Source organism: Ricinus communis, chromosome 1, assembly GCF_019578655.1.
Source record: "Ricinus communis isolate WT05 ecotype wild-type chromosome 1, ASM1957865v1, whole genome shotgun sequence".
Lineage (NCBI taxonomy): Eukaryota > Viridiplantae > Streptophyta > Magnoliopsida > Malpighiales > Euphorbiaceae > Ricinus > Ricinus communis.
Window position 1 is genome coordinate 28,248,011 of NC_063256.1, and position 72,089 is coordinate 28,320,099.

Sequence of the window (72,089 nt, forward strand, 5' to 3'; positions counted from 1 at the left end):
TCATATTGACAAATATACCACTTTTTTGGGGTTGTTTTCTCATGTTGAAAGATATACCCCTCTTACGGGGTTGTTTGCTAATATTGACAAATATACCCCTCTTTCGGGGTTGTTTTCTCACATTGACAAATATACCACTGATTTAGGACTGTTTTCTCATGTTGAAACATATACCCCTCTTACGGGATTGTTTTCTCGTATTAAAAAATATAACCCTCTTACGTGGTTTTTTTATAATATTGACAAATATACCCCTCTTACGGGGTTGTTTTCTCATATTAACAAATAGACCACCTTTTTGGTGTTGTTTTGTTATGTTGAAAGATATACCGCTCTTACGGGGTTGTTTGCTAATATTGACAAATATACCCCTCTTTCGGGGTTGTTTTCTCACATTGACCAATATACCACTTTTTTGGGGTTGTTTTCTCATGTTGAAAGATATACTCCTCTTCTAGGGGTTGTTTTATAATATTCATATATATACCCCTCTTACGGGGTTGTTTTCTCATATTGACAAATATACCACTTTTTTGGGGTTGTTTTCTCATGTTGAAAGATATACCCCTCTTACGGGGTTATCTGCTAATATTGACAAATATACCCCTCTATCGGGGTTGTTTTCTCACATTGACATATATACTCCTGTTTTGGGGTTTTCTTCTCATGTTGAAAGATATAACCCTCTTACGCGGTTGTTTTCTAATATTGACCAATATACCCTTCTTACGGGGTTGTTTCCTCATATTGATAAATATACGAATTGTTTGGGGTTGTTTTCTCATTTTGAAAGATATACCCGTCTTACGGGGTTGTTTTCTAATATTGACAAATATACCCCTCTTACGGGGTTGTTTTCTCATATTGATAAATATGCCATTTTTTTTGGGTTGTTTTCTCATGTTGAAAGATATACTCATCTTCTAGGGGTTGTTTTCTAATATTTACATACATACCCCTCTTACGGGGTTGTTTTCTCATATTGACAAATATACTACTTTTTTGAGGTTGTTTTCTCATGTTGAAAGAAATACCCCTCTTACGGGGTTGTTTGCTAATATTTACAAATATACCCCTCTTTCGGGGTTGTTTCCTCACATTGACAAATATACCACTCTTTTGGGATTATTTTCTCATGTTGAAAGATATACCCCTTTTACGGGATTGTTTTCTCGTATTAAAAAATATAACCCTCTTACGTGGTTTTTTTCTAATATTGACAAATATACCCCTCTTACGGGGTTGTTTTCTCATATTAACAAATAGACCACCTTTTTGGTATTGTTTTCTTATGTTGATAGATATACCGCTCTAATGGGGTTGTTTGCTAATATTGACAAATATACCCCTCTTTCGGGGTTGTTTTCTCACATTGACAAATATACCACTTTTTTGGGGTTGTTTTCACATGTTGAAAGATATATTCCTTTTCTAGGGGTTGTTTTCTAATATTCACATATATACCCTTCTTACGGGGTTGTTTTCTCATATTGACAAATATATCACTCTTTTGGGGTTATTTTCTCATGTTGAAATATATACCCCTCTTACGGGGTTGTTTGCTAATATTGACAAATATACCCCTCTTTCGGGGTTGTTTTCTCACATTGACAAATATACCACTGATTTAGGACTGTTTTCTCATGTTGAAACATATACCCCTCTTACGGGATTGTTTTCTCGTATTAAAAAATATAACCCTCTTACGTGGTTTTTTTATAATATTGACAAATATACCCCTCTTGCGGGGTTGTTTTCTCATATTAACAAATAGACCACCTTTTTGGTGTTGTTTTGTTATGTTGAAAGATATACCGCTCTTACGGGGTTGTTTGCTAATATTGACAAATATACCCCTCTTTCGGGGTTGTTTTCTCACATTGACCAATATACCACTTTTTTGGGGTTGTTTTCTCATGTTGAAAGATATACTCCTCTTCTAGGGGTTGTTTTAAAATATTCATATATATACCCCTCTTACGGGGTTGTTTTCTCATATTGACAAATATACCACTTTTTTAGGGTTGTTTTCTCATGTTGAAAGATATACCCCTCTTACGGGGTTATCTGCTAATATTGACAAATATACCCCTCTATCGGGGTTGTTTTCTCACATTGACATATATACTCCTGTTTTGGGGTTTTCTTCTCATGTTGAAAGATATAACCCTCTTACGCGGTTGTTTTCTAATATTGACCAATATACCCTTCTTACGGGGTTGTTTCCTCATATTGATAAATATACGAATTGTTTGGGGTTGTTTTCTCATTTTGAAAGATATACCCCTCTTACGGGGTTGTTTTCTAATATTGACAAATATACCCCTCTTACGGGGTTGTTTTCTCATATTGATAAATATGCCATTTTTTTGGGGTTGTTTTCTCATGTTGAAAGATATACTCATCTTCTAGGGGTTGTTTTCTAATATTTACATATATACCCCTCTTACGGGGTTGTTTTCTCATATTGACAAATATACTACTTTTTTGAGGTTGTTTTCTCATGTTGAAAGAAATACCCCTCTTACGGGGTTGTTTGCTAATATTTACAAATATACCCCTCTTTCGGGGTTGTTTCCTCACATTGACAAATATACCACTCTTTTGGGATTATTTTCTCATGTTGAAAGATATACCCCTTTTACGGGATTGTTTTCTCGTATTAAAAAATATAACCCTCTTACGTGGTTTTTTTCTAATATTGACAAATATACCCCTCTTACGGGGTTGTTTTCTCATATTAACAAATAGACCACCTTTTTGGTATTGTTTTCTTATGTTGATAGATATACCGCTCTAATGGGGTTGTTTGCTAATATTGACAAATATACCCCTCTTTCGGGGTTGTTTTCTCACATTGACAAATATAACACTTTTTTGGGGTTGTTTTCTCATGTTTAAACTCTTCTAGGGGTTGTTTTCTAATATTCACATATATACCCCTCTTACGGTGTTGTTTTCTCATATTGACAAATATACCACTTTTTTGGGGTTGTTTTCTCATGTTGAAAGATATACCCCTCTTACGGGGTTGTTTGCTAATATTGACAAATATACCCCTCTTTCGGGGTTGTTTTCTCAGATTGACAAATATACCACTGATTTAGGATTGTTTTCTCATGTTGAAACATATAACCCTCTTACGGGATTGTTTTCTCGTATTAAAAAATATAACCCTCTTACGTGGTTTTTTTATAATATTGACAAATATACCCCTCTTACGGTGTTGTTTTCTCATATTAACAAATAGACCACCTTTTTGGTGTTGTTTTCTTATGTGGAAAGATATACCGCTCTTATGGGGTTGTTTGCTAATATTGACAAATATACCCCTCTTTCGGGGTTGTTTTCTCACATTGACAAATATACCACTTTTTTGGGGTTGTTTTCTCATGTTTAAACTCTTCTAGGGGTTGTTTTCTAATATTCACATATATACCCCTCTTACGGTGTTGTTTTCTCATATTGACAAATATACCACTTTTTTGGGGTTGTTTTCTCATGTTGAAAGATATACCCCTCTTACGGGGTTGTTTGCTAATATTGACAAATATACCCCTCTTTCGGGGTTATTTTCTCACATTGACAAATATATCACTGTTTTAGGATTGTTTTCTCATGTTGAAACATATACCCCTCTTACGGGATTGTTTTCTCGTATTAAAAAATATAACCCTCTTATGGGGTTGTTTTCTAATATTGACAAATATACCCCTCTTACAGGGTTGTTTTCTCATATTAACAAATAGACCACCTTTTTGGTGTTGTTTTCTTATGTTGAAAGATATACCCCTCTAACGGGGTTGTTTGCTAATATTGACAAATATACCCCTCTTTCGGGGTTGTTTTCTCACATTGACAAATATACCACTTTTTTGGGGTTGTTTTCACATGTTGAAAGATATATTCCTTTTCTAGGGGTTGTTTTCTAATATTCACATATATACCCTTCTTACGGGGTTGTTTTCTCATATTGACAAATATATCACTCTTTTGGGGTTATTTTCTCATGTTGAAATATATACCCCTCTTACGGGGTTGTTTGCTAATATTGACAAATATACCCCTCTTTCGGGGTTGTTTTCTCACATTGACAAATATACTCCTGTTATGGGGTTGTCTTCTCATGTTGAAAGATATAACCCTCTTATGGGGTTGTTTTCTAATATTGACAAATATACCCTTCTTACAAGGGTTGTTTCCTCATATTGATAAATATACGAATTGTTTGGGGTTGTTTTCTCATGTTGAACGATATACCCCTCTTATGGGGTTGTTCTCTAATATTGACAAATATACCCCTCTTACGGGGTTGTTTTCTCATATTAAAAAATATACCACTTTTTTGGGTTGTTTTCTCATGTTGAAATATATACCCCTGTTGCGGCGTTGTTTTCTCATGGTTAAAGATATACCCCTCTTACAGGGTTGTTTTCTAATATTAAACAGTATCCCACTTTTCTAGGTTTGGTTTCTCATGTTGAAAGATATAGCCCTCTTATGGGGTTGAATTTCTAATATTGACAAAAATATCTCTCTTACGGGGTTGTTTTCTCATATTAACAAATATACCTCTTTTTTGCGGTTGTTTTTTCATGTTGAAAGATATTCCCCTCTTACGGGGTTGTTTTCTAATATTGATAATATACCCCTCTTACGGGGTTGCATTCCCAAATTGACAAATACACCACTTTTTTGGGGTTGTTTTCTCATTTTTAAAAATATACCCCTCTTACGGGGTTGTGTTCTAATGTTGACAAATATACCTCTCTAACGGGGTTATTTTCTAATATTGAAAAATATAACCCTCTTACGTGGTTGTTTTCTAGTATTGACAAATATACCCCTCTTACGGGATTGTTTTCTAATATTGACAAATATACCCTCTTACTAGGTTGTTTTCTCATATTAATAAATATACCACTTTTTTGGGGTTGTTTTCTGATATTGAAAGATATACCCCTCTTACTAGGTTGTTTACTAATGTTGAAAGATGTACCCCTCATACGGGGTTATTTTCTAATATTGACAAATATACCACTTTTTTGAGTTTTCTCATGTTGAAAGATATACCCATCTCATGTGGTTGTCTTCTCAAATTGACAAATAGACCACTTTTTCGTGGTTGTTTTCTCATTTTGAAGGATATACCCCTCTTACAAGGTTGTTTTCTTATATTGGCAAATATACCCGTCCTACGGGGTAGTTTTCAGATATTGAAAAATATACCCTCTTACGGGGTTTATTTTTTCTCATATTGACAAATATACTCCTCTAACGGGGTTGTTTTCTCGTATTAAAAAATATACCACTTGTTTGGGGTTGTTTTCTCATGTTGACAGACATACCCCTCATACAGGGTTGTTCTCTAATATTGACAAATATACCCTCTTATGGGGTTGTTTTCACATTTTGACCAATATACCACTTTTTGGGGGTTGTTTTCTCATGTTGAAAGATATACTCCACTTATGGGGTTGTTTTCTGAAATTTGATATATATACCCCTTTAACGGGGTTGTTTTCTCATAATGACAATTATACCACTTTTTTGGGGTTGCTTTCTCATGTTGAACTCTTACGGGGTTATTTTCTAATATTGACAAATATACTCCTCTTGCGAGGTTGTTTTCTCATATTGACAAATATACCACTTTTTTGGGGTTGTTTTCTCATGTTGAAACATATAACACTCTTATGGGGTTGTTTTCTCAAATTGACATATATACCACTTTTTCGTGGTTGTTTTCTCATTTTGAAGGATATACCCCTCTTACGGTGTTTTCTAGTATAGACAAATATACCCCTCTTACGGTGTTGTTTTCTCATATTGACAAATATACCCCTTTTACGGGGTTGTTTTCTAATACTGACAAATATACACCTCTTACAGGGTTGTTTTCTAATATTCATAAATATACCACTTTTTTGGGGTTGTTTTCTCATTTGGAAAGATATACCCCTCTTATGGGGTTGTTTTGTAATATTAACAAATATATCCCTCTTACGGGATTGTTTTCTTATATTTTCAAATATACCATCTTACAGGGTTTTTTTTCTCATATTGACAAATATACCACTTTTTTGTGGTTGTTTTCTCATGTTGAAAGATATACCCCTCTTACGGGATTATTTTCTAATATTGACAAATATACCCCTCTTACGGGGTTATTTTCTCATATTGACAAATATACCACTTTTTGGTGTTATTTTCTCATGTTGAAAGATATATCCCTCTTACGGGGTTGTTTTCTAATATTGATAAATATACCCCTCTTACGGGGTTGTTTTCTCATATTGACAAATATACCACTTTTTGGGGTTGTTTTCTCATGTTGAAACAAATACCCCTCTTATGGGGTTGTTTTCTCAAATTGACAATTATACCAGTTGTTCGTGGTTGTTTTCTCATTTTGATGGATATACCCCTCTTACCGGGTTGTTTTCTAGTATTGACAAATATACCTCTCTTCCGAGGTTGTTTTCTCATATTGATATACCACTTTTCTAGGGATGTTTTTTCATGTCGAAAAATATACCCCTCTTATGGGGTTGTTTTCTTATATTGACAAATATACCACTTCTTTTGGGTTGTTTTCTCATGTTGAAAGATATACCCCTCTCACGTGGTTGTTTTCTAATATTGACAAATATACCCCTCTTACAGGATTGTTTTCTGATGTTGACAAATATACACCTCTCATGGGGTTGTTTTCTCATATTGACAAATACACCACTTTTTTGGGGTTGTTTTCTCATGTTGAAAGATATACCCCTCTTACGGGGTTGTTTTCTAATAGTGTCAAATATACGCTTCTTATGGGGTCATTTTCTCATATTAACAAACATACCACTTTTTTGGGGTTGTTTTCTCATGTTGAAAGATATTCCCCTCTTACGGGGGTGTTTTCTAATATTGACAAATATACCCCTCTTACGGGGTTGTTCTATAATTTTGACAAATATACCCTTTTTATGGGGTTATATTCTTGTATTAAAAAATATACCACCTTTTTTGGGTTTGTTTTCTCAAGTTGAATGATATACCCCGCTCACTGGGTTGTTTTCTCATATTGATAAATATACCCCTCTTACGGGGTTGTTTTCTCATATTGACAAACATACCACTTTTTTTTGGGTTGTTTTCTCATGTTAAAAGATATACCCTTCTTATGGGTTATTTTTTAATATTGACAAATATACCCCTTTTACGGGATTGTTTTCTCATATTGACAAATATACCACTTTTTTGAGGTTGTTTTATCATGTTGAAAGATATACCACTCTTACGGGTTTCTTTTCTAATATTGATAAATATACCACTTTTTTGGGGTTCTTTATCATGTTGAAAGATATACCTTTCTTACATGGTTGTTTTCTAATATTGACAAATATACCCCTCTCACGGGACTGTTTTCTAATGTTGACAAATATACCCCTCGTACGGGTAGTTTCCTCATATTAACAAATATACCACTTTTTTGGGGTTGTTTTCTCATGGTGAAAGATATACCCCTCTTACGGGGTTGTATTCTAATATTGACAAATATACCCTTCTTACGGGGTTGTTTTCTCATGTTGATAAATATACCACTTTTTTTAGGTTGTTTTCTCAGGCTGAAGGATATACCCCTCTTACGGGGTTGTTTTCTAATATTGATAAATGTACCCCTCTTACGGGGTTGTTTGCTCATATTGACAAATATTTCACTTTTTCGGGGTTGTTTTCTTATATTGAAAGATATACCCCTCTTACGAGGTTGTTTTCTAATATTCACAAATATACCCCTCTTTCGGGGTTATTTTCTCTTGTTGATTATCACTTTTTTGGGGTTGTTTTCTCATGTTAAAAGATATACCCCTCTTACTGGGATGTTTTCTGATATTAACAAATATACCACTCTTTCGGGGTTGTTTTCTCATATTCACAAATATACCACTTTTGGGGATTATTTTCTCATTATGAAAGATAGACCCCTCTAACTGGGTTGTTTTCTAATATTGACAAATATACCCCTCTTAAGGGGTTTGCTCATATTGACAAATATTCCACTTTTTTGGGGTTATTTTCTCATGTTGAAAGATATACCCCTCTTACGGGGTTGTGCTCTAATATTCAGAAATATACCCCTCTTTCGAGGTTGTTTTCTCTTGTTGAAAAATATACCATTTTTCTAGGGTTATTTTCTCATGTTGAAAGATATACCCCTATTACGGGGATGTTTTCTGATATTAACAAATATACCACTCTTGCAGGGTTATTTTCTCATATTCACAAATATACCACTTTTTTGGGGTTGTTTTCTCATTTTGAAAGATATACCCATTTTATGATGTTGTTTTCTAATATTGACAAATATATCCCTCTTACGAGATTATTTTCTGATGTTGAAAGATATACCCCTCTTACGGAGTTGTATTCTAATATTGACAAATATACCCCTCTTACTGGGATGTTTTCTCATCTTTACAAATATACCACTTTTTTGAGGTTGTATTCTCATGTTGAAAGATATACCCCTCTAACGGGGTTTTCTAATAGTGACAAATGTACCCCTCTTATGGGGTTGTTTCTCATATTCACAAATATAGCACTTTTTTGGGTTTGTTTTCTCATTTTGAAAGATATACCCCTCTTACGGGGTTCTTTTCTAATATTGACAAATATACCCCACTTACGGGGTTATTTTCTAATATTGACAAATATACCCCTCTTACGGGGTTATTTTCTCATATTGAGAATTATACCAATTTTTTGAAGTTATTTTCTCATGTTGAAAGTTATATCCCTCATACGGGGTTTTTTTCTAATAGTGACAAATATACCCCTCTTACGGGGTTTCTTTCTCATATTGACAAATATACGACTTTTTTGAGGTTGTTTTCTCATGCTGAATGACATATCCCTTTTACGGGGTTGTTTTCTAATACTGACAAATATACCCCTCTTACAGGGTTGTTTTCTCATATTCACAAATATACCACTTTTTTGGGGTTGTTTTCTCATTTTGAAAGATATACCCCTCTTACGGGGTTATTTTGTAATATTGACAAATATACCCCTCTTACGGGATTGTTTTCTTATATTTTCAAATATACCCTCTTACGGGGTTTTCTTTTTCTCATATTGACAAATATACCACTTTTTGGGGGTTGTTTTCTCATGTTAAAGATATACCCCTCTTACGGGATTGTTTTCTAATAATGACAAATATACCACTTTTTGAGGGTTGTTTTCTCATATTGATAAATATACCCCTCTTACGGTGTTGTTTTCTAATTTTGAAACATATACCCCACTTTCGGGGTTGTTTTCTAATGTTGTCAAATACACCCCTCTTATGGGGTTGTTCTCTTATATTGACAAATATACCCCTCTTACAGGGTTGTTTTCTTATGTTGATAAATATACCATTTTTTTGGGGTTATTTTTTCATGTTGAAAGATACACCTATCTTACGGGGTTGTTTTATAATATTGACAAATATGCCCCTCTTACGGGGTTATTGTCTAATATTGACAAATCAACCACTTTTTTGGGGTTGTTTTCTAATATTGACAAATATACCCCTCTTACGGGGTTGTTTTCTAATATTGATAAATATACCCCTCTTACAAGGTTGTTTTCTCATTTTGATAAATATACCCCTCTTACAAGGTTGTTTTCTCATATTGACAAATATACCACTTTTTTAGGGTTATTTTTTCATGTTGAAAGATATACCCCTCTTAAGGGGTTGTTTTCTAATACTGACAGATATACCCCTCTTACGGGATTGTTTTCACATATTGACAAATATACCAATTTTTTGGGGTTGTTTTCTCATATTGAAAGATATACCCCTCTTAAGGGGTTGTTTTCTAATACTGACAGATATACCCCTCTTACGGGATTGTTTTCACATATTGACAAATATACCAATTTTTTGGGGTTGTTTTCTCACGTTGAAAGATATACCCCCTCTTATGGGGTTGTTTCCTAATATTGACAAATCTATCCCTCTTACGGGGTTATTTTCTAATATTGATAAATATACCCCTCCTACGGGATTATTTTCTCATATTAACCAATGTACAACTTTTTTGGGGTCGTTTTCTCATGTTGAACGACATACCCTTCTTACGGGGTTGTTTTATAATACTGACAAATCTATCCCTCTCACGGGATTGTTTTCACATATTGATAAATATACCACTTTTTGGGGTTGTTTTCTCATGTTGAAAGATATACCCCCTCTTACAGGGTTGTTTCCTAATATTAACAAATCTATCCCTCTTACGGGGTTGTTTTCTAATATTGACAAATATACCCCTCTAACGGGGTTGTTTTCTAATATTGATTAATATACCCTCTTATAGGGTTGTTTTCTCATATTGACAAATATACCACTTTTTTGGGGTTGTTTCCTCATGTTCAAAGATATACCCCTCTTACGGGGTTGTTTTCTAATACTGACAAATATACCCCTCTTACGGGATTGTTTTCACATATTGACAAATGTACTACTTTTTTTGGTGTTGCTTTCTCATGTTGAAAGATATACCCCCTCTTACGGGTTGTTTCCTAATATTGACAAATCTATCCCTCTTACGGGGTTATTTTCTAGTATTAACACATATACTCCTCTTATGGGGTTATTTTCTCATATTGGCTATTGTACAACTTTTTTGGGGTCGTTTTCTTATGTTGAACGATATACCCTCTTACGGGGTTGTTTTGTAATACTGATAAATGTATCCCCCTCACGGGGTTGTTTTCTAATATTGACAAATATACCCCTCTTACGGGGTTGTTTTCTTAAATTGATAAATATACCACTTTTTTGGAGTTATTTTCTGATTTTGAAAGATATACCCCTCTTACGAGGGTGTTTTCTAATAATGAGAAATATGCCCCTCTTATGGGGTTGTTTTCTCATATTGACAAATATACCACTTTTTTGGGGTTGTTTGGAGGAGTGTTGACCATATCGAATTAGTGAAAATATAATATTGACAGAGGTAGGATATCATACATGCTATTTTTCTATTGTAGGTGGAGACATTCCCATAGGGTCGACCAACTGATTGCGTAGCATTGGGCGGCAGTGATGCCCTAGTGGCAGCGATTCGCTTAGAGAAGTGTTGATTTTGGTTTAGGCCCCTCACATTTGTATCTGGTACATGGGCAACCGGTTAAGGGATTGGAGGTTGGGCCCATCTGGTCAACTCGTTCCCTTACCACTGCCGTAAGGACTAACCCGAGTGAGAGGTGGAGCATGCTTCAACCTCTGCTCCTGCGCCTAAGCCACCCATGCCTCCTAAGATAATTGCTCTAGAGGGTGTGGTATTTAGAGAATTGCTACATCCAATATCAGCGGTTGTGATGATGCTGTCTGAGAGTGGCTATGTTTCTCGATACGCTCACCTCGACGAGTCTTTTGTATCAGAGTATCAGCTGCACGACACGACCCATTTGAGTCTTCCATCTTATGATTTTGTTTGTTTGTGGAAGTGCTATTTGTTCTTTTCATCCTCTTATTCACTTGTAGGCCCCTCAAGCTTCCATGGAATATACGAGCTGGGTCTACGAGGCATTGCGAGCCATGACCCTAGAGATTGCAAAGCATCACCGGGTAGCTTTTTGTTCTTGTTTATTTTATATATTGTATGTAAGTATGATATGTAATGACGCATGATTGTGTTGTGTGTGTTTAGTTGAGCAATCAGATGCGGTGCAATGGAATGCTTCGCAAGCTTCCTGGCATGAGCAGCAGACATAGTGGCAAGAGACTTAGGCTCAACAGAATTCCACTTATGCCGGCTTTGATGAGGAGCGCGCTGACTGGCTCAGAAAGGGCTGCTTTCAAGGAGGAGATCACTCGACTGGAGACCCAAGACTTTGATAAGACTCTTGACATTGCCGATTTACTAGGTGATGACCATGATGATGGCGAAGATGGCGAGGGCGCATCCTTATCCACATTTCATTCTTTTTTATTTTAGACTTTACGTATTGGTCCTGCATGACCTCTCCTTTTTTAGATTTTCTTGTCCTTGACCTTGTGTATATTGAATTTTGGATTTAGGCGTTATTTATTCACTTGATCTTTCCATTTTAAATGATGATAAGACATATGTGGTTTAAAAATGCATCTAAAAAATAAATCAAGTTAAACATAAATTGTTAAATGACATGGAAACTGGAAAATTGTTAGACACGTAAATTACACTCAAACACATTTCTTTTATATACAAGAGACTTAAATCCAATGTGCTAGCCCTTTTACTCCTTGACTAGGGCCTAAGCCCACGTGGGTAAAGCTTAACCCACATAGGCTTAGCTTAGCCCAAATGGCCTAAGGCTTAGTCCATATGGAGTAAGCTTAGCCCACGTGGGTCAAGGCCTTAAATTGGCATATAAAATGTCCAATTTTTTCCTTGTTGGCTCATTTTCACGTTTTACTAGATTTTTCAAAGAGAGGAAATCATGAGTGAAGCTTTATTGGCTACTTTTCAACCATTGTTGAAGGGTATCTCAAAAATTGTCTAGCTAACATTGGGACCCCCATTAGCCTGTCTCCAATTTATACTTGACGTAAGAGTGGACCCTGCTTTCATTCATACTGCTTTAAGTTTTTGGAATGCGAACATCCATGTGTTCCGCTTTTGCAGCTTGGAGGTTTGCCCCTATGGGAGGAATTTTCTACCATCTTAGACGCTCCATCATAGTCCACAAATGTAGTGATTTTTCCTTCTAATGATCCTTCGACGCCTCGAGAGGTTATGAGCTTTTTTTATCTCCTTATTCAGAGTTTGGTATCATACTGCAGAGGGTCCAGGCTTGACCTCCTTTCACTAATAAGGCTATTGGGATCGACTGATCCGACCACATGACTTGGTAGAGAATTTGACTTTTTTATGTGACGACATAATTTTTGCTAGTTCGAGAGGACGGTTCAGGCGACTTGAGGATCATGAGCTTACTTTCTTAACTAAATAATCCTACTACCCTTACCCCACTCATCCTGCAGAGGCTTTAATAGGATTGAACTATGTTCGAAGGGGTTAGAGTGACTGTCTTTAAGGCAGTCTAATCATCTTCCAAATATTTTATTTGCTCCATATTTATATTTAACCTAGCAAGCTTGACTTAATTTTTACCTCAATTGCCCTTTAGGTTTTTGACTTAGCAGACTTGCTTTCTACTCTTTTATTCATTCCTTATTTTTCATGTTTCTATATTTTAGATATTGTTATAGGAGAGATTGAGCATTATCGTTGTTCCACATGTGACTCTAGTAAAATATGGTGCTCAACACTTCCTTAGAGCACGCGCTAGTGACCTGCCGGTAACTATGCTAAATGGCATGAATGGTTGAGTACTTTTCCTGATGAGAGGATACGTTGAATGTGCCCCTGATGACGTTTGACTCATGTTACTCTACGGACATATACCTCTTGTGTCCTATTGTTAAGGCTGGATTTTAGCTCTTTTTACACTCCTTCTTGACTCATCCGTCAATATGGGGGACCATAGGAGATTCCCTCTACCCTGCTAGAGTTTGAGCCAGGGCCAGTCTTTGTTTAGTTTCTAGATCATGTCCGTTGCACATGGAGCCATCTACAAGGCTAGGTAGCTTCTTAGGCTCACTGATGTTTTGTGCTGATATTATATTATCCTTGTATTAACTAATGACTAGAGGTTAGAACATTGCAAAAAAGGAGAAAACTGCTATATCTGCTTAATGGTATTTTAAAATTATAGAAAATATTGATATAAAATCTCAAAAGCTTATTTATATTACTTCAAAATCATCTCATTGATAATTTTAACTAGAGTACATGCTAGAATTAGGTTAACTCCCATGATTAGTTGGCCCTTTCGGATTTTTTAACTAATCGAGCATTATCTCTCCTTTTATTTGACTCTTATTTTTGCTTAAGGTGCCTTTCGATTTTCACCTTAACGAACCACCCTAATTTTTGCTTGGATCACTATAGGTTTTCAATCTAATAGGCTTATTCATTATTTCTACTCCATTTTTCTATTCACTATCTTTTTATATTATTTCTTTAATATGTAATATTGCTTTAGCCTGTCTATGTTGACTAGTTGGCTAATCTCATGCTCCCGATATTTGATACTATTGCCGCTCCTTTGGATAAGATCTTCTTAAGAAGATACGAACCTTCCCAATTGGGCCAAAATTTACCCGAACGATCAAGATCCACAAGCTTTCCTTCCTTAAGGATCATATCACCCACTTACAAAGGTCGAGGCTTGACATGATTGTCAAACATTCGAGCAATTCTCTACTGATAAAGTTGTGTATGGTATATAGCTCTCTTCCTAGTTTCATCAATTAATTCAAGCTGATCATACCGATCTTTTATCCATTCAGCCTCGGTTATCTCTACTTCCATCATCACCTCAGTGATTTGATCTCCATTTCAATGGGCAGCATCGCCTTCATCCCATAAACTAAGGAATAGGGAGCTACTCTAGTAGGACTCCTCATAGTAGTTCAATATCTCTATAAAATATATGGAAACTTCTCTATCTAATATCTTAACCCGTTAATTATCTTAGCCAAGATCTTCTTTGCACTCTTATTAGTCGCTTTAACAACTCGATTTGCTTAAGGTCTATAGGGAGAAGATTTATGGTGTCTAATTCCGTTCTTTTCTATCATCTTTTAACTCTGCTTGGAACTAAATGCCATTATCAGATACTATATGGTATGGCAGCCCATGCCGACAAATTAGGTTTCTCTCGACAAACTTTGCCATTTACTAGGCTCCTATCTTGGTAAAGAATTCTATCTTTAGCCACTTAGAGAAGTAATCAACTGCTACTATAATGTATTGATGTTCATTGCTAATAGGCGGCTTGATCTCGCCTATTATGTCTATATCCCAAGCTGAAAACAACCATGGAAACTTCATTGTACACAATTAGGACGCCAATAGATGCATCGGATTGCCATGAACTTGACACTAATGATGTCTCCTTGCAAACTGATTGTAGTCAGCCAGTATAATAAGCCAAACATACCCCTGCCTTATGATCTTCTTGGATAATGATGGTCCACTCATGTGACTACCATAGATGCCCACGTGAATTTGCTCTATTATAGATACTACCTCTTTCTCATCCACACATCTGAGGTGAATACCATTTGAGCGCCTTTTTTATAATACCCTTAATGAGTGATGAACCTGATCACCAACTTCCAGAGGACCTCTCGATCATGTTTATTAGAAGACTCGGGGTATATGCCCCCTTCCAAATATCTTAGAATATCATAATACCACGGCTTGTCATCTAGTAATGCTACTCGAACTTCCGCTTCTTTCTTCTTTTTATGACACGGCTTGTACGATTGCACTACTATTAAGGGTCTAGTCTTAACCTTTCTCGGGTTTTCCCAGATTGAAGCTAACCCCGGTAATGCATTTTCCATCATGTTACTATCTCTGCTGATATGCACAAATTGGCACTGTGTGAATGCTTTAGTGATCTCTTGGATGTAATCATGGTATGATTTTAGTTTGTCCTCTTTTAAGTCCCAATCTCCAATTTCTTGTAATACTACCAGCATGGAGTCTCCAAGGATTTCTACCATTTTAATCCCTATTGCTAGCAATTTCTAAAGACCAAAAGCACAAGCTTCATATTCATCCATGTTGTTGGCTACCCAATAGCTTATCTTCTTAGCTATAGGCAATAATTCACATGATGACATTACCAAGATGACTCCAACTCCTACGCCATTCTTGTTAACTTCCCCATTGAAGTACATTCTCTATCCGACAATAGATATAGCTTCTAAACTTTTATCAAGAAACTTAAAATTATAAGGCTCATCTTCCTCAATTAGATTCTACGCCAAGAATTATGCCACCGTACGTCCTTTTAACACTTTCTTCTTGGCGAATCCAATGTCGAATTCTGTCAACAACAACAACCACTTTCCTAGTTTACCAACTAAGGATGGTGTTTCTTGTAAATATTTCATAGGATCATGTCTGGATACAGCTTGTACTTTATAGGATTGAAAATAATGCCTTAGCTTTTTGGAAGACCATACCATGGCTAAACAAGTTTTCTCTACCTCGTTGTACTTCACCTCATATGGCAATAGTCTTATTGATATAATAAATCCAATTGCTTTTGGTTGTGGAGACCTCAGTATTGGTGGAATCATAAGATATTCTTTTATCTTCTCGAAGGCCTCTTGACACTTCTCTTCCCATTCTATTTTCTAGTCTTTTTTCAACATTGTAGATTGGTGAGTAAATGGTAGTGAGCTTGGTAATGAAGATGCTAATATACTATATTTTGCCAAGGAACCCTCTAATTTCCTTTTGTGTCTTTAGCAGTGGTATCTCTCTAATAGCCTTTACCTTGTCAAGGTCCACTTTAATGCCCTTCTCACTTACTTTAAACCCAAGCAGCTTTCCTTCAGTTACCAAATGCATACTTTTTCGCTCTTTCCAAAAAATTTTCCAATGCTTCAAAGTGTTCTTCTCGAGTTTGCGTCTTAACCATTATATCATCCACGTAGAATTGTATTTCTCTATGAATCATATCATGGAAGATTTGAACTATCATTCTTTGATACGTTTCTCCTGCATTCTTCAATCTAAACAGCATAACTCGGTAGCATAATACACCCCATTCGATGATAAATGTTATTTTAAGCTTATCAACTATGGACATCACGATTTGATTATAACCTAAAAATTTCATCCATAAAAGTATACATTGCGTGTGAAGCTACTGAATCTACTAGAACATTAATGTGAGGTAGTGGGAAGTCATCCTTCGATGATGCCTTGTTCAGGTTTCTATAATCCACGCACATTTGAACCCTTTCGTCTTTCTTTAGCACTGGCATTGGCACGATATTAGAGACCCAAGTTGGATACTTAACCTTTTCAACGAATCGAGCTTCTATATGTTTCTTGATCTCTTCTCTTATCAACTGAGCCCATTCTTGCCTTAATCTTCTCAATTTTTTCTTTTCTATCTTTACATCTGGATAAGTAGGTATGTTATGTTTGGCAATCTCCCCATTGATCCCAAGCATGTCCTCATAAGACCAGACAAAGCATATTTTTTTATTAATATTTTTGTTATTCTCTCATTTTCTTCAAGAGTTAAACTTGCTCCAATCATGACTTTCCTCGCAGAGTCAGATACCTAATTAAATGCATGACATGGCATGGAATCAATATTGAATATGCTAGTAGGATAATCATTAGAATGTATGAAATTGTCAATGGTCATCTCATCAACCTCATCGAATAAGTTTAAAATGTAAACATCATCATAAAAGACGTCCATAATGGACTATTCAATAAAAACATTAATATTAAGATCAATAGCATAAACATCAGCTTATGAAGGAGCAACGTCATCAGTAGCCTGGATGAAATCTTCAGCTTTGGCTTTACCCTTCTCGGCAACCTCCTTTTAGGCCTGATCAACAGTCTTCTTATCGGCCTCGATTTGGAGGACCTTCTCAATCCTCATAATCTTGAACTGCTCTTCAAAGATCTCGAACCGTCACTAAGAATTGCCCTTATCATCTATCCATGACTCTACAATCTCCCTACTATAAGGCGTCAGCATGCCTTCCCTCACAAACTCAATCATTCTTTTCTACGGCTTCCCAATCTCTATGGAGGGTGTCCTCATTCCCTCTAAGGTAGGTAGTACTTTTGTTGGCAAGTTCAAGCTCTTCCCAATCGAGCACTTTGCTTTGACCTCTACCTAGTCCAATTTCAGGGTAATATCCTATTTTTTTCATCATACACATGCTGAAACTCTACTTAGCCCGTATAATTTCTACCTGGAATCTAGTCATCAACTCTTCCTTTAGGGGCCTCAACTACCTTTACAGTTGCTTTAGATGCCTGGATGGTCACACTTCACCTTTATAAAGAAACTTCATCATCTAGTGAAGAGAAAAGGATACTCCACCTAGTTCCTAATACCATGGATGACCCAACAAGATTGCTATAGGTATGTTAATCACTACAAACCCAGCCATGAACTTAATAGGTCCAACCTTAACACATGCTTTAAAAATTCCCGCTGCTTGTCTCTTAGTGTCATTATAGGCTCTGATAATGGTAGAATTGATTTCCAGATCTTACTACTCAAGGCCATACTTGACTAAAAACTTCTGTGGACAGATGTTGATGCCAGACTCATCATCAACCATCACACATCCACTTTTCACTCCTTTTACAATAGCCTCGATGTATAGCGGGCGATTGTGGCTTCCTTTTTTAGGGTAATTCTTCATTTGAAAAGGATATTACTGGCTTTCTCTCTTGGATAGTTAAAGAAGCTTGTTGTGGTGTAGACTAATTACTACAATCCTATGTAGTGCTCTTGCTATGGCATTTCTATACTCAGATGAAAATTGTAGAAGTTTCTAAACAGAACTGTTGACCTAGGTCCTTCTTAGCTTTGCCATAATCTTTCTTCCTTCTTGTCTCTCACAACTTGCTCTTCTTTTTATTTTTTCACTTCATCTTCTAGGGCTATTTTCTCGAAGTTTCTCATTTCAGGTTCTTTTTCTGCTTCTAGGTTTTCTTGTTTCTTTTCTTCTGAAACATTATCTTTTTAGGATCATCATACACCCTTCCACCTCGAGTCACCCCATCTATCGACTCGCTAGTTGGTTTGGAAGTTGAGGCTTGGATTTTTGCCCATATGTTTAGCGGCTCTGCACTCCCCATTGATTGATTTTCCCTCCTCTTAAGTGTTTCCCATATGTTGATGTTCTGAGGCACATCTTGTTGTGTCTAGAAACTTTCTTAAAAATTATGTATGCTGGCTACAAGTGCGATTACTTCTTCACACTGTAGGCGGCGATTTCGGGCGCCCACTCAAGTGTCTTTAGTGACTACAGCACTGCAAGGCTTTTCAACCTAATCAGGCACTTTTCATTAGAATTTCCTACCTCGGGATGTGATCTAATTCATTTGATGCCTTCTGGAAGCTATGCTAGTACTTGGCCGCTGAGGGACTAAAGTGTAACTTTCATGGGTTAAGGACCAAGTTTGTAATTTTTCAAGAAACTTTCACCTCAGAACGCCAACTGGCCTTCTATTTGTTTTTTGGGGACTTGGATTGATTTTTGGACTAAAATGTGACTTTGATAGGTCGAAGACCTAAACAACACTTTTTTGCCCTCTTTAGCCCTATATAAACCTTCACATCCATTCATAAATTATTTTTTCTCATTCACCTTCTTGTTTTCTCTCAAAATCCCTTTATGCTTTTTCTTCAATCTCTCACCCGTTTTTTAACCACATTCCATGAAATCAGTTTTGAAATGGCAGGATCTTCCTCTAGATTCTCGAGACGCACCCCAATGGCACCAAATGACTTAGAGCTCGCGAAGGAAGAGGAAATCCTCCTTTTGGCAAAATTGAACACTCAACAAGCATTTTTGGCCGTCGGAGAGGTGTTTTTTCAACTTTAAAATTTGTTTCATGTCACTTATATACTAAATACACGTGTTATTTGCTCAAAATTCATGAAACATTATGAGAAAATGTCAAAAAGTTACGTGGTCTAACCTATAGAGCCGATCGACTCTATGTAGAACTAAGGGCGATTGGCCGGATGGATAGCTCTAGACCAATTCGGCTGTGCGCACAGCCGATTGGCTCTATGTAATGCCAACTCGGCTCTGTGTTGAGCTGATTGGCAGCACAGTCCGAATCGAGCATGCACGGGCCAAATCAGGGTTTTTAGGGCATTTTTGCATAAAATATCAACAAATAAGTGTACACTTACTTGTTTATAATCTTTTTATGCGTAAGTTGTGTTTACTACCTATACATCTGGCTTTTTAGGGTGATGTTTTATTGAACTGGTTCACTAGGAACTTTTACGAGGCTCATAAGTGGTTTAATGAGCTTCCTAGCTCTACCCAGGCCAGTATCAGTGATACCAGCTTCTGTCATTTTGTGGCTACACTTCCGTCAGTCAACGGGAACATAGGTTATACCTCTATATATGCCTTGCTTTAGAGGTGGATGGTTACTACTCACAACTTCCACACTTCGCTCGGTGAGCTGAATTTGTCTCCTCTCTCATTTATTGACATCATGGGCATTGATTTTACTAGCACGCCCATGCCCTTTGAGGACGCGATCAATAATTAACATTCTAATGTCTAGGAGCGCTTTATTACTGATTTACTAGAGTTCTTGCTGATATGCAAGAACATGCATTGCATCGATTACCAAAGCATACCTCTTCACTATCGGGGCTTTACGCCTCAGAATGCTCGGGAGGTGGATCAGATGGCTTGAGCCTTTATGGTGTAGCTCTTTACTACGACTTTGTTCAATGACTCAGGGAATTCACTTAACTTCCACTATTTGGCCCCGCTGTGGGATTTGCACTAGGTCTCCTCATACAATCAGGGATTTACGGCTCTCATGTACTTGTATCACAGGATGGACATTACAATCAAGGGTAGTAAGAGGATATGCGGCTTCTAGCACGTGATCCATTTAAGTTATGCTATGAATTTTCTTTTCTAATTTCTTTTACTAGTGTTGCAAATGTCGATTCTTGTTTTGCAGGTTTTGGCCCTCGAGATCGGTCTTCTGATGGGCTCTCAGCCCATCTACACCCGCATGTTTTCCCTCACTTGAGTCACTGGGGCTCGAGTAGGAGCGTCCCATTGGAGTGGGCCCAAATTCAAGTGCACCGCATGTGGATCAACTCCCTGACCTGGAACAAGGTACACAAAATTTATTAGTCATATTTGTGATATATATATATATATACACTTACCTTTTCAGTGTACAGATTTAGAGTGATTGGCTGGGGGAGCACCGTCACTAGGAACCCTACATGTTTTCTACAGCTGATCTCGAGTAGAGGAGGATTCTGCTGGCCGGACCTGCCTGTCGAGCGTCGTACTTAGGTGAGAGGATCTATGGGTTGGAGCGGGGCCCTAGTAGTCATCGAGCTCCCTCGCCTCGTCCTATCTCTATGTTCTGGACAACGAACCTCACTAGGGAAGAACTAGAGGAGTGTTTAGCAGGTACGACGAGCCAGAGGATCTTACTATCTAGTCTCGGAGAATAGATTACACTTCCTTCATTCCTCAATTGTTAGGGACTGTGCCTTTCGACGACGATATCATGGCTCAGGTACCTTTTTTGGTCTACTTTGAATTCCTCATCTTTTATATTATGCTTTTCTAACCATTTTATTTGCAGTTCATCTACCACGCCCTTGCTACTCGCAAGCCGATTGAAGGGCGGTTTGCCCGATGTTCTAGGCCTTCCCATATCACGAGCTCTTCTGTTGGTGCTGCCTTTGAGGCAGCTCCTACAGCCACATCGGATGTGGTTCCGGGGAGCATCACATTCCCTCCAGATCCAATGGTCTTATACTAGAGCCTCACGATATTGTGTAGCACCAACTTGCGATGGAGCATTGCCTCCCTCCGGAATTCACTCCAAGCACTTGTACACATGTAAGTAATATTTTCCTTTGCATTTTCACGTCTCCTTTTCCTAAAAAGTTAATGACATATTTTGCAAATAACCGTACAAGTTCAGAGAGACCAATTTAAGAATGTACATTGGCTGGCCGGTGCCGCAAAGAGGCAATTCTTTGTCCTTAGTAAGGACTGGCGGGTAAGAAAATGATTTATGCGATGTAAAACATATGCATATATGTATGAAATGCACTAACTAATTTCTTTTTGGGTTTTCACCAAAAGGACCACGAGATCTTGCAAGGGCAAGTGGACAAATGGTAGTGTCAAATTGATGCTCAGTAACGTCAGATCGACACTCTGACACTTCAGCTATCAACCTTGCAGACCGAGAGGTTGGACACCAACTCGGATGATGGGATGGGGGATTCGGGAGAGAACCCCGACTTTTGATTTTTGCTATTGCTTGTACTTTTGACTCTTTTGTCTTTTATAGAACTTTTGACTTTTTGATTATATAAAATCTTTTATTTTGGCCTTCAAATCACTTTCACTTTTCTTTACTTTCCTTTATTATTGCATTTATATGAGCTTGTATGCAATAAAACCCGGAAAAGCACCCAAAAACCAAGCAAAATTGGCCAGAACTCGCATCCAGAAGCCACACTGCCGATTGCTTAGTCGATTCGGCTATGCGCACAGCCAATCCACTGTGCACTCTACTGATCGGCTCTATAGTTTGCACAGTCCGAATTGGATACTGATTTGAGGCCTATATATACCCATGAACCTCCTCATTTCCTCATATGCGATTTTCACTTTAAAAAGCTAAAAATATGTCTCAAAAAAGTGCCAAAAGCCTGCAAACTCTCCTCAGAACCTTAATAGGTGATGATTGGATCAAGCTTGGGAAATTCCATATTTCATCCTTCAAAGCCATGCAACATACCAAGCTTGAGTATGGATTTCTCCATTCTACCGCTAACTTTTAGTGCCTAAGGAACCATGTCTTTAGATTTAATGGGCAGGAGTTATGCCCCATAATTGAAGAATTCTTTACCATTCTTGGAGGCCCCATGGATTCTACTTATCCCATTATCTTCCTAAAACTCGATGCGATTTGACATGCCCCCAATTAAGGTACTTTCCTATTCTGTTGGTGAGTACATTACCCTTACTTCACTGATCTCTTGCTATGAGAACAAGGAAAAAGGCACCTTTACTTGGATCCGGATCCGGATGCTGGGCTTTTGCCTTTATGTCCAAGTTTCTACTGATTTCTCCTCAGGGATAGGGAGATATCAGAATTTTTGGCATTATTAACTAGGTGGAGCGGATCCAATTCCAATCATCTTGGCTGAAACCATCATTAGGTTAGACATGTACAAAACCCATCAACAGTTTGGTGGCAGCCTCGTTCTCTTACAAGTATGTAGCCAAATCTCTTTTTCTTTTGCTATTTATTTATTATTTTATTATTTTCTTGCCTTAATTTTTGACTAAGCTGCCCTTTCGGATTTTCAACCTAGCAGACTTTTGACTTAATTTTTGCCTAAACCGCCCTTTCGGGTTTTCACTTAACTTATTTTTCTTCTCTTTTCTATTTTTCTATATTTTATTCTTTAATCTCTTTTTACAGATTTGGTTGTAAACTCTTGAGGAATATCGACAAGTACAAGCTGAATCACTTGTAAACTCTGACTCCTTTAAGACTTTGCTGCCAGTATGGGCAGAAGCAAGGGATCTTGGAATTCTCACCTGAATTTGAAGGCTTCCCATTTAGACAGGATTTCCTAAATAAGATCGAGAGACTTTAGCCACGCCGAAACATAGAGCGAAACCCTGACTCCGAAGGCGATCTGACCACTGATGACAATTTTAAGGCTTGGGTTCAGCTTCAGATTTCCACTTCCCTTGGTTTGGTTCAAGAAGACTCGAGAACTAGCTGCCCTATCTAGGGATGCATATGCGAAGAGAAGAAAAAGATAAAAAACATACCTCTTTTTAGATCTCATTTATTTTACTTAGGACTTTTAGCTTTGATTTTTTTTCTTTTCAGTTAGCGTGTGGAATGGAAAACAGACACATATTTGTCTGATAACAATTCTAAATAATTTGTTCATTTATTAAAAATCCAAATAGGTACATTTTGATTTTCAAGATATAAATCCTCTCATCAGATAGTCTTTTTAGATTTTCTATCTGATTATTTTCTTTCTTTTTTGCCCTGATTGTTGTTTGACCAGCCCTTTTAGGTTTTTTGATCAATATGCTATTTTTTCTATTACTTATTTATACATAATATTTCTTGAGATGATCTAAGTTGATGGGTTAAGTGAACTCATTCCCCTCGAGGTCTAAGATCTTAGTGTCGCCTTTAAGCATGATATTCTTTACGAAATACGGGCCTTTCCAATTAGGCCTGAACTTCCCTCTTGGGTCGAATATAGTAGGTATTATGTGCTTTAATACTAGATCACCAGCTCTGATCTTTCCCGGCTTCACTTTTTTATTGAATGCCTTAGCTATCCTCTTCTAATACAACTGCATATGGTATAAAACTCTCATCCTTTTTTCATCGACTAGAGCTAACTACTGGTATATGTACTCAAGCCATTGATACTCTAGTATTTTAGCCTATAATACAATTCTCAAAGACTTCAAAAGCAATCGAAACAACTAGTCCTTATGATTTCATACCATCTTCAAGAGTATTTTGTTCAGGTTCTTGTTGGTTGCTTCTACAGCTCCATTTGACTTAGGATTATATGGAGAAGATCTATGATACTCGATCTTGTATTCTACTAGCAGTTTTGCTGTCTCACCCATGAACTGCACCTCATTATTCGTCACAGCATGATGTGGGACCCCATATTTGCAGATCAGGTTCCTTTCTATAAATCTGGCCATCTGCCTTGCCCCCACATTTGTGAATGACTTAGCTTTAAACCACTTAAAGAAGTAGTCAATCACTACGACTATGGACTTGTGACTATTCGAGGGAGGTTTTATTTCTCCAATGATGTTGATTCCCTAAGCTGCAAAAGGCCATGGAGATGTTAAGTTATGTTGTTCAGTTAGAGGTATACGACTCAGGTCACTGTAAAGCTGGCGCTCATGGCACTTCCTTATTAATGCTATACAATCCTTTTCCATTATTAATCAATAATATCCTTGACGCATGATCTTCCAAGTTAACACTATGTTGTTCATATGAGGCCTGCATACTCCTTTGTGCATTTCTTCCATCAATACTTGAGCTTTTATTTTAGTCACACATCAAAACTATACACCCCGCGCCATCCTTTTATATAGGACTCCCTCATGGATAATGTAATTCCTAGCTTGAATCCACAACGTGTATCTTTTCTTGGCAGTCGCTTCATTTGGATATCCCCTATTCTCTACCAATCTCTTAAGATTATAAAACTAAGGCTTCTCTTCTGATCCCATCTGAACCTGCATTACCTGATACTCTTGATAACAAGGCACACCCGATTTCACAATCACTAAAGGCTTCATCGAAAATTATGAGGGGTTGACCTACATAGACAATAGGGTAGCCAATGCATCCGCCGTCTAATTCTTATCTCGAGGCAAGCGTAGAAAGGAACACTTAGAGAAATTACATACTAAAGTTCTAAGATAGTTGACATACAACTTCAACCTCTCCTCTTTTACTTCCTTTTCCTCGAGAGCTTGTTGGATTACTAGCATGGAGTCCCCGTAGACCATCAATTGCTCAACTCTCGCTACCATGGTTGCTTCTAATCGAAATAAATATGCTTTGTATTCTACCATGTTATTGGTCACTCTAAAGTCCAATCTCTTGGCCATTGGCAGGATTTCTCCTTTTAGCGTGATCAGAACTACTCCTAACCCTGCACCTTTTGCATTTACAGCTCCATCGTAGTACATCTTCCATTTCTGAATCTCAATTGCCCTAAAATTTTCATCAAGTAAGTTTAGATCCCAAGGGTCATCTCCTTTGTTAGCATTCTGAGCTAAAAACTCTACTACAGCCCTACCCTTGACCATCTTCTTGGTGACGTAATCAATGTCAAACTCTATCAAGAATACTAACCATCTAGTCAGCTTTCCTCTAAAGGATGGAGCTTTAAACAAATATTTTAGCAGGTCTATTTTTAAAATTGCCTGAATCCTATAACATTGAAAGTAATGCCTCAACTTTCTTGTAGCCCATATCATTGCTAGACACGTCTTTTTCATGAGGTTATAATTCGACTCATAAGGTAGTAACTTCTTACTTAGATAACAGACAGCATGCTCCACATCATTGGGTCTGCACTGCGCTACCATTTCCCCTATGGCTTCTTCTTCTAAGGCTAGGTATAGAATCAGTGGCTTGCCATCCCTTAACGGCTTTAGTACCGGCGATTTCATCAGATACTCTTTGATTCTGTTGAAGGCCTTTTGACAATGTTCATCCTACATAATGAGTTGATGTTTCCTTAAAAGCTTGAAGATAGGATCACATACCATTATGAGCTTCGAAATGAATCTGTTGATGTATTGCAAGCGTTGCAGAAAACCTTTGGCCTCTCTCTTCATCTTCAGCATTGGCATTTCTTGAATAGCTTTGACTTTGTCCAAATCGATCTTTATGCCTCGCTGATTCACTATATGCCCTAACAACTTCCTTGATGTAACTCTGAATACACTCTTTTTCGAGTTGAGTCTTAGGTGATACCTTCCCACTCGTCCTAAAAACTTATCAAGAGCCTGAAAGTGCCCTTCCCTTGTTTCAGAGTCTATCATCACGTCATCTACATACACATCTACCTCATTGTTCATCATGTCATGAAACAAGGTAGTGGCTGCTTTCTAATAGGTTGCTCCCGTGTTCTTTAGTCCAAAAGACATAACCTTGTAGCAGTATGTTCCCCATTCAGTGATAAACAACGTCTTCAGCTTGTTCATTACTGCCATTATGATCCGATTAAACCTAGAGAACCCATCCGTAAAGAAGTACATTACATTTGAAGTAGCACTATTGACTATTACGTCTATGTGGGGAAGAGAAAAGTCATCCTTAGGACATGCCTTATTCATGTCCTACTAATCCACTCATAATCCAGACCTTACCATCCTTCTTTGGGACTGAAAAAATGTTTGCCAACCATTCAGGGTAGTCTACCACATCAAAGAAATTGGCCTTAACCTGCTTAAGGACCTCTCCTCGTATTTTCTTTGCCCACTCTATCCTTAATCCTATCATCTTTTGTTTAACCAGCTTGATGTGCAGCTGAGTCAGAATATGGTGCTCTACTATTTCCTGTCTAGACCTGGCATGTTGTCATATAACTAAGCAAATACCATTTTTTCTTTTTTTTTCTATTATTCTTTCGAGTTCTTTCCTTTCCTTAGGAGTTATATCGTAAGCTGTCAAAATGTTCCGTGGATTTGCTTCTAGGCCTAAATTAAATGAATCAATTTGTATAGAAAATTGATGTCAAACATGCACATGTCATGATTATCAAAATGCACATTACCATTAGGAAAAGCATCACACAAGTAAGCAAAATCACTCATATCATTAATCTTACAAATGAAAGAAGCATCGTCCTTATAAATGTCGGATGTTATTACATCATCATAAAAGACATGAACAATATTATCTTCTATAAGAGCAGCTAGCTCTTCTTGACTCATTTTCTCCAATAGGGGGGTGAATTCTTTCAACTTCAGCTCCTCTATCTTAGTGGTGGCCTTCTCTCGACTTTCTTAATACTCAGCTCAACCATCCTATCGAAGATCAGGTTCTTAAAGATCTCAAACCCTTGTACCTCAATCCTAGCTACAGTGACAGGTTTAGCCTCCCTAGAGTAAGGCTTGTACTCCTAGATAAATACGTCTTTTAGAGCCTTACTCTTTGGTTTGCCCTCGTCTTCCTCTTCGGAATAACATAATCCATGCCGGGTCTTTTGACCTTTGAAGTTTGGCAGCTCCGCGATACCTTATTGATTCTTTCCCAGCCCCATTCCAAGCATGAAGTTCATCTTTTTGAACATGTTGGCTACTTTAGGATCCATGTAGTCCTCATAGAGAATAGCAACTTGGAATCCAGTAAGGGCATCCAGCTCCTTGACAGCTTCTTGGATGGCCAAGACAATCTTACCACCTCCACGTTAATAGTGACAATCTCGCCTTCATGAGGAAACTTTACCTTCTGATGCATAGTGGAAGGAACCCCTTCTAGGGCATGAAACCATGGCCTTCCCAATAATAGTGCAAAAGTTACTGGGATGTCCAAGACAGTGAACTCCACCCAGAATTCAATAGGACCCGCCTTCATTAGTGCTGAAAATGCTCCTTCCAAATCTCTCTTCATCTCATTATAGGCCCTTATAACCATATATGATGGTTTCAAGTGTTTTGCAGTCATCCCTAGCTTAGGGAGTATGCGAGAAGTTGATGGCTAACCCATCATCCACTATCACACATGGTGTTCTCTTTCCTTTTACCTCTCCTACTATGTAGAGAGCCTTATTGTGGTCTCTTCCATCAAGTGGTAAGTCTTCATCTGAGAAGGTGATCATCTTGGTGGTCTTGTCAGTTAATGCTTTGATCATTTTCTTGGGGGTAGCTGCTGTGCTAATGCTTATACCAGACAAGGCTTGGATTAGAGCCTTTCTATGATCCGATGAGTGCATCATCGACTCTTAGATGTCAGCTATCTTCATCTCTTTCTTCCACTGCTCTAATAACCCGGCATCTCCATTTTCAGGTGCTTGTTTATCTTGCTTCACTTACTGTACTCCAGCTTCCTTACACTTACCCACTTGCTCAGTTTTTTTATTAAAGTCACTGTTTGCTAGATGTCCTTGGCCTTGGTGTCTTTGGCTTCACACTCATCCCTATAGCTTTCCAAATGTCAATAGCCCTATCCGACTTCTTCACCCCTTCTTTCCAAACCTCTAGAAGATAAGGCTCACCAACTGCTTGATCATCATTTGACCCCCAACCACTCGGTATAATATCCTCAATTTGAATGTCGGTTAAAGGAGGCCTCGAACATTAGACCTTGAATTCAAATTTTCCTAAGGCTGCCCTAGCATGTCTTCAAACTCATACCAAGGAAGTTGCTTAACATGCCATTCCCCACAGTCAATCAAGTCTTGAATCTCGTGCTTGACATGGTTGCATTGGTCCGTCACATGCTCGAAAGTCTGGTGATACTCATAGTACTAGCCATTGTGAGGCTTAGTGCTATCCTTTGGTAGTTGGCTCTTGAATTTTCCACTCCATTGTAAATGCCAGAACACCACAGACAGTAGCACTCCCAGCTTGGTGAAGGTTCTTTGTGTGTGGTTTGGTTCTGGTTCTGGCTCGAGTTAGAGTATGTCTTCAAAAACAGTTCATGACCTCCTCTTCACTCAAGTCAGGGTTAATCATGGACACTTGATTTGAGGGTGGTGGGTTACTGTAGTGTGGTAAAGGATTTTTCTCTTGTGCTGGATCGGTCAGGGTCAGTAAATTTTCTAGCATCGATAAGGTCGGGTGCTTGGTGGAATTTACAGTAGGTGTTGGTTTTATATTCGAGTGCGTTAGGGTTAGGTGGGTTCTCAAGGGTACTAGGTTGGAGCATGCCATTTTGAACTAACCTCTCGAAGATTTTAGAAAGAGGTTGCTTGAAGTTGGAGAACTTCCTCGATCGTTGGACAATATTCACATCCAGGGTGCTGCTCCCTCCATCCTGGTAATTTGCCTTTCCATCGGTTCTCACAGTCTTTCTTTTGTCATTTTCGATCTCTTTGACCTGTAGCCTATCATCGTACAAATCTATGAAGGTCATCGGGTTCATCATCTACAACCTTTCAACCCATCCTAGAAGAATATTTCAGACCACCATACGAACTTGGTCCCTTTTAGAGGGCTTGTTCTTCATTTATCTAGCCTTATTCCTTCATATGGTCAAGGAATTAGAGAATGACTCATTTGGCTTTTGCTTGTTGGACATGAGATCCCTAATTGACACTTCCAAATGAGTATTATAATTGTATTGCTTGATAAAGGAATTATATAAATCACACCATTCAGCTTTGGCGGAATTTTTCAGACCATGGTACTAGGTTACAGTCAGTCCTTCAAGGGACAACACAAATAGCTTGACAATTTGGATCCTACATAGCTAAGTAGTTCCAATGATTGTTACATACTATTTTAGATGAACTTTTGGATCACCAGTCCTATTGAACTTGTTCATCTCGGGCATTTGAACTTCATAGGTAGTGTCACGACTTGATTTCTGGGCCCATGACCGGCATTAGAAAATGGGTAGGTTTAAGGCCTCGGAAACCCGTAGTAAGCCTAACTAGACAATAATCTAGTTAATCACATGCATGAATATATATACTACTTGAATAAACCAACAATTCATTCACAAATGACCACACAGTCAAATTAATCCTTCAACTAGATTACTAGAAAATATTTCCATAATTTTTAATAGACCCAAATAAAATGTAAGGTACCAAGTCCACTATTGCGGAGGGTCTATAATTTCAAATAACTCGAAATACAAAAGTTAGGATTTAATTACAATAAGCCCGAAGGGGAAAGGAAGTCGGGCAACCAAGAGAGGTCGGCGGAGAACCTAGCTGTCACCTGAAAAATTTAAAATTGAGACTATCAGTCTTGAAAGTGAGTTAAAATCATATACTCTGACTTAAAGCAACCGTAAATATAAAATAATTATTTAATAGAACTGAATATCTTAAAATAACAATGCATGTCATATCATAATTTAAAAGGACATGTAATTTTAACACACAAGGGATGAGTACTTCAACATAACCCTAAATCTCTAATTCTTGCAATCTTTCAGCTCTCTTATTCCAATAAGACTGGCACCTAGAGAGCCGAAAGGCTACTAGAATTATAGATTTAGGGTTCTGCTGAAGTACTGGTCCCGTGTGTGTTAAATACGCATGTCATTTTAAATTATGATATGACACATATTGTTATTTTAAGATATTCAGTTCTATTAAATAATTATTTTATTTTTATGGTTGCTTTAAGTCAGAGTATATGATTTTAACTCAATATTGAGACTAACAGTCTAAATTTTAAATTTTTTGGGTGACAGCTAGGTTCTCCATCGACTTCTTTGGCAACCCAACTTCCTTTCCCCTTCAGCCTTATTGTAATTAAATCCTAACTTTTATATTTGGATTTATTCAGAATTCTAGACCCTCTACAGTAGTGGATTGGTACTTTACATTTTATTTGGGTTTGTTAAAAATTATGGAATTTTTTTTAGTAATCTAGTTGAAGGATTAATTTGATTGTGTGGTGATTTGTGAATAAATTGTTGGTTTATTTAAGTAGTATATATTCATGCATGCAATTAACTGCACAGGGTCCTTAAGTCCAGTCTGGTCACTTAGTTACCAATATAGCTGGCGCCCAGAGAGCAACGCTCGATTAAGGACCTTTCTCCAACAAAATAGACTTCCATAGGCCCAAAGAGCTGTGCTCGACTAGGGCATATCACTAAACCTGACTCTTATTTCCACATGTGCGCACACAGTCCTGATGTAGTCCGTCAGGTAGCATGTTCTATTGTTGCCTCATCCTGAGCCACAAAACATTATCATGCAACATGATACTTAACAATCGGTAGTAATAGCAGTATAGTGAAATAATGCAATTTTATAAAATTAATAATATTTAAACAACATGAACAGTAACGATACTAATAATAATAATAATATTAATAATAATGATAATAATTGAGATGATAATAAATGTAATGGCTCAAATAGTAATAGTAATAAGAACAGTAATAATAACAATATTAATAATATTACTAGTAATGAAAATAAAGATAAATTTAAGAATACTTATGCTACTAAAATAACCATAATAATTATTCATTTAAGAATTTCATTTAAATGCATATATGACACAGGGAGTAGAATATATGATTCTAACTCACTGTTTTGCGAAGTTCCGTTGTCTGCTCCTACGCCTCGGGTGGAGCTGGCTGGACTGACAGATTATCTGTTCACGAAAATAATAAAGTTAATAAAATATTCATAGTTTTTTCTAGGCCTAGACTCCTAGATTAGACTGCCTAAAGAAATTTTGACTCAAAAATTCGGTAGAACCTCCCTTAAAATATGAACGTCTAACCCCCGTATAACGGGTCCAGAACCTGCTAAAAATACACTTCAAATATTTCACAATTATTTGTCAAGAGCGGGCCACCAAAACTGCATTACTTTTTCCGACTCCGTAACACAATCAAATCACAATACAATAATTAACAATCTGGCAAAATAATATTACTTCATGATCCAACACAGATATTTTCCTCGCATTTTAATTTAATTAATTACAACCTCAATTTACACAACAAAATCATAATTTTCACTATAATTAATCTATAGCATTTCTAGAGTCAACTACTAATTAATTAAATTATTTAATCACTTACTAATAGCTAAGAAATAATGCACCAAACATTTTCTAAGATTCTAAAATAATTTTTATGGTCCAAATAAAATTATACCGAGCTGAAGTGTTAGGTAAACCAAATACAAAATCTAGAGTAATCCTTTTCCATTTCCATTCTGGTATGGGAAGCGGCTGTAGTAACCTGATGGCTTCTAGTGCTCCAACCTGCTGACACGTCAAGCACTTGGAAACAAATTCCACCACATCCCTTTTTATCCCGTTCCACCAATAATTGATTTTCAAATCATAAAACATCTTGGTAGAACCTGGGTGGACACTATAAGCTGTATAGTGAGCCTCTTCTAAAATCTCCTTTCTGAGATTATCTACATCCGGAACACACAGTCTAGTGCCCATCCTGAGAGTACCGTCATCGGAAACATAAAATCACTAGCTCGACCCTACTGCACTTCTTTCCATGATTTTTCTTAACTATGAGTCTTGATTCTGAGCTAACTTCATTCAATCAACAAGCACAGACCTAATCCTGAAATGCACCAACAATGCTCCCGACTCTAATACCTCCATCTATAACCCTTGGTCGTATAACTCCTGCAAACCCGATGCCCTCTTCTCAACCTCGTACAGGAAGTCCAAAGGGTCCCCTGATACCCCATCAAACTCCATAGGTCTTAACTTAGTATATTCAAACATGGGGACCTCATCGGGACTCCCGATACCGGATCTACTCCTGCGGCTCCTTGAATCCTGAGCAGCCTATTGCTGTTGAAAAACTAACAACTATTCTAAAGCCCTCTGCATCCCAGTTATGCCAGCTTCAACTAGGACTCCACCAGCACTGAGTGCCTCTTGAGCCTCGCCCTAATCTGGCTGGGCTACTACTCGAGGCCTTCCTCGCCTCGTAGTATCACAGGCTGGCGCTAGTGAAGCCGATTGGGTGGAAACCTCATCTCTTGCTCGATTTCCTAAGTACATTCCTCGATTGAATGCCCCTCTAGTAGATATGACACATGCCCACCAGCTTCCGCCTGGTTCATCGTCGAACCACACATCTACTAGATGGTTCCTGCTCTGATACCATTATTTATTTATTTATAAATAAATAAATAATGGTATCAGAGCAGGACCCCTCTAGTAGATGTGTGGTTTGAGGATAAACTAGGTAGAAGTTAGTGGGCATGTGACAGCCTAGCCTAGAGAAGTGGTCCGATAAGGGCGGAAAGTGGACGTCGGGGCAAGGATTGGATGCCTAGACAAGAAGCGACTTTTGGTAGGCTCTTAGGATGGTAGCACTCTAAGGTATGGGAATACATGAATGAATCGAATTGCACATCAAAACGAGGCGGGGAATGGTTGATAGCATATATGTAAAGAGTTGGAACTAATCACATAAAGCACCTTTTGATTGTTTGGCTGCGGAGTTATAGGAACTCCAAAGTTAAATGTACTTGGTTTGGGGAAATTTCAGGATGGGTGACCTCTTGGGAAGTTCTCGAATCCATCAAAGGGATAAAATCGTGAGGCCAGTAGGGGCCAAAGCGGACAATATCTCATGTGATATGGTTTTGGGTCGTTATAGGGAGCTTCTTTTCACCTGTCAAAACCAGCTCTTCGAAATCATAGGTAGGTTCCAGATCTTTGATTTCGTGCATGCTTTGCATCTTGTCAAGTCTAGAGCTCAAGCCACTTACAACTTCATTGGTTGTAAGTGTGGTTTCCCTCTTAGCCTGGTCTAGCATAAATTTATCAAAGTTCTAAAAATTCTAGGGCACTCCCCTCCTAGTGGCGTCCTTAGTATTGACATTAGCAGCGACAGTGGCAGTTTTGGCGGCAACTATAGCCGGTTCAATAGCAATAGGGGGATTAGCTGGTGCAATAGGAGTAGTAGATGGGGCTTGATTTGCAGCCATCCTAGCCAAAAGTTGTTTGAGCTTATCCTAAGTCCTTCAGCTTCCTCTTATTGCTCAATATCTCCTTCAAGAATTTCACGTACTTTGGCATCTGCAAAATAGCCTCAACAAAAGGAATGTTAATGCGCAGTTGTTTAAAAATGTCTAGAAACTTACCAAACTGCTGGTTAACCTTTTCGAGCAGGTATGGGATAGGTGGTTGGTACTCTCTCACAGGACTCTTCTTCTTATCCTCAACTCTCACATGCTTTATCTCCTCAGCCTCTGCCTCCTTCCTGACAGGGTCATCCTGCACAGCAACATGATCATCATCAGCTACAGGTAAAGAACTAGATAACTACTTACTTGATCACAAGGTGATAGCCTTGCAGTGCTCCCTCGGGTTAGACTCTGTTGTGCTGGGGAGCATCCCTGGTTGTCTCTTAATTAACATCTTAGAAATCTGGCCTATCTGGTTCTCCAAATTCTGAATGGAGGCCTGCTCATTCCTAAGTGCACTGTGCGTCTGCTGGAACCTATTGTCAGTAGAGGACACAAATTTCATCACCAACTCCTCGACATTGGGCTTCTTCTCCTGAGGTGGAGGAGTTAGGATGGACCAGCCTGCTGCTGGGGCTGTTGCTGATGCAATCTCTGGAAACCTGGTGGTCCTTAGGCATTATTATTCCTACAACTGAAGTTGGGATGATTGCACCAACCTAGGTTGTATGTGTTGTTGTAGGGATTGTTCTGCTATCTAAGTGCATTACCCATATAGTCTACCAATTCAAGGTCAGCAGAAATAATAGAGGATGGAGAAGGAGAAGAAGTGGAAGGTAAAGCAAACATAGCTCCCGCATTACAGTTTGCATCGTAGCACGGGCCACCATAGAACTCACAGCTTTATCTGTGCTGCATGAATCGGCATCTGGAGTTGGTCTATTTTCTTGGACAAGAGCTCCACCTGAGCTTCCAAGGCTGCTGTAGAATCTAACTGGTTGACCACTCCCTGCTTAACTAGCTGACTCCTAGAGGATTGCCACTAGTAGTTGTTCATGGCCATCTCCTATATCAGATTTTGCGCTTGCTCCGACGTCTTACTGTTCAGGGCCCCACCTGCTGTAGCATCTACCATCTGCCTAGTAGCAAGGTTCAAACCACTATAGAAAGTCTAAACCTGTGTCTATATTGGGAAACCATGGTGCGGGTCAAATTGAAGCAAGTCCTTATACCTCTCCTAGGCATCATACATGTTTTTGTCATCGAACTGCACAAAAGAATATATGTCATTTCTCAGTTTAGCAGTTTTAGTAGGAGGAAAGTACTTATATAAGAACTTCTCAACCAAAGAACTCCATGTCATAATAGTGTTGGCTGGGAGTGAATGTAACCATCTCTTCGCTCGGTCACTCAAAGAAAATGGAAAAAGCCTCAACCGAATGACATCATTAGTCGTTCCATTTATCTTGAAAGTATCACAAATTTCCAAGAAATTGGCTATATAAGCGTTTGGGTCCTCGCTCGGTAGTCCCCCAAATTGTACACTATTCTACACCATTTGTATCACGTTCGGCTTTATCTTGAAGTTATTGGCTACCACAGGTGGTCGCACTATACTCGTCTATGTCCTTGCAAGAAAAGGTCTAGCAAACTCGTACATTGTCCTATTTTCATCTACAGCCTGGTTGTTTTTGTTGTCTCCCATCTCTGCTGGTCTATTCATGGGGGCTTCAATCTCTATCCACGCCTCCTCTTCTTCTTGCATACGCTTCCTCAAAAGACGGAGGGATCGCTCTAGTTCAGGAAGAGGGTCTACAGGAGTAGGATTAGAGCTCCTGGTCATAAACTACTTGAAATTAAGAGGCAGCAACCAAAGAACACAGAAATGAATAAAAGAATAAAGAATCAAAAGACAGAAAATAAAAATGTCTAGAGTAACACAAACACAAATTTACTCTAGTTCACGCAAAGATTTCCCCGACAACGGTGCCAAAAACTTGATGAACTTGTCTATGCAGCTACAATCTAAAGCAGTGAACCTATCAATGCAGACTAACACTAATGGCGAGTATCAAGGTCGTATTCTCGGGAAAGGGTGAGCCTAGAACTACTCCAGCGTCTTATATTATCTAACCTTAACTAATAGTGAAGAAGTTACTAATCTATGACTAGGTGCAAGTTAAATGATTAATTAAATGCCAATCAATCTCTAAAGGTTTAATGAAACAATCAAGGAAAGAAAGCAAACCCAAGGGGGACCTAAGCTAATTGGATTTTAAGAAAGGTAGAAATTAGATTGATTACTAATTATGATTACCCGTGAGCGGATTCTAAATTGAATTCGAGTTCCCTCTCGAGAATAAAGCTGCTCATGCTAATGAATAAAATAAAATAAAGAACAAATGCAGAAGATAAAATTTGAAACATGTACACCCTTCTTCTTCAAATTAGACGAATAGTCTTTAATCTCCAAATCTGAATAATGAACCTCGAATTACCTCTTAAATGCCTCAAAACCACTCTTGATCTTCAATGTGATGCTTGAACCACTAAAATTCGTCCTTCAATGTGTGAAATTGTCTCCTAAAGTTGAGCATCGAAGTCTGGAAAGAGATGGTTTATGTGCGTATTTGAGATCTAAGGTCAGAAAATGCCGAACCCCTTAAAACAAAGCGAAATAGCCTATATAATTATTTCAGCACGGACCGTGATCAAGCCTGTGTTGGTCAGCACGAGCCGAGTCCAGGCCGTGCTCAACCTCCGAGTCCAAAATCAATCCTTTGCTCCTTGACCATGGCCTCGCCGGTGCTGAGCCACCACGGGCTGTGCTGGAGACCGTAGTGGCCTCGAAAATCGTGCTGAAAAGTCATATTTGAAGATCAAAGGCTAATGATTCAGCATGGCTAGAGTCCAAGTCGTGCTCAACCTTGAAATGCGAGCCTTTGTCCAATTTTGATGAATTCCAGTCTGTATTCGCACGTATCGCCCTCAACCACTGATAATGTTCATCGATGATCACCTGAAACATGAAAGGAACTAAAACATAGGTGATACTAGCATAAAACAAGATAAATATGCAAAATCTCAGATTTCATAATAGCTTTTGCAATAAGAGCTTACTCTTTCTCAGCTTGTTCTAGCATATAGTTATCTAGATTCCAGAGGTGCTCACCATGTGCTTCCACATCATGAGTAACAATTGCAGGGGTACTAGCATCCTTTTAGTTAGTTTGTTTTTCAAAAATCTCAGCCAAAGCTTGTTGGAATTCCTCTCGGATCATAATCCTTAGGTCGGCTATGATTGCAATCTTGATAGCATCAATGTCTTACTTGCAGGCTATCGCTGTTTCAACTTTTGAAGTGCTACTTCTTGGGCTTTTGTCTTGATTGCTAGTGAAATAGGCCCTCTTGATATCCAGTCTTGTCTTATCCAAACTAAGGATGATAACCTAAAATGGCTTGAAAACAAAGACTCAGTATGATGCATGAGATGCATGGTATGTGATGCTGGCTAAACACGACTAGCAATCTACAGGCAAATGCACCTATCGCATGTAATCTAGCTATGGCAAGTATCAATGTCGTAATGCACAGGAACTGAGAAGCTACTACTACTATGCTATTCCTATTATATAACCGATCAAAAGGTGGTGAAGATCATTAACTAAAAATGATTGAAAATGCAAATAAAAACTAAATTTTAACAAAGAGAATGAAAGTTTGGAAAAGACAATGAGATAAGTTAACCCAATTGAGGATCCCTTTAGCTAGTCGGCTTAAGAATAATAAAATATGAATTGATTGATTAAGAATTATGATCTATGGATAATTTCTTAAATGAATTGGCCACTCTCTCGAGTTAACCAATTCCTAATCCTAAGGATCTAAAGTTGGAATCTCTTCCTAACAATTGATTTTGAATAACATTAATCTTTAAATTATCGCTAATAAGAATGTCTAGTTCTTATTCCAGTAAGTTATTAGACTTATCTCTAATATGTAAATCACTTAATCACACAAGCAGTTGTCCAAACTCAATTGAATCAGTCAATTACAAAGGAGTTCTCAAATAGATTTGACAATAAAGAAGAAACAATAGATCTTATTATACTTGAATAGAAACTACAATCTTAAATCAATAATCTAATCAGTTAAGCATAAAACAAGCCTAGCATATCTAAAGATCACCCCCAAATGGGTTTAATAAGATTAGTTACACATGTTCATCATTAAACTAATATAAGAATCAAATACAAAGTAAACAAGAATGGAAAAGAACATGAACACCCTTTTCTCAAATGATGGAAATGTTATCCCCTCTTGAATAACTCTGAATCCAATCTCTGCAGCTCAAGATCTCCTTCTTCTTTCCTTTGAATCTTCAATCTAATCCTCAAAAACAGCTATCTGGATGATGTTGAAGTGGAATTCGTCTTTGTTTTCCTCTTCTTGATCGTTTGGAAGGTTGCTCTCAAAGTCTGGCTTAAATACCTCAAAATTATATCTCTCTAGTATCCCTAGAAAATCGCTTTCTCTTTCCTTTCCTTTTCTTTTAAATCAGGTTTCGGAATCCAACACGGCTTGGATTTGGGCCGTGCTAGATCCATGCCATGTTGAGCTAAAATTATACATTTGGCCTTCTTTAGCACGACTTGGATTTGGGTCGTGCTCCTCAGCACGGGCATGTTCCTAGGCCGTGTCAATCTCGGAAATCATGTTGCAAATTTTTTCTTCTCGCTATGGGTAAGGAATTTCAGCATGCCCTCTGACCCTAACCGTGGTCCTCAGCATGCCGTGTCAATTTTTTCTTCCCGATTTTGGTCCAATTTCTCTCTAACTTTGATGATGTACCTAGGAAAACACCTAAGACATAAAGGAAATTAAAATAGGATGATTCTAATACAAAAACATATAATTTGCCCTAAAAACAACTCAAGATCAAGCATGCAAACATGTCTATTATCAAGGATATCAAATCACCCCACACTTAAGCTTTTGCTTGTCCTCAAGCAATCAACAGTTTAGATCATAACCATGCAATCAACCCTCCTTAATATTCATGCATTGGATTACAATTAAGCAACATTCAATCTATCCCAAATTAAAACTCAACCAAAAACTAAACTAGTAATCTAAACAAGAGTAATTATCATGTTAGTGTATAAAGAAATTGACTCACATATTCAACATCAAATATTCAATAAACCATATGCCTCACAAGGGATCACTCTATGCATTCGCTGTTTAAAAGGTAATCATCAATCCCTCGAAACAATTATATTCAACTTACTTACCATAGGCTTGCTCAAAATCCCATTTCCACTACTGCAAACAATCAAATATCATAATCAAAAGGTCTTCAAAAGGGTCGTAATGGGGCTTAGGTTTAGGTATGGAAATTTGGAAGTGAGGGGTAAATAATTTCTAGACACTTGCAATGCCTTCTCCACAATTTCAGCTTAAAAAGGACTAAATGCCAAATAAAAATGACTAAATTCACTATAGTTCCCAAGTCTCTAAAACAATATGCTCAAAAAGTGAAAAAATGAATGAATACTCAATAAAGAACTGTTTTTTTTTTTTTGAAGAAGAAACAATAGAACATAATTACTTTGGATTGAAGGGAGCATCTAAACCAAATTTTTGAAGGACTTAGTGAATTCAAAGTAAGAATATAATCAGTACTTTATCAACAACTCAATGAACACATTGCAAAAATTCCAAAAATAGGGTAGGGATCAACAAATGAAAGGCTTAACAAAGTGTGATGATAAAGCAGAATGGTAAAAATGAAGAAAGTGGGTAGGCTCAAACTTGGCTAACTAATGGAAAACATTCACAAGTTGGCTTTTGGCTACAATGGTGAATCTAAGTGCCCTTATCATTTCATAAAATTTGATTGTTCATGTGACCTCAACAAGCATTACCGAGCAAGTTATAGAAATAAGAAGAATACAATGCATACTCAAATAAGAAAAAAGGAGCATTTATGATGTATGCTCAATTAGGTTCAAAAACTCACAATCTAAGTGTGTACATTTGCATAAGGTGTCCAAATACCATCAATCAAATCATTATTTAATCAATTCATACACAAAACACAACAACTAATCAAATTCAAATTACCTAACTTAAAGAATGGTCAAGTAACACTAGTTTAACCCAGCCTTTATGATAAACTAAAAATTGCTCAATAATATTCCAAAAGCAACAAACAACAGGGAGGAAAAATCACATGCTCATAATCATAACTATAAATTTTTTAAAGATAAACAAAAAGCTAATAAACATCCCAAGTATCCTAAATATATACATCATCAATAACACAATAAATAACAATCGCAAACATTAAAAAAAAAGCCAAAACAACGGCTTACCCACCCCACACTTGAAGGACACACTGTCACAGTGTGTAAAGGGGTTGGGAAGCAACATAATAAGTACAAAAAGGAAAACATATAAATATCAAGAGATACTGCCCTACTCATCCTGCTGGGCTGGTGGTGGAGGTGCTGGTTATACTGGAGGAGGTGCATCATTGGCTGATTAGTCAATTTCTAATTCAACAGCATAATGACTAATTTACCAAACCAGTTCATAATCCAGCAAGTTCAAACATAAAAAGACAGCAGTAATAGGACAATTCAAAGGCAGAAAAGAAGAAATCAAAAAATATGAACAAAACACTCAAATGGCATATAAAACTCAAAAATTAAATGAAAATGAAGACTAAAATAAGAAAATATTCCAAAACAAATGATCAAAATGTTAAAAACATAAAACAAAAGTTGGGGTGCCTCCCAAAAGTGCTGCTTTTTTTTTCGAGTCATTTAGCTAGACTCGTTGACCACTCCCTTCATTTGTGGGTTTAACTTGCACTGCAGTTGAACTCCCAGGTTATAGATGTTGTCCATAAGAATCTTGGGTGAGTAATAAGTGTGGCTAATCCTTGAAACGCCAGCATTCTTCCAAGAAAATGCCTTTTGGTACTTCCTTAGAGAGGGCAATGTCATCTCTCTCACCTCGAGTTTCAAGTCTGCTGCTGAAATGTTAGGCAAACTGTTTTCTTTGTCTCGATATGCTTTGGGAGCTCTTTCAACTCAAGAATTGGTGGTTCCTCAATTGATGGCCTCAACTTATGCACAACTGCCCTGTCAATTACAACAAACTTATTATCCTCTTCTCTTGGCTCATTTGCTCATAAATATTCAAGCTGCTCCAACACTTTCTCATTTGACAGCTCATGCTCATTTTCCATTGGTAAAGTAACTTGTACAGGGTCTTCAACCAACATTTTCTGCAACTATGTCTCAACAATATCATCAAGTACATTGATAGAATTCACAGCATCATTATGATCTAAACACTATTCCATAGATTTATTCAAGTCAAAGATGATAGTCTCATCCCCTACCCTAAGTTCAAGCTTTCCATTACAAACATTTATAATTGCCCTAAATGTTGCAAGGAAAGGTCTACCTAGAATCAAAGGTACACTACTCTCACCATCCATGTCTAAAATCATAAAGTCAACAGGAAATATGAATTTATCCACCTTCACAAGCACATTCTCTACAATACCCCTAGGATACTTGACTGACCTATCAGCTAGTTATTTAGTCATCCTAGTAGGTTTTGTCTCTCCCAGCCCCAACTTAGCAAACAGGTTGTACGACATTACATTAATGCTAGCTCCTAAATCAGCTAAAGCATCACTAATAGTTAAGTCACTTATAACACAAGGGATAGTAGAACTCCCTGGATCATGTTTCTTTTCTCAAATGGTGGAAATGCTATCCCCTCTTGAATAACTCTGAATCCAATCTCTGCAGCTCAAGATCTCCTTCTTCTTTCCTTTGAATCTTCAATCTAATCCTTAAAAATAGCTATTTGGATGATGTTGAAGTGGAATTCGTCTTCGTTTTCCTATTCTTAATCGTCTAGAAGGTTGCTCTCAGAGTCAGTCTTGAATACCTCAAAATTTTCTCTCTCCAAAATCCCTAGAAAATCCTTTTCTCTTTCTTTTTCTTTTCTTTTAAATCAGGTTTCGGGATCCAACACAGCTTAGATTTGGGTCGTTGACCAGCACAGCCTGGATCCATGCTATGTTGAGCTAAAATTGTACATCTTGCCTTCTTTAGCACAACTTGGATTTGGGTCTTGCTCCTCAGCACGGACATGCTCCTAGGCCGTGTCACTCTCGGAAGCCATGTTGCAAATCGTTTCTTGCATGGATAAGGAATTTCAGCACGCACTCTGACCCTAACCGTGCTCCTCAGCACGGGGGTGTTGGCAGGGCATGTTAAACAGTCTAACGCACCGGATTCGTCCATTTCTTCCCGATTTTGGTCTGATTTCTCTCTAACTTTGATGATGTACCTAGAAAAAACACCTGAGACATAAAGGAAACTAAAACAGGGTGATTCTAATACAAAAACACATAATTTTCCCTTAAAATAACTCATAATCAAGCATGCAAACATGTGTAAAGTCAAGGATATGTGCAATGCACACAGATAAAGAAAAGAGTTAGCAAATAAGTTACTATGCAAAACATCCTCCATACCTTATTACTCCCGCACACGGTTCATGGTGAGTCTTTCTCTCCTAAGATTTTGAGTTTTGGCTTTCTATCAATAAGGGATAGTAAGCCCAACGCGCATGCCATAAGCTTTCAAAGTATATTTAAACAAACAAAGCGATGTTTCTCAATATAAGCATAAAAGCTTACATATTTTTAGCTTAGAGCCTAGTTCCAAATTTCTAGGCCAAGGCCTTCCAATACTTGGACTAAGGGTACTTACAAGGAAAAACATCTCGTATAGTAAGCAATAGGGTTCCTAGAGGAGACTACTATGGTCACTACCACGAGCTGAGTCTTGGGTAAGGATAAAATGCTCCCACAAGTAAAAAGTGTTCTTACTTGGCTCGTCTCCCCACTCAAGGGTCTATGCGACAAAGAAAATTCACTCATTACTTGTGAATGATGGTAGCCAGTGTCGCAATTCTAGGATTTGAGTGGAACCAAAGAACTGCTAGCTGACGCCATTGCAGCTATAAGGACCAAAGTGTACAGTGTGTGAAAGTGTAGTGATGCAAGAATAATATGTTAAATAATAAAATTAAAGACAAACATACACTAGAATTAGCTTCTTTTATCCCCAGCGTAGTCGCCATTATGGGCGGCGGTTTCGGGCGTGCATTCAAGTGTCTTTAGTGACGACGACATTATAAGGCTTTTCAATCTAATTGGGAACACGATAACTAATCATTGAGACTAGTGTGGAGATGGGAGTCGTCACCAAGTAATCATTGGGACACTTTTACTAATGAGTGGCGTTTCTCAGATTCCATAAGAAAGCTTACGCCACAAATCTAGAGATGAATTTGTAAGCCAACTTCCTTATTTGTGTATATTAGTCTTTAGTTTTATTGTTTAATAAATTATTTCCTATAAATGCAAGCAATTTATACATAGGCATACCAAATAACACACATAATACACCTAAGTCTAGCTCACTTTATTCAAGCCCAACCCATATTAGAGTTTGTTAGCCTAGTTTATTAATTAATTATGTATATAGCCCACCTAGGCTAGCCCAATTATATGTTATGCTTTGGATTTTCAGCCTTTGGACCTAATAGACTACTTATTATGATTAGACCCATTCGTGGTGATTCTAATTCTAATTAAGCCCTAATCCTAACCTAAGCATACCAAAGCTCGGTAAGTCTACTTAGATTTTAGGGTTTTAGACCTAACTAATGTTGATTAGCCTATTAGACTACCATCTTCATGTTGGATCCAATTTTAACCCTAAGTCTATGTGGCCCATTTTAATTAATCAATCTTATAACACATATTTAATTAACCATGTAATAAACAAAATAAACAAAATAAAGGCAAAAAGTAAAACCTAATTATTACAACCCGGCCTACAACTACAATTGCAAAACAAAAAAGACCTAAAAACTATACAAAACATCGGAATACATAAAAAAATCATCCAAGAAATAAAAAAGAATGGAGGCTGGGCTTGAACAACCGATTGACCCAATGTAGAGCCAATTGGCTCTCCATTGAGTCGATCGGCTCTAGGGTTCTATGCTGGACTTTCAATAATTCTTCAATGTATTTTGCATTCCTAAAGCCGAATTTCACATGGACAGACAAAGAAATAAATGAGAATAAAAGAAAATATAATAAAAAAATTAAAATAAAAACAACAGGAGTTGATTGAATGATCAAAATCCTAAACTGATAAAAAACCCTGAGTATAGTAAACTAACAGATAAAAAATCATTCAAGCACTCATATTAAACATGTTTGATTACCTAATTATAATGGAAACATAGATCTGATCATTAATCCTATGGCATGTTTCTAATTAGATCCAAAACTCTACTTGGCAAAATATCATTTTTCAAAACCCTAGAGTACTTATTATCATATTCAAAATCTAATAACCATGCATATTCACACAAAAACCTAATCTAATCATACTGATCATAAATCAAAATCCTAATCATGTCTTTAAAAATAAATAATTAAAAGAAAAGAAAAAGAAATGAAGGAACTAATTTTATAATGATGGTGAATGCATGATTGGAGGAACCCTCAGGTTGTCACCGTAGTTGATAGATTTGCGAGTCTCAGGTGGTGAGGATGCAGTTGAGTCGAAGACTAGGTAAAAATGTAGTGATGGATCTGGTGTAGAGAAATCTTCTGTAGATTTAGAAATAGGTTTCCAAAAATTTCAATGCCTTGTTTACAAAAACCATTCTTTCTTAGTAACTTTAGTCTTTAATTGGCTATACAAAGAGCTATTGGGTCTACATGGAGCCGATTGGCTGTACGTAGAGCCCATTGGCTCTGTGTAGAGGAAGTTTTAAAAATCTACAATTAGATCCTTGGAGTTATTAAAGCTGCCGTTTTGACTCTTAAACTTTATTTTTCTTGACAATTGAGTCCAAACTTATTTTAGAACAGCTGGATTAACTTCGACCCTAGCCTCGAATTCACTTATCCTTCACCTCCTCAGACCTGAGAAGGTAGTAACTTTCATCATAAATGGGGTTTTTAAGATTGATTTTATGGACATTTGGATGTGAATTGGTCCCAACACTCACCCTATGCGTCTGTTTGTGTGCATTAGGTCCAAAAGAAGTCAAAGGATGATAAAGGGAAGAATTTGAGCATAATTGGACGTCGAAGCTACTGAAACAAGCTAAGTACGAGCATGAGGAAGCTGAACATGGCCGTGTTGGTTTCAACACTGGCCGTGTTCCCAACACGGGCACAAACACGGCCGTGTTGGGTGTCATCAAATATAAAAGAAAAATAAGTTCTTAGGGAGCACGACCATAGAGAGTAACACGGCCAGGAACACCACACCGTGTTGGGAACACGGCCACCAACACGGCCGTGTTGGCGGCGATAGGGGGGAATTAATTAAAAGAAAGAAGAGAGGAAAGAAAGAAAGGAGAGCGGGGGAGAACGTCCCAAACCCTAACTTTTCTCTCCCTAAGGGTTTTCTGAGCTGAAACCAAGGGAAAATGAGACTTGGATCAAGGTTTCAATCGGATTCCCTTCAAGGATTGAAGATTGGGCGAGGTTTGTTGATTGGTTTTCAAATCGAGCAAGAGGAACAAGAATCGATTCAATTCGAGCAAGAGGAATTGGGGCCGTTTACTCTCATCCAAGGGTGTAATCGGGTTTCTCTACCTTTACTCTTTATTGTAATTGAATTCTTGTGTATTTTGATAATGAACATGATTAGATAGATTGATTAAATCCATTGGGATTTCTTTACTATGTTGGCTTAGTATTATTTTGTTGGATTGTTTGGGTTAGTTTTGTATTCTTCTTGCCTTCAGTATTAATAAGATAATGCATTGTTCATGAGACGTTGTGAATTGTGTGTTTAGATTGCTTTGTGTGATTGAGAAGTCCATTTGGCAATTGGGATTTTGAATAGCAAGAACTGGTTAATAATTGCTTAGAGATAAGGATAACTAACTAGTCGGATTAAGAATTAACAAAGCTTAATAGAGGTGGATTAAAGCTTAATGCTAATTTAAGAATCAATCGTTAGGAAGAGATTCCAACTTTAGGTTATTAGATTTAGGAATTTGGTTATCTCGAGAGAGAAACCGAATTCGGTTAAGAACTCATCCATGGGTAGCATAATTAGACTCACCAATCCTTTATCTTTTGTTTGATTGCCAACTAGTTTAGGTTCCCTTTGGGTTTGCTTTCTTGTCTTGGTTATTTTAGTTATCAATTACTCTTGCATCTCCCTTAGAACTTAGCTTGTAGCTATTAGTTAGTTTAGAAATTATTCATCATTCATTTTAGGTTAATATAACAAAGAACAAAGGAGTAACTCTAGGCTTTCACTTTTCCGAGGAATACGACCTTGATACTCGCCATTAGTGCTAGACTGCATCGATAGGTACACTGCCTTAGATTGTAGCTAACACAATTAGCCTATCAAGTTTTTGGCGCCGTTGCCGGGGAATGTTTGAAAACTAGAGTGAAATTTGCTATTTGTTAATTTAGCCATTTTTATTTTTATTTATATTTATTTCTATTTTGTTTGTATATATTTATTTAGTTAAGTTTATGATTCAGATAGTGGATGATAAGGAGGTTCAATGCTAAACTCTTTGTATGACACGTTGGAGAATGAGATTAGGAACTAAGAGAGTGATAAAAATTGGGATACCCGTGCATCTTTAGAAGCTCGAGTGGAATCGTTTTGCAAGGCTACCGATCAACTCTCCACTCCTATCCTTTCATCTCAAGTTTTTTATGAATTTTGTTGTGGTTCACATTTGAGTAATGATTGTCCATTGTATAGTGATGTTGCTCATTATTCTTATAACTATGAACAGGTGAATTATACGGGAAGTTGGCCAAATGACTCGTATGGAAGCACCTACAATCAAGAGTTGAGCACTCATTCACCCTTTGGATGGAGCTTAGATGGCCAAGAACCACCAGAATTTTGGCAGCCTAATCTTGCACCATCAACTCAAGGTGAAGAGTTAGTGTCAGAGGAGCTGATGATGAGGTTTATTGCAAGTCTTGAGGATAGATTCCAACAAATAGAGAGGGTACTTGAAGGTCAACAAGCCTCGATTGAGAACATAGAGCATCAAGTAGGCTTGATTTTCAAGTTACTAGCGGCAGAACAATGGGGAACTCCATTAAACGCTATTGAATCCGAGGAGCATTTGAGCGCCATCACTTTGCGTTCAGGTGAGAATTTTTCTGGTTTATCTACTATGTTTGACGATGATGCTTCTGTGCAGGATGATTTCTTGAACATGGAGATGGAACCAGAAAAGGAAGAGGCGAACATAATTCCTCTGAAAGACTATCAATAGGAATGTACAGTTGATGATGTTGAGTTGCAATTAGAGGAATTGTTGGTAGATTTTCCACAAGTCCCTTCGATAATGGAAGATGAGCACGAGTTATCCAATGAAGAAGTCTTGGAGGAGCTCGAGTTTCTTCTAGCAAGTGAACCAAGCAAGAACTGAAGAAAACCATCGACACTCCTGAAGAAATTGCCCAACCATCGATCCTTCCAATTGTTGAAACTCCAGCTTTCAAATTGGAAGAGCCCCTAGAGCATCAAGACTACGTGCAGTTATACGAGGAGCGAGTTTTGCCCATCATACTGGCAGCTTGCTTGACAGTCGGGAAGAGGAAATCGATGATTATCCCTCTAAGCAGATATTTGAAGCCATTTGCTTGGAAGAAGGATGGATGGTCGTCAATCCCCACCGTTTGGTTTTCATCATGAGTCCAGCTAAGAAGACTCATCATATCAAAAAGAAGCACTTTTCGGAGGCACCCCAAATTCTATTTTTCAATTTTAATAATTTACCCTTTATTATGAACTTAGTTTGATTAGATTTTATAGCTTGTTTTTGGTAAGTTTTATTTATGTTGAGTGTATGAGTTAAGGACTTATTGGTTGTGCAGGTGAGAAAGAGTGAGAAAGTGTTGAGGATCGCAAGTTTTGCATTTTCTGGAGAGCAACACGGGCATGTTCAAGACCGTGTTCATTAACACGGACCGTGTTCTAATTGAAGAAAATCAAATTAAGATGAACACATTCACAGTAGGCCACGCAGGCATTTATGCTCGACCGTGTCCCTAACACGTCCCCGTGTTCCATAAACACAGGTGTGTTCTTAGAAGTTGGTAAGTCAGCACGTTTTAATTCGCTTAATACGGCCCGATATCCAGACCGTGTTCATGAACACGGCCCCTGTTGGTGAACACGGGCGTGTTCTGTACACTGCCTATATATACCACGTCATTTTGAAATGGCCAAAAATTTTGCTCTCCTTTTAGTTTTAGCAATTCTCTCCTCTCTTACTCTCTCACTTCTTATTTCTCATCTCGAAGGCTTTGGATATTGCGTTTCTCAAGTAAGTACCCTCCAACTTCATTTTTCGTTATTTTATTTTGATATTAGTTTGAATTTATGTTTTTCTTTGTGTTCGAATTTGTGTTTCAATTTTTTTTTTAGTTTATTTCCTTATTTTATTATTTGGTGCATGCATTTACATTCATGTTTGTGCTTAATTTTCTTTTGTTTTTTTTTAATTTAGTTTATATACCTAACTTGCTCATATTTTCTGTTTTTCTTTTCTACCATTATTCATGATTGTGATTAATTCTTTATTTTCCTCTTTATTATTATTGTTGGCAGCTAAACAATAGGCTCTATCATTTATAGTGGACTCTATTGTATCTGTTTTATATTAGCATGTTGGTTTGCCTTGTGATGGATTATGGCGAAGTTAAACTCCATCTGGATGAATTGAAAATTTAATTGGTTAGCATTGGTTGGCAATGTTGTGGATTAAATTTTCTTTGCAAGACATTGAGCGGTTTAATTTTATCAAGTTAAATCGTTCGGTTTGTCCATTTTATGTCGTTATGCTGCTAGAATTTCATTGATCCTTAGTACTAAAAATTTCTTTTTCAGGTACCATGTCCACCAGACAAGGATCAGGAGTTTAAAAGAGGAGGCGGACCGATGGTTCCTCTTCCTCTCGATCATCAGGCACTGCACGGACTAGTGCAGGCCAAATTAGACCACCGCAGCGCCATCGATTCCTACTTTTCCAAGGGCAGCCCACCTTTGAGCAGAGATATCAATCAATGAGGCACAAAGATTTGGGAAAGGCGTGGGATAAAGCTGGCCGACCTTTGAAACCGTCGGACTTACGGTGCGGTCATGCGATATCTTGAGACACCCCCATTTCAGCATTTCTTTAAGATAGTTGAACCAACATATAGGGAGTTAACTGTGGAGTTTGCCAGCACTTTCTTTCTGTAGGGCCAGTTGCGAGACTTCCAACAACCAGATGCAATCAGTTTCAGACTAGCAGAGCAGTCTTTCACGATGAGTGTGCAGCAGTTTGGGGTACACTTGGGATTGTGGAATGACGAGGGATGCGGTGGGGAGATTCTGATTCTTTGTATACACCGCTGGTGTGTCATATCCGCGAGATGTGGGCAGAGATTTCGATGACCTTTGGGGATCTGATGCCGGTAGTCCAAGGCGTCTAACTTGCCTGAGGGACTGCGGTACTTGCATGCATTGCTGGCTAGGACCATCATTGGCCAGGGAGATAGCGGTGGTGTAGTTACCCAACCGGACCTGTTTATACTTTACAGCATGCATCAGCACCAGTCCGTCGACATAGGATATTTGTTGGCCAGACAAATCAGTGCCTTCTGCAACAACTCAAAGAAGGTATTTTTCTATTTTGGGACTTACATTACTCGACTGGCTAGGAGCTTAGGAGTTTTAGAGGAGGCGATACCACATTTGACAGAACTGGGGGCGATGGAGACGTTGGGACTTCCCCAATTGATTAGTATGGGGATGGTGACTCGTAGGCAGGGTCCGCTAGGACCGAGTATAGGCCGAGGAATGCTCTCTTGGCGGCCTTTCGGAGAGGCGACACCTTGAGCCCATGGTACAGGATGTCCCACCTTCTTCCCGATATTAGGGTCTTCCTCCAGGACCATCTACTTCATCTCATACCGGTTCTTCATCAAATTTGTTTTATGAGTCTCTCCAATTGAGTTTAGAGAGTTGCGACTTACGGTCAGAGGTTGGCGAGGAGGAAGCGGCGACATTTCATTCGACAAGAGGCTTTTCAGTAGGGACCTTTTACAGTCGGTGAGTTTGAGCCGGATGATGGCTCGGTTTGAGAGGCAGAGGGCTATGCTTGAGGCCCCGATTGGGGCGGGGAGGTAGGTTAGAGGCCTCTATGGCCAATGACATGTTTGATGATATTTTTGCTACGGACTTTGCACTGTCCACAGAGCCGGGTTCCAGAGCAGAGACATTTTGACATCCCTCTAGTGGATGATCCAGTTGGCCCTCCCTCTCCGACTGAGCATCCTTCAACACAGCAGCCTGACGAGCCTCCTATTGACGCTGCTCCTGCTGATCCACTAGCTCCTGTATGTGACACTACTTTTGATCCTCAGAGAGCAGCCACTCCTCCACCACAAACCGGCCGGTATGCAGTATACTGGCGATGCACCTCTTTTCACTCCGGAGCTACAATCAGGGCAGTATTAGTTCTTTTTCCTTTTTCATTTCTTATATTTTGTACACTGAGGACAGTGTGTCCTTCAAGTGTGGGGTGGTGATATTTATATACACTTGTTTTCATGTTTTTATTATTTTGTATATGAAATTCAGATCCTTTTCTAGTGTATATATCGCATTTCATTTATCCCATCTCAGTTATTTGTTTATTCTTTATGCAATTTTTTATAAAATTTTGAAAAATTTTCACTTTGTTTCGATGCTTTTACTGTTGAATTGCTTTTGGAAATCCTGTTTATGTCCATGTGATCGGGTAAAACCGATAGTGTTGAGTCATCCGGAAGAATGTAAGATAATTAGTTTGAGTTTTGCACTAAGTTGCTTTGGTTTATTTAATTTTGTTTTGATGATTTTTGTTTGGAACCTACTCAAAAGCACACTTGTGAGAAATTGAGCCTAAATTGTAAGCATACAATTTATATGCTTGTATTTATTTCTTGTTGAGAGTGCGAATTACTGTCTTTACTTTTAGAACTTGCTCGGTAATGCTTATGAGGGCCACAAGGAGAGTTTAACAATTTGGTATGATAGAGGCACTTAGATTTTTCATTCTAGCCAAATAGCTTTCATTCGTTTATTGATTCTGTAGATAACCCCTTCTTTCACCATTTTTTTTATCATATTCCATTACCACTTACTTTATTTTGCTTTGGGCTATGATTTTGCATATGAGTTGTTTTTATTAGGAATTTTATCTTGGGAATAGCATTGGAATCTTGTAGCAGCTTTCTTCAATCCAAAAGAAATTCACTCTATTATATGAATGTTCTTCCCTTATGAAAAAAAAAGAAAAAAAATAATAAGAAGAAGAATAAAAGGGAAGGGTGATGAAAAGAAAGGAAGTAAGTGAGCTAATTGTTCAATTATTTTTCGAAGTTTACATTTTGACTTGATTCTTATTTCCCACCTTGGACTACTGTCCATTGTTTACCCCTTGTGATCATTGTGACTTGTGTGCAGGTCATGTAATTCATTGCAGAACACCATAGGTTCAACTCTGACCAAATTTACCTACCCTTACCTAATCCCCATTACAACCCTTATAAAGACCTCTTGACATGGCTGTTGACTCTCCATAAGTGGTAAGAGTAGGATCTAAGAGCAAGCATATAGTAAGTAAGGCAGTAGTTGATGCATTTAGTGATTAAACACTACCCTTTAAACACTTTGAGTGACTTAGAGTGAATCTGGTGAGGAGTTGGTTCTGATAATTTTGTTGAGACAGTATTTTGCAAATTATTGGCATCTTGGTTGTGATACTTGAATTGATTGCTTCGTTTCTTTTTGTATGACTTACGCTTGTTAAGGATATGTGCAGGAGCTCTATAGCTTGTCTGTCAGTTTAAGTATTGTTCCTTAGTGGTTTATTTTCCTCATTTTAGTTTTGATTGCTTGAGGACAAGCAATGAGCTAAGTGTGGGGTTATTTGATGTGCATAAAATACACACATCTAAATGGGGTTTTTAAGATTGAATTTATGGACATTTGGATGTGAATTGGTCCCAACACTCACCCTATGCGTCTGTTTGTGTGCATTAGGTCCAAAAGAAGTCAAAGGATGATAAAGGGAAGAATTTCAGCATAATTGGATGCCGAAGCTGCCAAAACAAGCTAAGTACGAGCATGAGGAAGCTGAACATGGCCGTGTTGGTTTCAACACTGGCCGTGTTCCTAACATGGGCACAAACACGGCCGTGTTGGGTGTCATCAAACATAAAAGAAAAATAAGTTCTTAGGGAGCACGGCCACAGAGAGTAACACGGCCAGGAACACCACACCGTGTTGGGAACACGGCCGTGATGGCGGCGACAGGGGGAATTAATTAAAAGAAAGAAGAGAAGAAAGAAAGAAAGGAGAGCGGGGGAGAACGTCCCAAACCCTAACTTTTCTCTCCCTAAGGGTTTTCTGAGCTGAAACCAAGGGAAAAGGAGACTTGGATCAAGGTTTCAATCGGATTCCCTTCAAGGATTAAAGATTAGGCGAGGTTCATTGAATGGTTTTCAAATCGAGCAAGAGGAACAAGAATCGATTCAATTCGAGCAAGAGGAATTGGGGTTGTTTACTCTCATCCAAGGGTGTAATCGGGTTTCTCTACCTTTACTCTTTGTTGTAATTGAATTCTTGTGTATTTTGATAATGAACATGATTAGCTAGATTGATTAAATCCATTGGGATTTCTTTACTATGTTGGCTTAGTATTATTTTGTTGGATTATTTGGGTTAGTTTTGTATTCTTCTTACCTTCAGTATTAATAAGATAATGCATTGTTCATGAGACGTTGTGAATTGTGTGTTTAGATTGCTTTATGTGATTGAGAAGTCCATTTGGCAATTGGAATTTTGAATAGCAAGAACTGGTTAATAATCGCTTAGAGATAAGGATAATTAACTAGTCAGATTAAGAATTAACAAAGCTTAATAGAGGCGGATTAAAGCTTAATGCTAATTTAAGAATCAATCGTTAGGAAGAGATTCCAACTTTAGGTTATTAGATTTAGGAATTCGGTTATCGAGAGAGAGAAACCGAATTCGGTTAAGAATTCGTCCACGGGTAGCATAATTAGACTCACCAATCCTTTATCTTTTGTTTGATTGCCAACTAGTTTAGGTTCCCATTGGGTTTGCTTTCTTGTCTTGGTTATTTTAGTTATCAATTACTCTTGCATCTCCCTTAGAACTTAACTTGTAGCTATTAGTTAGTTTAGAAATTATTCATCATTCATTTTAGGTTAATATAACAAAGAACAAAAGAGTAACTCTGGGCTTTCACTTTCTCGAGGAATACGACCTTGATACTCGCCATTAGTGCTAGACTACATCGATAGGTACACTGCCTTAGATTGTAGCTAACACAATTAGCCTATCAGCAGTAACTTTCATCATAGAGCTTTTTATTTTTCCCTCGATATCTAGATCCAGAAAAGGGGTACTGACAACACCTTTACTAATGAGTGACGTTTCTTAAATTCAATAAGGAAGCTTATGCCACAAATCGAGAGATGGTACCAAAAGCCGACTTCCTTATTTATGTATCTTAGTATTTAATGTTTTTTATTTAATAAATTATTTCCTATAAATATAGTAGTTCATATATAAGCATACCAAATAACACATAGTTCACTTAAATCTAACCCATTTTTATTAGCCCCAACCCTTGTTAAGATTATTGATCTAACTTAGTAGTTAATGGTGTACAAAGCTCTCCTAATCTAGCCCAATTATAAGTCATGTTTCACCAAGCTTTTAATCATAGATGGACTACTTATTATGATAAGGCTCAATTGTGTGAACCTAAATCTAATGTGTCCCAATTGACCTAACTAAAACATGGTGAAGCCCACTAAATCTACATTGATTTTAAAATTTAAGCCCAATTACCATTTATTAGCCTAATGGACTACAATTTCCATGTTGGGTCCAATTTTATTCTAAAGTCTACGTGTCCCATTTTAATTAAGCAGTCATGTTACGGTTATTTGACATACACCAAAAATAAACAATAAAAAAATAAAGTGTAGAAAGTAAATCTAGCTATTACAACCTGGCCTACAACTAAAAAGAGAAATAAAAGGCCTAAAACTAAGTACAGTACATGAATAACTCAAGAAATACATAAAAGATTCATAAAAGTATGGCATTAGGGTTCTGGAAATCGGAGTCGATCGGTTGTGGGTGTAGAGCCGATAGGCTCAATGTAGAGCCAATTGGCTCTGTAATGAACCGATCAACTCTAGGGCTTTGGAAGGTGATTTTTTGGACAGTTCCTCCTTCGATTCGATATCCCGGAGCCAACCTCACGTACACAAGAAACATGAAATTGATTAGAACGTGTAAAATCAGACAAAAAACATTAAAAAAAGTAAACAAGAAATAGATAAATATCATATTTGATTTATGGGACTTATAAAACATTTAACTATCAAATCATTAAAATTATAGATCTCATTTGAATTCTAAACATGTTATTTAATAAGTAAAGAGAATAAAGGAATCAAAACCCTACATGTTCCTATTATCCAACTCAATTCCCAACATGTTATAATTATCAGATTTGATTCCCAGCATCTTATAGCATGTAATCTCATAAGAAAAAAATATATTCTAATCACATAAAACATATAAAACAATAAAAAGAAACAAAACTTAATCATGTTTCTAAGAAAGCATAAGAAGAACAGAAAAACTAGTTTTGGAAGATGATATGGACGATGGTGGATGTAGAGAACCCTCAGGTTGTCCCTGTAGATGGTTGTTCTGTGAGTCTCAGGAGATGATGATATGGTTGAATCGAAGATAGGTTGGGAATCTGATGCTGCTTGAGATATGGAAAGGCTTTTGTCGTTCTAAAAAACTTGCCTAATTTTTGGTTCTCTCTTAGTGACTCCAAACCGTCTATAGATTTTTTGATTCCTAATAGTGTAGGTGTTAGTTGTTATCGATTGCTGAATATTGGTGATTGTTGGTACCCTTAAACCTAAAAGTTAAAGAAGTTCATATAGATATAGGGTTAGGGAAAACCTTAGGAATGATAGATTTTCATTTTTTCAAAGATTATATGTTGATAAAATCTCATAATTATTGACAAATACCTTATAGAAAGTCATCTTAAACGTTAAAATGCCAAAAAATAATGTCGGGTCCTGAAAATATTGAATTGGCACCGTGTAAAGTCGGTCAGCTCTGCATAGAGCTAATTCGACTCTATGATGAGCCGAGTGTCTCTATGTAGAGTCGATTAGTTCTATGCAAAGCTGATTGGCTCTGAAGAGGGGAAAGTTTGTGAAAAGTTTGCAATTTAGTCCCCAAACTTGCGAAATTCATTAGTTTGACCCTTAAACTTCATTTTTTGAAAATTAGCTCCAAAATTGATTTCAAAAAGGTGATCTTGGTTGGATTAACCTCAATCCTAACCTCAGATTCGCCCATCCTCCTTCCCCCGAGACCCGGAAAGGTAGTAACTTTTATCATAGAATTTTTCGTAATTTTCTCGATATTTAGATCTAGAAAATGGGTGCTAACACAAACTCCTTCTTTTCTCTCTCATATAGCGTATTTTCTCTCTCTCGCTTCCCTCTCATATTTTCATTTCCTTAAGGATCTCGAGTGTTACTTCCATGGACTCCAGCCTAAAGCTTTCTAGCAGCCCCAAACTGATCATCATTGTTTTGTAGTTTGGTAGTGGTACTCTATTGTAGTTTGGCAAAGAATTAGGGCGCTTCGCCTCTAGATCAGTGATCTTACCATTATCAATCATATTTCTTATTTTATTTCTCAAGCTCCTGCAGTAATCAGTATTATGACCTGCCATTTAGTGATAATGGTAAAAAGCATTTGAGTTATTCCCCATCTAAGTGACCCCGGGTCCAGCGGGGGAGCCTCATTTAGCAAATTCAGCTGTTGCAGCTTAGTCGTAACCTGTAAAAGAGGCACCAGAAGTAGAAAGTACCTCCTCTCTGGAGTTGTAACATTCACCCCAACCTGAGATACATTGACCTTTTTTGCTACTGAACTGCTCGGAGCATTTCTCTTATAACTTCCTTTCTTCTACTCAATTTCAATATTAGAGATACATTGACCTTTTTCGCTACTGAAGTCCTCAAAAGTTCTGACTAGGATTTGAGCTAGCTTCTCTTGAACATAGGCATGTGTGCCTTTCTTCATATACCGCACTTGATCCCGCTCATAAGGTCTAGTTACCATCTTGGCTGCCTTTGACCCGAAGCGCAACATGAAATTTGAGATACTCTCATTTGACATTGGCTTTGTCATTTCCAAGTCACACGTAGTCACCTCCATTTTGGTATTATACTCATATTGGCCTACAAACTTTTCAGCCATGTCTTTCCAGTCGTTATAGACTTTCTCATCCAATTGCCAATACCAGCGGTTGGCTTGTCTCTCAAGATATAGCCCACCCTGTATGAGTTGATGAAGGCATAGGGATCACCTGTGCCATCAAACTTTGGCAAGTCTAGTAGATTGATCTTCTTGCCTTGGTGTTCATTTCTACCGGCTCTTCTATATCATCTATTACCTCCCAGCCTTTGCCTCTCAACATTTTCTAAAGCTTCTTTTTTTCCATCTCTTTGACCTGGGGATCTTCGGCAACCGAAACCCTTGGTACAACTGTCTATTTAACTTGATTCTCCTCTTCTGCATCAGTAAACTCATATGGATTACCACCATTCTTGTCCTTGTTTGAAGCCTTACCAAAATCTAGTACCATCGGATTCTTTGGATTTGTACCAATACCATCCACCCTACTAGTGGTTCCATTGTTGGCTTTCGCTGTAGGTGCAGACGGTGCTATACGAGTAAGAGGAGCCAATTATTACTGTGTAGTTAGAGCTCGGAGTGCTTCAGCTTATCTCATTAGTTCCACCAGGCTCTACATCTGAGTCTTGACACTTTTCATATCATTACGGACAACTTCTAATTCAGCATTATGAGAGGCTTCTTGATAGTTTTCCATTTCAATACTTTCTTGTCTAGTCAACCTACCACCTGTTCTAAACTAAACAATTATAACCTTGGAAGAAAGAAAAGGTTAGAAACAATGAGTGCAAATGCAAAATGCATGTATGAATGTATGCATGGAAATGCATGTATGCGTGTATGCTCTCTTCTTAAGCGAACAAACAGTCAATTTCCTAAAAGGAACAAAAGGTCCATTCAAAAGCATGAAGATACTAGCCATCCTTTCATTAAAACACTAATTTTTTTTCATCAAGCATAAGCGACCTTAACATTTTTCTTAAACAAAAGAAATTATCGAGTACTTTTCCAAAAGGACTTGATTACAAAACATAAAAGAAAATGGAAAATTGGATTGGCTAGTCATATTTTGGTGATTCCATCTTAAAGAGCTATTCCTTAGTATTGATCTTCTTCTCTAGCAGCTGCTGGACATCTTTCTTGAGACGGATGCACTCATCGGTATCATGTCCATACACATCATGATACAAGCAGTAGTTGTTTATCTCACAGTCAAAGCAAGTAGGTACCCTTCGGGATAATAATGGCTTAGTAGGCAGGCAACATCGATGACAAAGGTCGACTAGAATGTTGGAGTAAGACATGAGAGGTTGAGTGTACTTCTTCTTTTTCTTGCTTGAGGCACTTGGCTTCATCTTAGGCTTCGGCTCATCCTCTCAGTGAGCTTTTTTTCCTTTCTTCTCAACCTCTTTGTCCATCACCCTCAAGGCAACAACTACTATTTCCTTACGGCTATATTCTAAGAAATATGACATATTGTCTAGCTCATATGATATTTGCCCAACCGAGTGAAATAGGGACCCTACTTGAGACTTGAGGACATTAATCTCATCCTTAAGGCTTATGAACTCCATTTGAATCTCAAAATCCATCAGTATCTATTCATATCAAGAAGAGAAATGGTTCCAAGCAAAACATTAAGTGTGTGTATGTCATGAATGCACATGTAATGTTCACCAAAAGAAAAGAGGTTAGTAACCACAAACTTTTATTCATAGCCTATTCACAACCAAGTATGTGTGCATAGATAGATGCAAAAAAATAGAATATCAATGTACCCTTCTCATGCAACACTCCCTTCCAAAGTCGAGTAATGACAAATTCGATTCTCTCTATTGTTTGAAATTTAGGATTGAGCTAATTCATAATCAAAAATTCCCTATTAGACATCTTGTGAGTCTCACATTATAAGGGAGATTGAATTATCCCTTGATTACGCGTTTCTCGAACATTCCTCATAAAGAGGATTTTTTAATTATAAATAGCCCAAATCTAGGTTTCAGATACTAAATATTAGACATCTTGTGAGTCTCACATACTCATTATTTGTCTTTAACACATTCGTGCAACCTTTTTACCATTTTTTGGATATTGCACCTTTGTGCCAATCCCGATGAGAGTTGGCCTTTGAGTAGTCCGAAGTGCATTTAAGAAAATAAAAAGGAGTTATAAGGTTATTCCAGGCAAGCATACATTCACATGTTATTTGGTAACCTAGGGGAAGAATCCACATAATTACATGAGATTTGGCTAGGATAAACAAGCTTAGTTTCCCTTGGCAAAGAGAACCTTTTTTATACTAGAGGAAGCTTATCCTTTTTCTATAGCTAGGTGGGAGTGTCGTTGCTACTTGACACGATAAGCCTTTTGCCCCTTATACATGCGCAAGGGTGGTGGTCAGCACATGCGTCGTCTCTAATTTGAATGGAATTGAGACATCCTGCATATCAGTGCCACTGGGTAAAGACTGGGAGTGTCGTTGCTACTTGACACAATAAGCCTTTTGACCCTTATACATGTGCAAGGGTGGTGGTCATCACATGCATCATCTCCAATTCGAATGGAATTAGGATATCCTGCATATCAGTGTTATTGGGCTGTCTTACCTTTAATGCAAATGATGCAAAGCTAGATTAATAAAACCAAGAAAATGAAAAGCCTCGGAGTCAATTGAAATTGACTTCTCATTATATCTTGAGCGAAGTTGCCACTATGAGCGTGACTTTTTTGGAGCCTCCCTCATGCAATTGCGACTATGTCACTGTGTCGAAGGTTGTCTCGTCTATACTAGGCTCGATTAGAAAGTGAGCCATTCGGTAAGAGGTCTCAAGGGATCACGACAACCATGATGACCGTGAATTATCAGATAAGACTAGGAGCAGCCACCCAAGTAAAATAACTGGGACAAATGAGAGGGGTGAAGGATGGCGGCTTAGATTCCTTGCATAGAGCCTAACTTTCACCCTCCTCGAATTAGAGATTTGGATTCAGAAAGTCACGTACGTGCTGGGAAGGGGTTAGGCACCCTAACATGCCCGTACACACAGTCCTAAGGGATTTTTGCATAGAGTTAAGAAAAGAGCTTATTAACCTAGCATACATCCTAAGGGAGGTATATTGGTACCTTAGGTTTTATCTAACATGCCACGGTGACTAAATTGAATTAATTTGTATTTTAGCATGTGTTTTACGGCCTTTCTACACCATAAATAATTTCCAAATTTAAAATGGACATGAAATATGACGAAATGAAAGTAAATAAGCACAAAAAGCAAGTTTATTCCATAGATTTTAGCCCTCGGGGTATATCTTTGAGGTTAACCAAGGAAAAGAGTGATTTTGAGGTGAAAGAGGACTTATTTGATGTCAACACCGGTTTTTCGGATCTAGATATTGAGGAAATTACAGAAAGCCCGATGATGAAAGGTACTACTTTTCTCAAGTCTCGGGAAATTAAGGAAGGGTGAATCAAAGTGAAGGATGAGAACAATTTGACTTAAAACTACTTTTCTAGAATCAATTTGAACCTAATTTATAGAAAAATAAAGTCTAAGGAGGTAAAATGGCAGTTTTCACAAGTTAAGGGACTAGATCATGAAACTTTTTAAAATTCTTACCCTTAAGCCAATCAGCTTTACACAGAGGCCATCGGCTTAGCATTAAGCTGATTAGCTCTACATAATGCTGATTGGCCGTTTTTCTAAATCTGATGTCGTTTTATGTATATTTTCAGCCTAAAACGCCAAAATTTGGTAAAACTAAGTTTCTATAAGGTATTTATGATAATTATTGAAATTAAAAAAAATAATTATGATAATAGTTTGAATATTAAAGATTTAATCCCTTTTTATTTAGTGTTAATCTAATAAAAGGAAGGAATAACTATAATTTAATTTTCAAATAATTGAATAATTTTATGTATTTCTTAGGGTTTCCTAGCCCTACTACTATAAATAGATAATACTCCCTAAATCTAGGGTTACCATATTCCTCAAAGTTGTTTTTAAGCTACAGAGATACATCGACATAGGCAAAGAAGTGGTTTTTAGCAACCCACTAAGAAAGAGTACTAGATTTGGAAACCCATTGAAGAACGATAGAAACCTTTCTGAAATCCCAAAGCAGAACTGGATTTCCAACCATTCTTTGATTCAACAGCTTGCTCTTTTCTTGGGACTCGCAAAACAATGACCAACAGTGACAACTTGAGGGTTCCCCTACATCCACATCAACAACATCCCTTCCTCAATTGGTTCTTTTGTATTTGTTTATAGAAACATGATAGGAATTTTTTTAATTATTGATGTTGGTCTCACATGATTCACATGACTAGACTATAATTCCTTTCCATTTAATATTGCTGATTTAATTGGGTTTTGAATCTGACAATAAGAACACATAGAGTTTTGAATTTGATAATATGATTTAATTAGGTTTTGAATTTGATTAGTTAATGAATATTAAATATAATTGGTTTATATTTTTTTAATAATTTTACATATTCTAACTGAATTTTTACCCTCTGTGCATGTGAAAATCAGCTCTAGGTGTGAGAAATTGAGGAAAATGTAGGAAAGCCACCCGAAGCCTCCCTAGAGCCGAACGGCTCAATGCATAGCCCATTCGGCTCTGCGTTGAGCCAATCGGCTGGTTTCAGTCTGATTTATGTGTCTCTGATGTATTTTGGTGATTTTATGTACTGTAACTTAGTTTTAGGTGCTTTTCCTTTCATTTTTTAGTTGTAGGCAGGTTATGATAGCTAGATTTATTTTCTGAACTTTATTTTTTGCTTTATCTGTGATGCATGCCAAATATCTATTGTTTGATTACCTAATTCATGACAAATATCTGCTGCATGATTACCTAAATTAAAACTGACATATAGACAATAGGCCTTAAAATTGATCTAGTATGAAAACTGTAGTCCATTATGTTAATTAATGGTAATTGGGCTTCAAAATCCAGATAGACTTAGTAGTGGATCTTCGTCATGCTTTAATTAAATTAATGGGGCCATATTTAGACTTTAGATCACTTAACTTGGGCATTTACATAAAAAGTAGTCCATTAGGTTTAAAAGGCTGGAAATCAGAGCATAACTTGTAATTGGGATAGACTAGATGGGCCTTGTACATAATTAACTGGTAAGTTAAGTTAATAATTTTAAGTATAGGCTGGGCTTTAATAAAAAATGGGCTAGACTTAGGTGGACCTCACATGTTGTAGTGCTTGATGTATAAAAATATAATTGTTGCATTTATAGGGAATAACTTATTAAACAATAAAGTTAAAAAAAAAGATACATAAATAAGGAAGTTGGCTTCCGGATCCATCTCTAGATTTGTGGCGTAAGTTTCCTTATGGAATCGAGAAACGTCACTCATTAGTAAAAGTGTCCCCATGAATTATCCGAGTGGCGACTCCCATCTTTGCGCTAGTCTCTCTGACTAGTTAGCGTGTTGTCGATTAGGTTGAAAAACTTTAGAATGCTATAGTCGCTAAAGACACTTAGGTGCGCACCCAAAATCGCCGCCTACACTTGAGTTCTTTGGACACGAAGGAGCCCTAGAACCTTCTAGAATGGATAGATTAAACGTGCAAAACACAAGAAATATGAATGGTGCAAAGAATGAGGGTTTTTTGGGCTTAATTTAAGGAAGAGATATGTAATGGAGTATAAGTCTTTTGTGAGCTACCAATTCAAGCTTAAAGGTAATTTGAAGGACTTTTAGTTGCTATAAGATTCAAGAATGGTGTTTTTAAAGGTATTGGGTAGAGATGATGAAGATTATAGGGTTTTGTGTATTAAGGAATGGGTATGGTGAAGTCTCTTTAGGTTTTTTGATGTGGGGAAGGAGCTTAAAACTTTTGGAAGTTTTCTTATGGCTAGGGTGAGTGTAGAGAATGTTGTCTTAGGGTTTTAGGTAGAATAGTATGAATATATATGGGTATTTTTAGAGTTTATAGTGTTTGGTGTTAGATTTTGACTAGTTTTGTTTTTTATGTGTCAAGGATTTAATTTTGCATTTTAGGGAGTGGGGAGATTGTGGCACCTATCCCTATGAGAGAATATGCCTCCTAGGTTCCCATTTTCTAGGAAGATTAAATTCTAGTCCTTTAGTCCTTATGGGTTAAGTGAAAGCCCATGTGGGCTTAGCCTTACGCCACGTGGGCTTAGCTCAAGGCTTAGCCTACATGGACCTCGCTAAGTCCATGTGGCATAATGAGGCTTTTCAAGGGTTTGAGGTTTTAGGCATCTCGATTTAAGGCTTTTAGGCTTCTATTGGGGTTTCTAGAGTTTCGCAATCTCAGTTTTAAGGTTTCAACAATCCATTTCAAGGCTTTTAGAGCCTTTTTCTTCTTTCCTCAAAGCTCACTCTACCAGACTTATCTTAGTCTCATCATCAGGCTTATGTAACAAATGAGCAAAAGTTAAGTAACAACACTACCATAATGTGTTATCACTTACTTATGAAGCAAGCAATCTGTCTCATAAAATTGAGGAATATGGATTCCGAGATAAGCATATGAATGCCTGTTATAAGAACAAGTTCATTGAACATGACCCTACTGCGTAGTCCATATGGAATTCATCCCAAGTGTCTATGGACAATACTTTTTTGACAATCATGTAAGACATGATCCTTAGATGTGAGATAAGAATATATTATCTTATATGAGGATTATTATACTTTTATACTATCTTATGTCCTCTTATCCATAGAATGCTCAAGGGAATTCATTGCCTAAGGTAATATGTCATGGGACCTTCTCTTGATAATTCTTGATATGCTTTAACATGAAACTCCTTGGCCAAGATTATATGAATGAAAGTATTTTATAGATCTTATTCAAAATGTTATATGCAATTATTAAGAACAAATATGATTGGTTCAATTATAGAGTTGACACTTGCATCCATATTCTATGAATCAATTAGGATAAAAATTATGATGAAAGGATTGAATTACATTGTATGATTGTCACTCCAAAGGATAATTAAAGCACTTGGATTCCTACACAATTGGGTGATCACGATGCATTGCTGAATGCCAATCTTGATCTATAAATATGAATTAAGTTAATTAGAGAATTAATATTGAATTAAAGGAGTTTAATTTATAATCCATATCAATTTCTAAATTTATAATCCATATCAATTTCTAACATATTAGGAACTTTTTGGGTCACACACAAATAGGCTTTAAGTGAGGATTAAAATGAGGCTTTAAGCATTGGACTTAAACTCATATGTATTGGGCCTAGTTAAAGGTTAATTAATTAAGAGCTAATGGACCTTATGTAATAGGCCTAGTTAAAGGTTAATTCAATCTCCTACATCTCTTCTCAATCTCTTAAAATTTACTTAAGAGATCTTTGCTTAGAAGTTTGTATGGATCACTATAAGAGGTTGGTCATTTGAGTAGCTTTAAAGTACATCAATCATCCTTGAAGAATCAAGAATTAATAAAGCAAGAAGCACTCTTTCGATTGGCCGCAAACTCCCTTTGTAAGCCTTCTCCATCTTTTGCTTCTTCTTTTTTTGTATTTTATGACTAGTTCACATCAATGAGATCCTTGGTGGGAATTAAAAAAAAATTTGCTTTCATTGCGCCTTTCCTTATTCTTTATTTTAATATCCAACACTTCTTCCACTTGGTATTTTTCTCTGTCTTTTTCTTGACCACCTCGTACACACACTTCTTGTCCACAGAGCACTTCCTCGCCCATTCCAGAGGTATTTTATTTTTGCCTCTTTTCTTCTACATTTTATTTCTTAACCATCTTTTCTACTTCCCTTCTCAAGTGCATCCTTTGGACACCTCCCCTGTTGCATCTTTGCTACTCCCCTATTTGGCTCCTTCTTTGCCATCATTCTTATCTTTCAGGTCATTTCCTTTTATCTCACATTCTTTTAGTTCCTATTGTCTACCTTCGTACATCATGTTAATGAAAAATAATCCATTTGCAATGAGTTTCTTGATGTATTTACCCCTCAAGCTATCCATGATGGTTCATATTTTGAGTGTTCATACCTATTACGATCAAACCACGTGTCAGCATCCATTTTTCCAATTCAAATATTGAAGGAGTTATGGAAGACCCTATAATGAAAGTTACTACTTTTTACGGGCGAATCCAAGTGAGGGTTGAGAATAATTGAATTAAAATTACTTTTCTAGAACCAATTTGGACTTAATTGTTGAAAAAAATTAAGTTTTATAGCTGAAATGGCAGCTTTCTACAAGTACAAGGACTAAATCACCATAATTTTTCAAACTTTTTATCAAAATATGAACCATCATGGATAGCTTGAGGGGTAAATACATCAAAAAACTCATTGCAAATGGATTATTTTTCATTAACATGATGTACGAAGGTAGACAATAGGAACTAAAGGAATGTGAGATAAAAGGAAATGACCTGAAAGACAAGAATGATGGCAAAGAAGGAGCCAAATAGGGGATTAGCAAAGATGCAACAGGGGAGGTGTCCAAAGGATGCACTTGAGAAGGGAAGTAGAAAATATGGTTAAGAAATAAAATGTAGAAGAAAATAGGCAAAAATAAAATACCTCTGGAATGGGAGAGGAAGTGCTCTGTGGACAAGAAGTGTGTGTAGGAGGTGGTCAAGAAAAAGACAGAGAAAAACCAAGTGGAAGAAGTGTTGGATATTAAAATAAAGAATAAGGAAAGGCGCAATGAAAGCAAAAAAAAAATTTAATTCCCACCAAGGATCTCATTGATGTGAACTAGTCATAAAATATAAAAAAAAACAAAAAGCAAAAGATGGAGAAGGCTTACAAAGAGAGTTTGCAGCCAATACTCCTTGATAATAGTCTAACACAATAATTGATTCATAGAAAATTCTAGTCTAATTTTTCCACAATTTTGTGTTCCTCTCTCTCTATTTTTCCACTCTCTCTCACACGGCTAACTTCTCTTCTGCTTTTTCCCGCAATCCATAGAAGAAACGAGAGCATGAATTGGTTAAAAACCAATTGACAACTCTTCACGTGACTTCCTTATTGTCCACGTGCTTGGTTTAATGAATTTGGACAAAGTGATGAATTGAACTTTTTCAATTCATTAACCAACTTGGACTGGACTTATATCATAAGCCCAACAATCTCCCCCTCCAATCCATGGGAAGAATGTCTGCTTCTCATCAAATCAAGTAGAAGACAACCCTGCAATAGCACTGCAAAAATTATGCTTATCTCGAGTCACCGCCTTAGTCAACATGTCAGTTGGATTCTTCTCGGTCTGAATTTTCTTCAACAAAAATTCATTCTCATTTATAGCATCACGAATCCAATGATACCTCACATCAATGTGTTTAGTACGACAATGAAATGTAGCATTCTTACTCAAATCAAGTGCACTCTGACTGTCACACCACATAACAATTCTGTTTCAAACCCAACTCAAGAAGAAATCTCTTCAACCAGAGTAGTTCCTTGCCAGCTTCTGTAGCTATAATATACTCTGCCTCTATTGTAGACAGGCAACACACTTCTGTAGTGTTGACTGCCATGAGACAGCTCCCCCTGCAAAAGTAAACACATATCCAGAAGTAGATTTCCTACTATATAGATCTCCTGCCATATCTACATCTGTATATCCCTCTAGAATTGGTTCTGAACTACCAAAATATAAACACAATTTCAAGCTACCTCTCAAGTATCGGAAGATCCACTTCACTGCCTCCCAATGCTCTTTTCCTGGATTCACAAGAAACCTGCTAACAATACCAACTGCATGTGTTATATCTGGTCTGGTGCAAACCATCGCATACATCAAACTCCCCATTGCAGATGAGTAAGGAATAGCTGCCATCTTCTTCTTCTTTTCTTCACTAGAAGAACACTGCTTCTTGCTAAGCTTAAAATGATTAGCCAAAGGAGTACTGACCGATGATGTGTGCTACTTATGTTAGCTACAATCTAAGGCAGTGTACCTATCGATGCAGTCTAGCACTAATGGCGAGTATCAAGGTCGTATTCCTCGGGAAAGTGAAAGCCCAGAGTTACTCCTTTGTTCTTTGTTATATTAACCTAAAATGAGTGATGAATAAATTCTAAACTAACTAACAGCTACAAGCTAAGTTCTAAGGGAGATGCAGGAGTAATTGATAACTAAAATAACCAAGATAAGAAAGCAAACCCAAAGGGAACCTAAACTAGTTGGCAATCAAACAAATGATAAAGGATTGGTGAGTCTAATTATCCTACCTGTGGATGAATTCTTAACCAAATTCGGTTTCTCTCTCGAGATAACCGAATTCCTAAACCTAATAACCTAAAGTTGGAATCTCTTCCTAACGATTGATTCTTAAATTAGCATTAAGCTTTAATCCGCATCTATTAAGCTTTGTTAATTCTTAATCCGGCTAGTTAATTATCCTTATCTCTAAGCGATTATTAACCAGTTCTTGCTATTCAAAATTCCAATCGCCAAATGGACTTCTCAATCACACAAAGCAATCTAAACACACAATTCACAACATCTCATGAATAATGCATTATCTTATTAATACTGAAAGCAAGAAGAATACAAAACTAACCCAAACAATCCAACAATATAATACTTTGCCAACATAGTAAAGAAAACCCAATGGATTTAATCAATCTAGCTAATCATGTTCATTATCAAAATCTACAAGAATTCAATTACAACAATGAGTAAAGGTAGAGAAACCCGATTACACCCTTGGATGAGAGTAAACAGCCCAATTCCTCTTACTTGAATTGAATCGATTCTTGTTCCTCTTGCTCGATTTGAAAACCAATCAACGAACCTCGCCCAATCTTCAATCTTTGAAGGGAATCCAATTGAAACCTTGATCCAAGTCTCCTTTTCCCTTATTCCGGCTCAGAAAACCCTTAGAGAGAGAAATATTAGGGTTTGAGACGTTCTCCCCCCCCTCTCCTTTCTTTTTCCTCTCTTCTTTCTTTTAATTAATTCCCCCTGTCATTGCCAACAAGGCCGTGTTTATGCCCGTGTTCCCAACACGGGCTGGTGTTTATGCCCGTGTTACTCTCTATGGTCGTGCTCCCTAAAAACTTCTTTTTCTTTGATGTTTGATGCACCCAACATGGCCATGTTGGTGCCCGTGTTGGGAACACGGCCAGTGTTGAAACCAACACGGCCATGTTCAACTTCCTGATGCGCATACTCAGCTTGTTTTGGCAGCTTCGACGTCCAATTATGCTCCAATTCTTCCCTTTATCATTCTTTGACTTCTTTTAGACCTAATGCACACAGTCAGACGCATAGGGTGAGCGTTGGGACCAATTCACATCCAAATGTCCATAAAATCAATCTTAAAAACCCCATTTAGATGTGTGTATTTTACGCACATCAACCGGCTTTGTATCTCTCATGTTAAATCTGTCTAGAACCCACTCAACATAGCTCTGCTGGGACAGCCATATCTTCTTGGCTTTCCGTTCACGAACAATCTGCATCCCAGAATCTGTTTTGCTTAGCCTAGATCCTTCATATCAAAAGCACTAAACAACTCCTTCTTCAAGCTATTAATCACCTTAGCATCCTGTCCAACTATCAACATATCATTTACATATAGCAAAAGGATAACAAACTTACCACCTTGTAGTTTTCTGAAATACACACAATGATCTGCCTCTGTCCTGGTGTACTCATGACTCATCATGAAAGAGTCAAATTTCTTGTACCACTGTCTAGGAGCTTGCTTCAAGCCATACAAACTATTCATCAATCTACAAACCATGTGTTCCTTTCCCTTCTCTTCAAACCCCTCTGGCTGATCCATGTAGATTTCCTCCTCCAAATCACCATGAAGGAATGCAGTCTTCACATCTAAGTGCTCAATTTCAAGATCCATACTAGCTGCTAATCCGAGAATTAACCTAATAGAATTCATTTTCACAACAGGAGAAAAAATCTCACCAAAGTCAACTCCCTCAATCTAGTTGAAGCCCTTCACTACTAGTCTAGCTTTGTACTTCACTAACTTCTTACCATCTCTCTTGATCTTGAAAATCCACTTGTTCTTCAAGGGTCTTTTACCCTTTGGAAGCTCCACTAACTCATAAGTGTTGTTCTTCTTCAAAGAACTCATGTCATCCTGCATTGCTCTCATCAGGCTTATGTAATAGATGAGCAAAAGTTAAGTAACAACACTACCATAATGTGTTATCACTTACTTATAAAGCAAGCAATCTGTCTCATAAAATTGAGGAATATGGATTCCGAGATAAGCATATGAATGCCTGTTATAAGAACAAGTTCATTGAACATGACCCTACTGCGTAGTCCATATGGAATTCATCCCAAGTGTCTATGGACAATACTTTTTTGACAATCATGTAAGACATGATCCTTAGATGTGAGATAAGAATATATTATCTTATATGAGGATTACTATACTTTCCTACTATCTTATGTCCTCTTATCCATAGAATGCTCAAGGGAATTCATTACCTAAGGTAATATGTCATGGGACCTTCTCTTGATAATTTTTGATATGCTTTAACATGAAAATCCTTGGCCAAGATTATATAAATGAAGATTATAAAAAGTATTTCATAGATCTTATTCAAATGTTATATGCAATTATTAAGAATAAATATAAATGGTTCAATTATAGTGTTGACACTTGCATCCATACTCTATGAATCAATTAGGATAAAAATTACGATGAAAGGATTGAATTACATTGTATGATTTTCACTCCAAAGGATAATTAAAGCACTTGGATTCCTACACAATTGGGTGGTCACGATGCATTGCTGAATGCCAATATTGATCTATGAATATGGATTAAGTTAATTAGAGAATTAATATTGAGTTAAAGGAGTTTAATTTATAATCCATATCAATTTCTAACATATTAGGAACTTTTTGGGTCACACACAAATAGGCTTTAAGTGAGGATTAAAATGAGGCTTTAAGCATTGGACTTAAACTCATATGTATTGGGCCCAGTTAAAGGTTAATTAATTAAGATCTAATGGACCTTATGTAATGGGCCTAGTTAAAGGTTAATTCAATCTCCTACATCTCTTCTCGATCTCTTAAAATTTACTTAAGAGATATTTGCTTAGAAGTTTGTATGGATCACTATAAGAGGTTGGTCATTTGAGTAGCTTTAAAGTGCATCAATCATCCTTGAAGAATCAAGAATCAATAAAGCAAGAAGCACTCTTTCGATTGGCCGTAAACTCCCTTTGTAAGCCTTCTCCATCTTTTCCTTCTTCTTTTTTTGTATTTTATGACTAGTTCACATCAATGAGATCCTTGGTGGGAATTAAAAAAAAAATTGCTTTCATTGCGCCTTTCCTTATACTTTATTTTAATATCCAACACTTCTTCCACCTGGTTTTTCTCTGTCTTTTTCTTGACCACCTCCTACACACATTTCTTGTCCACAGAGCACTTCCTCGCCCATTCCAGAGGTATTTTATTTTTGCCTATTTTCTTCTACATTTTATTTCTTAACCATCTTTCCTACTTCCCTTCTCAAGTGCATCCTTTGGGCACCTCCCCTGTTGCATCTTTGCTACTCCCCTATTGGGCTCCTTCTTTGCCATCATTCTTTCTTTCAGGTCATTTCCTTTTATCTCACATTCTTTTAGTTCCTATTGTCTACCTTCGTACATCATGTTAATGAAAAATAATCCATTTGCAATGAGTTTCTTGATGTATTTACCCCTCAAGCTATCCATGATGGTTCATATTTTGAGTGTTCATACCTATTACGATCAAACCACGTGTCAGCATCCATTTCTCCAATTCAAATATTGAAAGAGTTATGGAAAACCCTATAATGAAAGGTACTGCTTTCTACAGGCGAATCCAAGTGAGGGTTGAGAATAATTGAATCAAAATTACTTTTCTAGAACCAATTTGGACTTAATTGTTGAAAAAAAAAATTTATAGCTGAAATGGCAGCTTTCTACAAGTACAAGGACTAAATCACCATAATTTTTCAAACTTTTACCCTTGGAGCCATTCGGCTCTACACAGTGTCGATTCGCTATTTTTCAAGATTCGACACCGTTTTATGCATTTGTTTTACTTAAAATGTCGAAATTGATGAAAAGAAGTTTCTAGAAGTGATATGTGATAATTATTGAGATTTTTTAAATATTTTTAGTGATAATTGTTTCAGTTTAAAAGATTTGTATTAATCTGATAAAAGGAAAAGATAATTGATGGTTTTTTATTTTTAAATAATTAACATTTATCTGTTTCTCTATGGTTTGCCAACCCTACTCCTATACATAGAACAATATTCCCTAGGTCTAGGATTAGCTACATTCATTAATTATTAGCAAAATTCTTTCAATAGAGAGACTAGCAATCTAGATTTTTTCTAGACATTCAAAAAAGGCAATGTGAGTTTTAGGAAATAAAAAGAAAAGCCATTAAGTAAGAACTACTATTAGGAAACACTATTTTTAGAATGGTAGAAGAATTTCCAAGCTTAAGCAGAATTAGATTCCCAACCAATGTTCGATTCAGCGTTTCATCGTCTCTAGAGACTCGCAAACTAGCAATCAACGGTAGCAACCTGAGGGTTCCCCATATCCACCATCATCAACATCATTTTCCTCTTTTACTAGTTCTTTTTTCTTGTAATTCTAGAAACATGATTAGGATTTTTTTATTAATTTATGTGTTTTACATGGTTATATTAGGGTTTATTAGAAATTAACATGTTCTTAGCAATGCTGGATTTTGAATATGATAATATGAACATGTAGGGTTTTGAATATGATAATGTCTTTTTTATTGGATTTTGAATTTGATTAGTTATATAATTGGGGAAACATGATTGATTTGTATTTCTATGTAATTGGATTGTATCTTTAAGGTTACATGATTGAAATTTAGAGTTTGCCTTGGAATCTCTTATTTGAATACTATCTGTTATAATTTTTAGGGTTAGCATTATTTTTAGGTTTTCTGGTTAAATTTTATGTTTTTCATGCTAATAATTTTATTTTTCATGTTTTAATTGATTTTATGTCTTTTGTGCAAGTGAAATCGGCTCCGAGGCATGAGAAATCAAAGGAAAATCGTAAAACTAACCAATCGAAGCCGTAGAGCTGATCGGCTATGCACCTTTTTGCATGTGACTTAGTTTTTAGGTATTCTTCTTTCATTCTTAGTTCTAGGAAGACATATAGTAGTTAGATTTAATTTTCGCTCTTTATTTTTATTTTATTATGGATGTATGTCAAATATATGCTATTTGATTGCTTAAGTAAAATTGGACACCTAGACATAGGCTACAAATTAGATCTAACATGATAATGTAGTAAATTAGGTTAATGGATGGGAAATGGACCTAAATTTAAAATCAATATATGACCTAGTGGGCTTTGCCATGCTATAATTGAATTAATTGGTCACATTAGATTTAAGATCATTAAATCGAGCCTCAACATAAAAAGTAGTCCATCTAGGCTTAAGGGCTAGAATCAAAGTATAATTCGTAATTGGGCTAGATTAAGTGAAGCCTTGTACATAACTAATTAGTAACATAGGCTAATAAATCAAACGATGGGTTAGGCGTAATCAAATGGGCTAGATTTAAACAGACCTCACATGCTATAATGAATGCTTGTAAATATAAACTGTCGTATTTATAGGGAATAACTCATTAAACAATATAATTAAAGATTAAGATACACAAATAAGGAAGTTGGCTTCCGGATCCATATCAAAATGTGGTGAAGCTTCCTTATGGAATCTAGTATGCCACTCAAATTAGTAAAAATGTCTTTGAAAATTACCCTGGTGGCGACTGCATCTCCGCACTAGTCTCTATGATTAGTTAGCGTGTTCCTTTTAGGTTGAAAAGCCT

At 37.3% G+C, this 72,089-nt stretch overlaps 1 protein-coding gene and 1 non-coding gene across 2 annotated transcripts; one reads left to right on the forward strand and one right to left on the reverse strand.

The window, feature by feature from the left end:
- Window positions 1–24,163: 24,163 nt before the first annotated feature.
- On the reverse strand, window positions 24,164–26,287 carry LOC125369931. Its single transcript, XM_048373374.1, has 3 exons — window positions 25,970–26,287; window positions 25,103–25,918; window positions 24,164–24,502 (listed from the first exon to the last, which is right to left on the reverse strand). The coding sequence occupies exons 1-3, from the start codon at window positions 26,285–26,287 to the stop codon at window positions 24,164–24,166; spliced, it is 1,473 nt and encodes a 490-aa protein (XP_048229331.1).
- Window positions 26,288–34,994: 8,707 nt separating this feature from the next.
- Window positions 34,995–35,101, forward strand: LOC125369081. Its single transcript, XR_007214575.1, has one exon. It is a non-coding gene; the product is annotated as a small nucleolar RNA R71 (small nucleolar RNA).
- The last annotated feature ends 36,988 nt before the right edge of the window (window positions 35,102–72,089 follow it).

Coding starts and splice junctions, on each gene's coding strand:
- LOC125369931 (XM_048373374.1), bottom strand. CDS start 26,287: ATGATGAACAATGAGGTAGATGTGTATGTAGATGACGTGATGATAGAC. Junction 25,919..25,969: donor TCATTTCGAAGCTCATAATG/GTATGTGATCCT, acceptor CTCATTATGTAG/GATGAACATTGTCAAAAGGC. Junction 24,503..25,102: donor TCAACTATCTTAGAACTTTA/GTATGTAATTTC, acceptor TTTGCAGCTTAG/GGAATCAACATCATTGGAGA.